This window comes from Rosa chinensis, chromosome 6 (genome assembly GCF_002994745.2).
Source record: "Rosa chinensis cultivar Old Blush chromosome 6, RchiOBHm-V2, whole genome shotgun sequence".
In the NCBI taxonomy this organism is placed as follows: Eukaryota; Viridiplantae; Streptophyta; class Magnoliopsida; order Rosales; family Rosaceae; genus Rosa; species Rosa chinensis.
In genome coordinates, this window is record NC_037093.1 from 61393846 (window position 1) to 61452567 (window position 58722).

General features: G+C 40.5%; 9 protein-coding genes across 13 annotated transcripts; 2 read left to right on the forward strand and 7 right to left on the reverse strand.

The window, feature by feature from the left end:
* The first annotated feature begins 5043 nt into the window (after nucleotides 1-5043).
* LOC112174301 (sucrose transport protein) lies at nucleotides 5044-6843 on the forward strand. Of its 2 annotated transcripts, XM_024312041.2 has the most exons (3): nucleotides 5044-6332; nucleotides 6432-6475; nucleotides 6554-6843. In XM_024312041.2, exons 1-3 carry the CDS (start codon nucleotides 5060-5062, stop codon nucleotides 6728-6730), a joined length of 1494 nt encoding a protein of 497 aa, XP_024167809.1. In that variant the 5' UTR covers nucleotides 5044-5059; the 3' UTR covers nucleotides 6731-6843. The 2 variants fall into 2 exon arrangements, with proteins under 2 accessions (XP_024167809.1, XP_040365339.1); XM_040509405.1 differs by lacking the exon at nucleotides 6432-6475 and having other exon boundaries at nucleotides 6554-6792.
* Nucleotides 6844-7467: 624 nt separating this feature from the next.
* Nucleotides 7468-11406, reverse strand: LOC112170035 (lysophospholipid acyltransferase LPEAT1). 3 transcript variants are annotated; one of them, XM_040508053.1, is made up of 9 exons: nucleotides 10633-11406; nucleotides 10440-10553; nucleotides 10299-10336; nucleotides 10072-10136; nucleotides 9425-9493; nucleotides 8863-8996; nucleotides 8431-8571; nucleotides 8128-8274; nucleotides 7468-7838 (listed from the first exon to the last, which is right to left on the reverse strand). In XM_040508053.1, the coding sequence occupies exons 1-8, from the start codon at nucleotides 11122-11124 to the stop codon at nucleotides 8167-8169; spliced, it is 1161 nt and encodes a 386-aa protein (XP_040363987.1). In that variant the 5' UTR covers nucleotides 11125-11406; the 3' UTR covers nucleotides 7468-7838; nucleotides 8128-8166. The 3 variants fall into 3 exon arrangements, with proteins under 3 accessions (XP_040363987.1, XP_024162952.1, XP_024162949.1); XM_024307184.2 differs by having other exon boundaries at nucleotides 8211-8274; nucleotides 10633-11405; XM_024307181.2 differs by lacking the exon at nucleotides 7468-7838 and having other exon boundaries at nucleotides 7938-8274; nucleotides 10633-11405.
* A 1606-nt stretch (nucleotides 11407-13012) lies between these two features.
* On the reverse strand, nucleotides 13013-14345 carry LOC112170036 (peroxisomal membrane protein 11A). The gene has a single exon (XM_024307185.2). It carries the CDS (start codon nucleotides 14296-14298, stop codon nucleotides 13525-13527), a length of 774 nt encoding a protein of 257 aa, XP_024162953.1. The 5' UTR covers nucleotides 14299-14345; the 3' UTR covers nucleotides 13013-13524.
* Nucleotides 14346-16741: 2396 nt separating this feature from the next.
* LOC112171721 (UDP-glycosyltransferase 72E1) lies at nucleotides 16742-18426 on the reverse strand. Its single transcript, XM_040508621.1, has one exon. The coding sequence runs from the start codon at nucleotides 18221-18223 to the stop codon at nucleotides 16742-16744; it is 1482 nt and encodes a 493-aa protein (XP_040364555.1). The 5' UTR covers nucleotides 18224-18426.
* A 3617-nt stretch (nucleotides 18427-22043) lies between these two features.
* On the forward strand, nucleotides 22044-24030 carry LOC112171722 (sucrose transport protein). The gene is made up of 3 exons (XM_024308861.1): nucleotides 22044-23325; nucleotides 23439-23482; nucleotides 23854-24030. The coding sequence occupies exons 1-3, from the start codon at nucleotides 22044-22046 to the stop codon at nucleotides 24028-24030; spliced, it is 1503 nt and encodes a 500-aa protein (XP_024164629.1).
* Nucleotides 24031-33678: 9648 nt separating this feature from the next.
* LOC112169196 (deSI-like protein At4g17486) lies at nucleotides 33679-37273 on the reverse strand. 2 transcript variants are annotated; one of them, XM_040508693.1, is made up of 5 exons: nucleotides 36863-37273; nucleotides 36074-36462; nucleotides 35523-35777; nucleotides 34565-34852; nucleotides 33679-34268 (listed from the first exon to the last, which is right to left on the reverse strand). In XM_040508693.1, exons 3-5 carry the CDS (start codon nucleotides 35728-35730, stop codon nucleotides 34024-34026), a joined length of 741 nt encoding a protein of 246 aa, XP_040364627.1. In that variant the 5' UTR covers nucleotides 35731-35777; nucleotides 36074-36462; nucleotides 36863-37273; the 3' UTR covers nucleotides 33679-34023. The 2 variants fall into 2 exon arrangements, with proteins under 2 accessions (XP_040364627.1, XP_024161952.1); XM_024306184.2 differs by lacking the exon at nucleotides 36074-36462 and having other exon boundaries at nucleotides 36863-37271.
* A 1267-nt stretch (nucleotides 37274-38540) lies between these two features.
* On the reverse strand, nucleotides 38541-42611 carry LOC112173069 (J domain-containing protein required for chloroplast accumulation response 1). The gene is made up of 9 exons (XM_024310615.2): nucleotides 41883-42611; nucleotides 40792-41648; nucleotides 40290-40705; nucleotides 40087-40192; nucleotides 39631-39698; nucleotides 39338-39403; nucleotides 39162-39239; nucleotides 38876-39052; nucleotides 38541-38739 (listed from the first exon to the last, which is right to left on the reverse strand). The coding sequence occupies exons 1-9, from the start codon at nucleotides 42341-42343 to the stop codon at nucleotides 38701-38703; spliced, it is 2268 nt and encodes a 755-aa protein (XP_024166383.1). The 5' UTR covers nucleotides 42344-42611; the 3' UTR covers nucleotides 38541-38700.
* A 535-nt stretch (nucleotides 42612-43146) lies between these two features.
* Nucleotides 43147-45388, reverse strand: LOC112173071 (arabinosyltransferase RRA3). The gene is made up of 2 exons (XM_024310617.2): nucleotides 45048-45388; nucleotides 43147-44555 (listed from the first exon to the last, which is right to left on the reverse strand). The coding sequence occupies exons 1-2, from the start codon at nucleotides 45228-45230 to the stop codon at nucleotides 43440-43442; spliced, it is 1299 nt and encodes a 432-aa protein (XP_024166385.1). The 5' UTR covers nucleotides 45231-45388; the 3' UTR covers nucleotides 43147-43439.
* A 1812-nt stretch (nucleotides 45389-47200) lies between these two features.
* LOC112173070 (probable protein phosphatase 2C 55) lies at nucleotides 47201-50526 on the reverse strand. The gene is made up of 5 exons (XM_024310616.2): nucleotides 50197-50526; nucleotides 49176-50075; nucleotides 48371-48695; nucleotides 47956-48105; nucleotides 47201-47742 (listed from the first exon to the last, which is right to left on the reverse strand). The coding sequence occupies exons 2-5, from the start codon at nucleotides 49913-49915 to the stop codon at nucleotides 47446-47448; spliced, it is 1512 nt and encodes a 503-aa protein (XP_024166384.1). The 5' UTR covers nucleotides 49916-50075; nucleotides 50197-50526; the 3' UTR covers nucleotides 47201-47445.
* Between the last annotated feature and the right edge of the window lie 8196 nt (nucleotides 50527-58722).

Consider the following 58722-nt stretch of genomic DNA (forward strand, 5'->3'; position numbering starts at 1 on the left):
CTTTGGAATATATCAGAAACATTTTGTATGCTTTACAAGTTGGTTGTTTTTATTAACTAATTGAGACAAGTATGAACACGAATACAAGCAATATGCAGTAGCAGAACATAAGCAAAACTAGACGAGTATGAGTGCAGTAGGAGGATTGAACGAGTGCAGTAGCAGAATTAGACGATGACGAGTGCAGTAGCAGAACACGAGTACAATTGTAGTAGCAGAATTGAACGAGTACAAATGTAGTAGCAAGATTAGACGATGACGAGTGTAGTAGCAGAACATGAGTACAAGTGTAGTAGCAGAATTGGACGAGTATGAGTGTAGCGAGTACAGTAGCAGGATTGGACGAGTGCAACGAGTACAAGTGTAGTAGCAGAATTGAACGAGTACGAATGTAGTAGCAAGATTAGACGATGACGAGTGTAGTAGCAGAACATGAGTACAAGTGTAGTAGCAGAATTGGACGAGTATGAGTGTAGCGAGTGCAGTAGCAGGATTAGACGAGTGCAACGAGTACAAATGTAGTAGCAAAATTGGACGAGTATGAGTGCAGTAGTAGGATTAGACAATGATGAGTGTAGTAGCAGAACACGAGTACATGTGTAGTAGCAGAATTGGGCGAGTATGAGTGCAGCGAGCGCAATAGCAGGATTAGACGAGTACAGTAGCAGAATTTGGACAAAAAAGAGTTTGAATTAAAGAAAATAATTAATTGACAGGACCCGCCCCGAATTTCACCCTGAAATCACCTTAGGAATAACTCTACTGAAAATTCAGCAGAGTTACCCCTAAAATGGACTACCCAAAACCTGTAGAATTACAATCATACTTCTAACAAATCATCCATAATCTCCTGGAGCCACCCTGCTCCTCAAAATCCAACAACTCCACAATTTACAATTTACAACTAAAATCCGAACAATACAACATAACCCAAACTTTACAATAATTGTTCCACAGGTTATCAGAGCAATCTAAAAGAGAGAAGGAATTCATAATACACGTAGGTTCAACGATTAACCTACAATATGAAAACGACTGCTGCAGATGCTATGCCTCGAATCCTAGTATGCCGAACCAACTACTCTGCGGATTGGGCATTTGAAACCAAAGGGCTCAGGGGAAAGTAGATAAAAACGTTAGCGTGAGTGGACAAAAATAAACAATTTAAAAGAAAAAGGATTTCATATTTTCCCACATTTATTCCTTTAAAAACTCGATGCATGCACAAATGGTAAAACACATTTAGCTTTAAATCCAAGGATTTCAAAACGATAAACCGACTAGCCTCGCTAGTCACAACATTCGAAAAAAATATATATTGTAAAACAGAAATCTAGTTTCTCAAGAAGATAAGACCAGCTCCGCTGGCTACAGTGAAAATCGGACTAGCCCCGCTAGTCAAGCAACGATAAGATATGGGGAAGAAGTTTCACCATATGAAAGAAGGGAGCCTCTCAGGCTCGGGTCGGAGTGTCCCACACTCTGGAGCATCTCATGCTCTGCTCTTACTCACCCACGAACACATAGTAAGCAGGGAGGAGTACTAATAGGCTAGCTAGCAAAAAATATGACGACCCAGGTATGGTGGGTTAAAATCATACGAAAATCTAAAATCAGTAAGGATTCCCCATAAGTCCCGCGAATAATGAAAACACGGGTACGATTCCCAACCGTACCCGAAAATTCTCTTAGAAAGTCACATAAATCGACAGCGTGTCCCACACGCTAAAAGAATAATTAGATCATCAACAAGGCATTCCCAATGCCAAAACCGAAAGTCGATAAATAAAGCAGAAATAACTTCATCGAAATTACATTTCGAAAATCTTTCCAAAGATCTCAAATCAACGAACAAAAATATACTTAATTCCGGAAATCACCTCGGAAAAATAATTCGTCAAAATTCAACATAAATTATAAATTCGAATCCGAGCATAACAAATTAATATCCGAAATTCACAACCGGTAAAAATCATAATTACTTCATGAAAATCATTATTGAAAGCAAATCCACAAGATAAATTGAAATCAAATTCCGAAATCAATTCATATGCTCGAAAAGTAATATGTTAATTAAATAAAGCATTAATTCAAGAAAATAAACGCATGCATCATTATTTAAAACAAAAGTCCACTCACAGTATATGGCTAACGTGGTATCCAAGCGTAAGGATCCTCGTCGAGCGATAGGTCGGTATCTCGTCCTGTACACAATTATATTCCGTAAACAACAATTCAATAAATATTTACGATTCAAAACAAATCCCAAAAACCCTACGTACTCCAACATCTCCATTTCTTTCCGGATTCATGCCAAACTTCACCATTAATATCCATCCGTCGATTAATATATTCCATATCGGAACAAGGGAAATCCGAAGGTCGGATTCCCACAAATCAACAACTGAAACTCCCAAACTTCGGAAATTCATAATCCATGTCAAACTTCTCCCAAAATTAACCAAAATCACATATTCAACCTCTACAACAATTATAGACTTTAATAGGCTAAAAAATTGAAATTAAAAAGCGGCCCTATGAGCCTCCACGCGTGACCTACAGTGATGGCGCGTGGGGCCCACGCGCCTGCGGGCACCACCTCCGATGGCCACCAAATTTTGGCAGCAACAACTACTAAACACGCCCAACATTTTTCTCAACTACAACACAATCTAATTTTACCTTGAAACAGTCGATATCAACCGGTGAAGAAAAACCCAGAAATTCCAAACCCTAGGTTTGGGAATTTCCTCGATTCGTCCTCCACGCTGCAAATTGAAGTGAATGACCTTAGGGGAAATGATCACAGGCAAAAACCAAACCTTCGATGCTGGTTTGGTGGCCGAAGAAGCCGGAAATGGCTGAATCGCCAGAAAAGTTCAGACTGCCCCCGTGAGGAACCTTGCTTCCATTTGGGGTTTTCCGGCCAAATCATCGTGATTTACTACGACCGGCGTGCGCAGCGGAAGGGGGCGGTCCTGTATTTCCCGGTGGCACGCTGTCAGGTGGCCGGACGGCGGCGATTCGAACGGAGGAAGAAGAAGCTGATGGAAATGAAGAAGAGAGAAATCGGGGAAAAAGAGAGAGAAAAATTACTGTGGGTTTCCAGAAATGGAAACCTACAGTGGTTACTTTCCATATATATACCAAATTTATTATGAATAGTAACTTCCTTATTTCGCTCATAACTTTCGCATACGAACTCCGATTTCTACGTATCACATATGCATGCGTTCGGTTTAACGTCCCCTACAACTTTCATGAAGGAAATTTTCTCAAATTTTGACCCGAACAAAAAGTCAACTTTTAGAGACACTAAACGTACTGAAACGATAGTAAAAGTGAAAATAAAGGTCGTTTACCGTCCAAATGACTAGTAAACGGGTAATTGAGATACGCGACATTACATTAATATTTAGTTACCTATGCATGAAGGTTAGAATTGTAAATGTCTTATTGACACATGTCATCAAAATAACAACTTGTCTTTATGTAAAATTTTGTCCTTGTAAACTCTAAATCAACTTGTAAAATTCTGTCCCATTTCGGTGGCTTCGGTTCCTTCCAGGATTGAGTTTCTTTGGTGGAGAAGAGAGAGTTAGTGTGTGGGTTTGGCTCCAATTAATCATCTCATTACCTTGGTTTCTATTGGATTTGTATTTTGGGATTGTATTGGCAGCGGTTATTGGGATTTTATCTCCTCGATATGGTACTTTTCCCTACCTTTTGGCTCCGGGCAACGATGGCGGTGGCACGGATGGCTTGAGTGGCGGCTATTGTATTGTAGGAGATGAAATTTTTCTTAATTTTTAGGGTTACACTCTTTTGCCCTATCTATGTGGATTTGGGTTGAGTAGTAATTTTCCTTATTAGGTTTACTTGTAATTGAGCCTTGTTTTGGGCTCTTTCTATTTGGTTCATCCCCTTTGGTTATTTTTAATGAATGATAGAATTAAAAATAAAAAAACTTGTAGGGATGTATTTGTGAATTCATCTCTTATCAAGGGCTTATGTGTGGTTTGCTATAATTGTATTTCTCTTCCTTATTTCTGACCATTACGTATACTCTTGAATTATCCATATATATTGCATGAACAATAGAGAATTAGAGACCCTCCATTCCCTGAAATTGAATGAAAAATCTTAAATCTTATCAATAAGATAGCAATTACGATAATTGAAAAGTGTGATAAGATAGGTGTAGAAATAGAAAAATGCTTAACAAAAAATTGCTTCATTTTCCCTGTTAAAGTTAATGTAGATAATTAAGGATGAGGAAAATAATTTGAATGTAGACAATTACGAATATCTGACAATCTTAATTCTTAACTACGAAAGGATACATAATCCAAGAGAATTTATTAGTATTTTGACCGCGTGTGGCAATCAGGGCATTTAGTGCACCGTCCTGCACTTGTACTGACATAAATGGATGGTTAGATTATATTAAATATACTCTTAGGTTATTAATAAAAATATTAATTATAAATATCAAGAGTTGAGATCATCTTATAAGTGTTGGGTCATTTGCACTTTCGGTGCATAGAATAATTTCCAGAGATTTCTCTTCAAGAAAGAAACAATGGCTGGAATTACTTTTTTCTGATTTTATTAAATCAGTATTTTCAATTAATCGTCTGAGGTGGGAAAACGTTAATTTCGATTTGAAAATTTCACTGTTTTGGAAGTTCCATTATGGTTATGTTGAACCAATGCCTCCAGCAAATTGCAATCTAAAACAGTACTTGATCCAAAACTAAAAAATCTTCGAATTCGCACCCATTCCAATAATGGCCATTATGGTAAAACGATACTTTTAGGAAACTGAATATCGTGTAATGACTCATTAATCCGAATATGGAGAAATCTGGATATGGCTGAGGTAAATCCATTAATTAGAATAAATATTACCCTATCCTCCACCCTCCATCAGTGAAGAAAAACCTTAACATAGTCATAGATAAACCAACCACACTCGATCTGCAACAACTCATCTCTCTCTATCCGTTTTCAAATTCTCCGATCAGTGTCAGCAACTCAGCATATATTTCACTTAAACATGGAAGTTGAGAGGGTAAAATCTCCGGAGCCGTCAAGCTCTATATCAAAGATAGTGTTGGTAGCCTCAATCGCAGCCGGAGTACAGTTCGGCTGGGCGCTTCAGCTGTCGTTGCTGACGCCCTACGTCCAGCAACTGGGGGTCCCACACAAGTGGGCCGCCGTTGTCTGGCTCTGCGGCCCTATCTCGGGGTTGCTGGTGCAACCCATCGTCGGCTACTACAGCGACCGCAGCACATCTCGTTTCGGGCGCCGCCGACCCTTCATTGCCGGCGGGGCAGGGCTTGTCGCCATAGCAGTTTTTCTGATTGGGTACGCCGCCGACATTGGCGTCCGGTCCGGCGACTCGTTGCAGAAATCCACGAAGCCAAGAGCCGTCGCTGTCTTTGTGGTGGGGTTTTGGGTTTTAGATGTGGCGAATAACATGCTGCAAGGCCCATGTAGGGCTCTATTGGCGGACCTATCCGGCTCCGACAGCAAGAAGATGAGAACAGCAAATGCGCTCTACTCGTTCTTCATGGCCGTCGGCAACGTCCTGGGGTACGCGGCTGGATCGCTAAACGTTCTTCACAAGGCTTTTCCATTCACCATGACCAAGGCATGCGACATTTACTGCGCCAACCTCAAGAGCTGCTTCTTCCTTTCAATTTTTCTGCTTGTGCTACTCACTGTCTTGGCCCTAACGTTAGTGAAGGAAACACCATTCGAGAAAAATGCCGAGGGAGCAGGAGGAGGAGGTCTGTTATTGTTCGGTGAAATTTTTGGTGCTTTTCGACAGTTGAAGAAGCCCATGTGGATCCTTCTTCTGGTAACTTGCATGAATTGGGTGGCGTGGTTCGGCTTTTTACTGTTTGATACTGACTGGATGGGCAAGGAAGTTTACGGCGGCGTCGTCGGCAAAGGACGTCTTTATGACATGGGAGTCCGGGCAGGATCGCTTGGTCTGATGCTCAACGCTATCGTTTTAGGTGCAATGTCGCTCGCAATTGTTTATTTCGCTAGAGGGGTTGATGGGCCGAAAAGGATTTGGGGAGTAGCTAACTTTTTCCTAGCCATCTGCCTCCTAATGACGATACTGGTAACCAAAATGGCCGAGAACCATAGACATGCGCACGCCCTAGTTGGAGGAGCCGAGCCGCCGCCGCCGCCACCGACTGGAGTTAAAGCTGGTGCATTGCTCATATTCGCTGTGTTGGGGATCCCGCAGGCTGTCACCTTCAGCATTCCGTTTGCAATGGCGTCTATTTTCTCGAGTAACTCCGGTGCTGGCCAAGGTAAAATTTTACTTTTCTTTTTTTCTAATTGAGTAATTTAATTTTAAATATATATAATTGAATTACGTCGCATTAATCAATTGAATTTGGTATTCACAGGGCTTTCCCTGGGAGTGTTGAATATATCAATTGTCGTACCACAGGTAGTTTTAACATATTTACAAAATTTGTAGCGGAATTAATTGATTGCTCTATGAATTAACGAATAATTTTTTTTTCAGATGTTTGTGTCGGTTATAAGTGGACCCCTAGATGCTTCTTTCGGCGGAGGGAACTTACCGGCTTTTGTCCTCGGAGCTGTTGCAGCAGTAATTAGTGGAATCCTTGCTTTGACTGTTTTGCCATCTCCTCCGCCCGATCAAGTTGATCAAACTGTTGTACCTGCTGGATTTCATTAGTTCATTTTCTCGTTAATTATTAGTTTTTTTTTTTGGGGTGCTTTTGTTGTTTTAATAATGTAGCAATGACTTATTTTGTTATTGATTATGCAATTTATGTGTTGTACGGTTTAGTTGAGATTTTATTTTATTATTATTATTATTTTGGTCTGGATATTTGAGATTTTATACTATGCAAGTTATTTCATATATTTGAATTTTTAATAAATTGTGTTAGTCGTACCAATTGTTGAAAATTGCAATTTTAATAGATTGTGTCAGTCCTATCTATCTCATTTTTATAGGATTTAAGAATTTTATTTAATTTGAGGGGGTGAAGGGTCTCGATTGGTTCATGCCATCTATGTGGATAGAAATCTAAGAGCAGTGGGAAATGGGGAAGAGAAACAATTCAAAGGATTAACTACTTCAATTTCCAATATGATTTTTCAGTCCCAAACTCTTGTACGATTCTTTCTTAGCGGCATATTACGCCTTATTCCTGTGTCATTTAGTATCATATTTTAATGGATGAAATGACATGGCATTTCAAACAGAAATTGAATCTTAAGTCTACAAACTATCTATTCCTTTGAAAATCATTTGCAATTTAGAATAGGAGGGTTATGGTTGAAACCATTCATATGATTGTTTTCAGTTTGGAACATACACACACACACACAAACAAGGGAACAAAAACCGAAAATAAAAACAAAGAGAGAGAGCACAAAAGGACAGTTGTTTTTTGCAAGCTGATCCACCATTGCAATTTTTTGAGACCAGAAGACCTCAGAGCTTATAATTTGAGGAACTAGTTTTAAATTAACAGCCAAGTTGAAACAAATCAATACCTAATCTGTGGATAAATCATCACTACAACGTATACCAGCCCAATAATTGTGGGTTCAACTACCCCTATTCATCCAACAAACTGATGAAGAAGACATACAACAATCACAAAAGCCCAACCCACTTCAACTCCTCGGCAACGCATCAGTAGATACAGGTTCTGACAAAAGATACTACTTCTACAATCCCATATGTAATTTAATTTTCCCTATAACAAATTGAATCATGGAATGAATATAATTACAGATGGCGAATCCGAATTAGCATTGGCAAAACAAACCTGCAGGAACATGAAAGAGATGCTTCAGATCAACAGATGCAAATTTTCTCCTAAAGGGTTACAAATGCATTTAATAAAGTAAAGATGCAAACACCACGGTAACACAATATTCAATATACTCTGACAGGATAGGGCAATTCCCATAGGTATGGAATTACAAGTTAATAATGGCACACCATAGGCTTTCTTTCAGTAATGGCACATCATTACAAGTTAATAATGATTATTACCACCCCTTACTGTGGCTGTGCAATCATGAACAAATACCAACAAAAACTAGAAACTCAACTGCCACTAGATATCATTGGGAGCGAGGCCATGAAATTTATCAATCGTCTTTCTGATGCAAAACACTAGGATGGCTATTATTACCATTAAGCGCAGCATGATATACCCGCTTCTCAGCAAGTCCAATATCCGACAGAGTCATGCTACCCTGTAAACAAAAAACACAAACATAGATGTAACCAGCAATCTAAAGCTACAGTGCCATCATATTATTTTTTAATATCAAGCTAATCAATAGTCACATGCTGTTAAGCAAGAAAAAGATATAAATTTATCCTCATAATATACTCTTAAGAATTAATACCTCACTGGCCATCAATTTTCTGACATTATTAGCGTAGAGTTTTGGGTCATCCTTTTCTTCCTGTGAAGGGTAGTAAACAGGTAACCTTGTGACCTCTATGCGATTTTTAAATTGACAGAGAAGAAATATCACATGTCGCACCTGAAAATAAAAGTAAACGAGTGACTAAAAATAGTATCCCAGAAGGCTGCAAAAGAAAAGATATAAACATAATTATAACTATACAATCCAACACTCTTTTTCAACAGCAGCACTGACTGCCAGTTCCGCTTCAAACCAGTGATTCATTAAGCCACTCAGATAACAAATAAAGAGACTACAGCATCCCTCAAGATTTACTGGGCAAGGGAGTGGTCGGAGGATAATTTGAGATACATTCGGCAACTTCTCCAAAACCAACAGTCCTAATATTTTGCATATTAAGAAACTCACCCCAGATATCGAGTCCCAGGCAGGACTAAATCTCTGGTAAGGATATCTAAGAATCACTGGAAGCACCGGAGCTTTAGCCAAAAATGCTCCTGTCTTGAATGGCAGAAGAAAGTCTCCATTTGTAGTAGTACCTTCTGTAGAAAGATGATATATAAAATAAACAACGGTTAACAGTCGATAAGGAATTAACTTGTATGCAGGACAACAAAATGCAATTTTTCTAACAAATGAACTGCAAACTAGTTCCTGCAGAGAAACGATTGAAGCCGTTTAGAATGTAGAGATTGCATTAAATTATAGTAGCAAGAGGTCAACACTCGTGTTCCACAGACTGATGTTCCACTAAAAGTTACAAGAACAGGAGAAATAGACCAACATGCAAAGACCTTACCTAAGTGTAGACGTCAAAAAAATAAGTTGTCATGTGAAGCAATTAGATTCCTTGCATAATGTAATATAAGATACTAATAAGCACTAACTGAGGACAGTATAGTTGTGACAGCAAAGTCATTTGAATTCATTGGAGAAAGGATTAGTGGTAATAAAGTATTAAGAAAAGAACCTGGGAAAAGCATAATTTGTGGTGCAGATTTATTCTGATGTGCTTCTCGAACTCTATCTGTCACAACACCTGCAAGCCACAGAGCGGGTTTAAGACATGGAAAATACAGACTACACACTGGTGAATGACTACTGCTATGTTGATTATAAAACCTCCAACCAAAAACTGTCGGATGGAATAACCGATAAAACCAGAAAAGAAGATCAGGGGACATTAAACGAACAAGGGATACATCCATAGGTACAGAACCACATGGGGAACATATGGGAAGGGTGCATACAAACTTTCCTTCAGAGTTTGGCAGTTTGTTAAACATTCCACAATATTGTCAATTTGACATATCCAAGTAGAGGTCAGTATACTGTATAGTTATCCTGTACAAGTTTCTATTGCTGGAATTCATTTCATGCATATCTTCCAGTAGGAACCAATTATTTTGTTCGTAAAACTAGCTTATATTATGAGATAATAATCCTAACTGTTGGCTAGTAAAATCAGCTGGTGATTAATCATAAATTTTATCCGGCTACCATCAACAACATAACATTCATGAAGTACACCTTAGGATCTCGTCAAGTTTCCCTAAAATAATTCAACAACCTCAAATTTTCAGAAGAACTGTAAAGAATATAGTGAAATCAACACACCTGCAACACCCTTGAAGTCGGATGACTTTGACTCCCGCTGAACATAGACACAACCGAGGCACTTGCTGTCAAAAATATGCATCGCAAAATTGAATTCCCATCCCTCCCATGGTAATAAAAACATAAAATAAATACTGTACGTGATACATGATAATCTACAGGTTTGCAGGAAGACAACCACATTCTTAACTAACGAAAAGGACTAAGCTGATACGAATTTTACAAACCTGATGAGGCCAACTAGAGGAAGTTCCGCCACCGACCTCTGCACCAACAAAACAAATCCAGGATCAGCATCAACAATATCAGAATGATTGAACAATCTTTAACTGAATTTCGGTACAGTAGTGTGATAAAAAGTAACAAACCTTGGCAACAAAGCTCGGAAAGGAAGAAGACATGTGATACAAGATATCCAAATACGATACATGGTTAGATATAATAGCCCCAGGCTTGCCAGCCTCTCCACTATCCTCTTTTCCCTAACCAAAATCAAGAACAAATTCCAGTAAACAGCAACTGAATAATTCCGAATTACAGAAACACACAGAGCGTTAATACCTCAGGGTTGGATTGTTGAGCAGGGTCTGGTATCCGATAGGTTTCGCTGATCCAATAAAACCCTAGGACGAAGAGCATGACTCTGGATAAGGATCGGCCGCACCATACAATCACGGCGCGTCTCCAGCCTCCCATGTGCGCGTAGTCCTCTTGCTCGTCCTCGTCTCGATTCGGAGAAGAGAAGAGCGTGCAAATCCTACAAATCAAGTAATAGAAGAGGAGGAGCGTCATGCTCACCACCACGCGTATCGGGACCAGAGTGACGAGGGCGACGCCGAGTAGGAGCTTCTCCTTGAGCGACAGCTCGCCGCGTCCCATGGTGCCGTACGCGTCTCTGCGGACGTAGGCGGCGCATTTCTTCTCGAGCTCCTGGAGCTCCTCGGCGGAGACGGACGGGGCCGGCTCGGGTTTGAGGAGCGGGCGGTCGTCCTTGGCGGAGGAGGAGGGCTTTGATGCCGGTGTGGAATTCAGGTCCTTGAGCTCCGATTCCATTATTTTTTTTAATCCAATTGGGGAATCAAGTCTCCGAGGTTTTCTTCAGTGAAGGGCCATCGAAACGCAGCGTCGTCTCGGGGGAGAGTGTGGATCTGGGTTCGATGCGGCGGCGCGTCGTTTTATTAAAGAGTAACTAAATAACTAATTACTTGCTGAAGAGGAGTTGGTATTGGAATGCAATTATGCAGCAGCGAATAGTTTAAGGCCAGCGAACTGGGGAGATTCTAGCACCTGGTAACATATCCGCGTGTCACTATCGATGATGGTAGAATGTGATGATCGACGGCCGGAATTTCACAGCACAACAAAATTAATTTTGGATTGAGTTGTCTCTATTTATTGACCTTTACTCGATTTTTTTTTTGTTTTTATTATTTTTCTAGGTGACTTTTTCCCTAGTATGTACTATCACCTCAAATTTTGTATCATTTTGAAAATTAATTGTGTTTGAAAAACACTGTTTTATGCGCACATCACTTGTCAAATTTAATAAAAGCGTGGAGCAATATATCATTCTGATTGACTGGATAATACTACATGTACTAATTTCAAAGATATTGTTTTCGAGTCCCATTTTAGCTCACACGTGATATGGTACAAGTATCATTTTGACAAAAATGGTCAAGATTTTAAATTTGTCTGGAAACGTTTTCTCATAATACTTTTGTTGATAAGTGAGGTTTCCGAAATATCTCCCCAAATATCTATTCTCATCCCCCTCTGGGGGGGTATCAATTCTTACCTACGAACAAATTTCAGAACAAATTATTTTAGATTAAAATATAGTTATTTTTAGGCAGAGCCATAGCATGTTGACTTTGTTCCAAATTGCCTCAAAGGCAAAAATATTGATGCTTTAAACGGGCAATGGGTCCTCCAAATATTGCTCAAGCTTGAAAATTCACAAGGCCAATCACACAATGTTAGACGTCACAATCCCTTTTTGGATCTGAAAAAAGATACCTCTTTCATTTAGGAAAGTACAACATATAGACATCTGAAGATCAAACTCAAATTACATGAGGACAAAGCGCTGCATTTTCTTTTGCTGTAATGACAGGACACTATCAGAAATTCATGTATATAAACAAACCTCATGAGCTCAGAAGAAGTTTTTGCCTCTCCATAATACCCTACCCCTATACTCCACTGGTACCATAGAAGAAGAGTAGTGTTGCCTCTTGTTTTTGACCATAATATGCACGGTAATTTTATGCTTCACTCTGCTATTACACAATCACACAGAGGAATGCATATTGAGTCCCCCCCCCCCCCCACCACACACTATTAGTAGCACATTACATTTCTGATTATTGACAGCAAACAGAATTAAACACACATTTTTATGCAGAATAACCAAACAAATTCAAAAAGAGTATCATATGTTGGTCCATCTAAAGATATGAGCAACATTGACTATCAATGTCATCATTTCAAAAATATAGTAAGTTAAAGTGTTATACAAGACACTGACTAGTAGGCTCACAGATTAAAATGCTCTAGCTAATCGGCTTAAAGCTCAAGACTCCTTAAGGTTCCTGTTACAGGATGATTCACATAGATGGCTACGGTAGCAGAAAAGATTTCCTTAGGTTCACCAAACATAGTCTTGCTCGTAAGTTATAAACTATCTATAATTTCCACAAGGCCAGTTATGAATTTTATGGCAACACCCTGTGTATGGAGATGGAGTGACGAATTGAGTCCAAGGCAATGATTGAGTGGGAGATAGGAGACTTGTCACCACACCACTAATTAGTTGAACTGAACTACCAATATTGTTAAGAACACTTTATGTTCATCTTCTCCCAGACTGGAAAGGTTTCGAAAGCCAATCAATGATAACAACGCAATGCACTAAATGTCAAAGCAAAAGCCCGGTGGAGAAAAACCAAACGCACAGAAATAAGGAGCTATGGAACTTACAGCTCAGAAATTACAAGCAAATGCGAAAATCCAAAATGCCGCAGAAATGTCACTTGACATACTCTATCAACCAAACACAAGCTGATACAGTAACACAGAGCTCCATCCCTTGCTCATAATTCATACTAAACATGTTAAACATTCTACTCAAGGGGACTGATTAGTTGACATTCTAATAAGTACTACATGTAAGCACTAGTGATGACCACTCGATCCATTGACCTGACAGTAATCAATAACAACTTCTCAATTTGCTCAGAATAAAGAAATTCTTATTGAAGCACTGTATTTCACAGCCTATAATTATGTAGTTTTATTCCCGAGAATAGAAATGTAAAAACTAGAGCACTAACAACCCTTCAGGGATTCACATTGTATCTCCTACAGTGACAGTATTAGCAGATCTCACTCTCTCCTAGTTTCAAGATCAAACTAAGAAAGTAAATTCCCAGTACCCATACCTCATCAAACTCAGCAAGAAACCCAATTCTTATGAGTGCTGATCAATGCCGATAATAGCCCTGCAATTGATACAGACAGCGGCCCCAGAAAGTGTCCTTTTCCGTCACGAATATCAGTCACCGCCATTAACGCATCGGCCAAATCCTGAACAACAGACAGTCGTTTCATCAGTTTCTTCTGAATCAACTTCCCCAGCCTCTCCTTCTCTTCCTCACACTTAATCCCCCTCGTAATCGCAACCTCTATGCTCATCTTCACGCGCCTCTCGTCCTCCGAAATCCGATTCAAATCCCTAATCTTCAACGAAACACTCCCCAAGTACCCAACCAACTCCGCCCACGCGCTGATCAGCCCCAAACTCCGCGCGTGCTTCTTGTCAATCAAGCCCGATTTGACCAGCCACACGAACTGCTCGACGAAAAAGTACAACCCCTCGCCGCCGTAGGCGACGAGCGAGAGGGCGAGCTCTTCCTTGGAATCGAAATGCGAATTTCTCAGGGCGTTGACGTCTTGGACGAACTTGCCGAGCCTGAAGGCCTTGCGGCTGACCCCGACGCTCGACTCGAAGCTCTTGAGGCGGTGATTTAGGGTTAGGGTTTCGGGGAGAGCTGAGGAGGCGAGTATGATCTTGGTGGCGTATCTAGATATCTTTAGAAGCTTGTCCACGCCATCTCGCTTTGCGAGGTACGCTTCGAGGTGGTTCAAGAAGTCTTTATTATTCGGCTTCGATTGAACAATAGGGGTTTCCTTTTTTAGCAAGGGAGTTGAAGCTTCTGACTCCATGGAAATGGAATTGCAGAGAGAAAGTGGGGGGTCTGAGTTACGAAACTCGCCGTTTTTTTTTTAGTTGTTAAATTCCCGCAAACAAACGACGTCGTTGCCGCGGGAAACCGTTATCCTCGTTATTGTTTTGCGTGCCAACAATGGGCCAAGCCCACAAGAGTATACTTTACCCAAAACCAAAGCCCTCCTTTTCCAATTTCAGGCTCCCGTAGCAACTCTCTCCTCCTAGTAGGGATGGCAATGGGGCGGGTTGGGGATAGGGATCACAATACCATCTCCATCTTCGGAGTAATTCTCCACTCCCATCCCCATCCCAATCCCCAATAAAAATATATTGGGGATTCTCCGTCTCTGTCCCCACTGGGGATGAAGCCTTCAAACCCGCCCCAAATCCCCTATAAGAATTTTAAAAAATAGAATAAATTTTTTCTCATATTGTTTTTTTTAAATTAAAATCTACAACAAGTAAAATTAAAACATGATTAAATTCATAAATCATAATTCAGTGAGTGCAAAAGTCAAACACCATTAAAGTAAAAGTGTAGTCATTAAAGTAAAGTAGTAAATGTATATATTTGTGATTTATATTATAAAATATATATATATATATATATATATATATATCATTGGGGCGGGTTTGGGGATGTAGATCATAATACCATCCCCGTCCCGTCCCCGATCTTAGATAGCGGGGACTGGGGATCCCCATCCCCATTCCCCATTTGTCCCCAAATTCTCCCCCCATTAGGGACGGATATCTAATGGAGCAGCGCCTCGCTGGAGATTTTTGTCATCCCTACCTCTTAGGCCATGTTTGGTTCACGGAAAGTAAGCATCAGGAAATAAAACTTGTTCATTTCCTGCGTTTGGGATGCAAAAGGAAATGAAATCATTTCCTGAATGGAGGGAAACTAAGGGGGAAAGTGGTTCATTCCAAACCCCAAAGGAATCACTTTCTCTCCTTCTTTCCTTGCATTTATTACTCACAACATATTATTTTATTACAATATTTACAAACTTTTTAACAACTTTCCTGATAACTTTTCTTACGTTACCAAACATCGGAATGAAAAGTTGTTGGGAAATATCATTTCCCTTCCCATGGGAAAGACAAAGGAATTACTTTCATTTCCGTGAACCAAACGAAAGCAAGTTCACCCGTTGGGTTATTGGGTCAGATACTATTCACTGCTTTTTTATATTTATTTTCACCCTCTAGATCACCAGGTCAGTTTGTAAGTCACGAAATTGACCCAGGTTAATTTGAAAATTGTGTCAGTGACCCAGATGGTGGAAATAAACATATAAAAACAGTGAATAGTAAGTGACCCAGTAACCCAACGGGTGAAAACACCTGGTGTGGGTTAGGTTTAGGGTTTTGCTTAAGAACCAATCAACAAGAAGATAGGAAATTAAGAATGAATCTAAGGTGTAGGTGTGGATTCAAACAACTTCCAGAGGCTTTAGTCATGGATATTCTGGCGAGGCTCTCCGTTAAGAATATGTTCAAGTGCAGGTGTGTTTGTAAAATGTGGTATTGTATAATCTCAGACCATCAATTTGATCGATTGCACCTTTCAAAAGTACCCATTGCTATATTAACGAAGCTCAAGACCAGACGCGAATTTGACACGCCAAGGATCGAAAAAAGACCTCTGCCGTCAAGGAGATTTGATTTTACCTAAATAGAAGAATTTGGTGCTTCACATTTTCTGGAGAAAACTAGGTTTACTACCACAAACAACCTACCGGCCTGTACCCGAGGGTATTGAAATTTTTATGATAAACTCATGCAATGGCTTGCTTCTTTTGTCTGCCGGCTCTAGAGTTTTGTATGTGTGCAATCCAATTTTGGGTGAGTACATAACCATTCCACCACCTCCTAAAGGTTGGGCAATGCCACGGTATGATTTTGTTGGACTTGGTTTGAGTATTGGGACTAATGAATACAAGGTGTTGCGAACCACTTTTCCATACGTCGACTCACTCTTGAGGCTGACGTACCATTGGTACCGGTGTTTGGAGAAGAATTGGAAAGCCGCCCCGCAACTATAACCAGCTGTTACCACCTTTCAATGCTTCTCTACATGGATATCTCCATTGGCTTTCCTCCATCGGTGAGGAAACCATACATTCGTTTAACTTTGAAAGAGAGCAGTTTCAAACACTGCCTCTACATCCTTTAGACCATCACACCAAGGGTGTCTGAATTTGGGAGTGTTAGATGTTTGTCTCTCTTTATGTATGCATAGTGGTGGTGGTGGTGGTGATCACACAGTTGATATATGAGTTATGAAGGATTATGGTATCCAAGAGTCCTGGGGAAATTGAATATGACTAACCCCCGGCCATGCACTACCATGGTCCAAGCCTAGAATCTTTAAAAGTTGCATTATTTTTCAAATTTAGGGATGACAATTAACAAAGGAACATATAACACGCATCAAACCGTGCCTCCGTCACGCCATTTGTTTCCCAGGCGAGTGAGACATCCACTAGACAACCCATCATGACTCAAAGCACTCACAGCACTGCTCTGAAGCTCTCTGGCCCTCTGCCTCATCCTCTTTCCTTCCTCACCCTCCATAACCATCCTCACCGCCGTCTCGATTTCACGACGCCCCGCAATCCTCTTCCCATCTTGCTCAACCTGAAGCTTCTTTATCCTCACAGCCACCCCTTCATCCACCAACATTGTCGCATTCATTTTCTGCTCGGCGTAGAGCGGCCAAGTAATCATCGCCACGCCATGAACAATGCTCTCCAGTACAGAGTTCCATCCGCAGTGAGTCACAAACCCGGCCACCGATGGATGTCTGAGCACCGCCACTTGTGGGGCCCACGATAGTGTCACCACCCCCAGCTCTCGCGTCCTGTCCAAGAACCCATCTGGGAGAAACGACGCCGGATCTCGGGCATCATCACAGCCAGTTTCGAAGAAGCTTGCGGATGCATTAGCTTGACTAGGAGGCCGAGCCACCCAAAGGAATCGTTTCCCACTCAGTTCCAACCCGAAGGCCAACTCAGTCATCTGCTCAGCCGACAGAGTCCCTCCGCTGCCAAACGACACGTAAACAACTGACTCCGGCGGCTGCTTCTCCAGCCATTTCAACAGATTTGATTCAGTTGACGCCACCGGTTCAGTATCGATTTTAGTTAACGGACCAATCGGATATGTTGGAGGCGATGGTACACGAAGAAAGAAAGGGTTCTCTTTAAATGCACTGAGCGTTACTGGCTCCAACTCCTCCCATGTGTTGACCAAAACGCCCTTGAGCACCGGGACACGATTAGATAGATTCAACAGTTGGGGGATCAAAAGTTCAGGGACAAGATCGTCAAGCCACAAGGGCTTGCAACCAGGGATACAAACCTTGTCTCCGATGTTACTGTAGTCCCGGCCAACTTGGGCTGCATGGATGGTGGGGAAGTACATGGTCAACGCCAGAAATGAAGCTGAACCCGTCAAGAAAAGGTACGTGGGGATAGAAAGATCCGTGGCGGTTTCGAGAGCTTCGATACAAAAGGGATCGACGATTAGAGCTCTACTTAATGGCCTTTGTAAACTGATTAGAACTGAGCGTAGCGAGCGAAGGGTCTCTTGTACTATGTAAAGGAGACGTGGTACTACTCCGGCCGGTCCGTCACCAGAATCAGTAGATGACACGTCAACTTGAGGGAGGTGGACGACGTGGAGGTCGGATGGGAGAGAGGGATTGTTGAGGAGCTGAACCTGGGCGGGTGGTGCGTCGGTGGTGATGGCAAGGACGGTGACCTGGAACCCATGATCAACGATGAGTCGCCTCGCTAACTCGATAAGAGGGGTCACGTGACCCATGCCTGGGCTCGATAGGACCGTAATGTGTGGTTTTTGCTGCTGGCTCATCAGGGATTGTTCATCCCCCATTGCGCTTATTTGGTTCATTTCAGCTCGATCTCGGACATGAACAACAAAAGACTTGGTTTTTGGAGAGTAAGGATCATCAATCAACTACACATCCATATATAGTTTGGACTAGAGATCGATCAGATGGATCTAGGAACACTATGAGGTTGGCAAAAGAAATATTTAATTAACGAGTAAAAGATATATATATTTTGTACAGGTGCTCGTCCGTTATCATTCACCTAACAATCCTAACATATTGTAGGTTATTGCTCTTCGGTATCACTCCCTTCAAGAAAAAGCATATATACTCCCACTGTAAGCTGGTATAAATAAAAACAATAACTACGGTACAAATTAAAGAACTTTTATTATTTTAATATTACTAAAAATAAATTTAAACTTGTACAAGATAACTACACTCATCGACCTCTACAGGGACATGACAAATTGCCGATGTAGTGGAAAAGTTTTCACGCTGAAACAAACTGCCAAACTCTGAAGAAAAGTTTTCATATATGCACCGTACCCTTCTCATATATTCCCCGTGCGGTTCTGTACCTGTGGATATATCCCTTGTTTGTTTAAAGTCCCTGATCTTCTTTTCTGGTTTTTTCGGTTATTCCATCTGACAATTGTTGGTTAGAAGTTTTATACTCAACATAGCAGTAGCCATTCACCAGTGGCTTGCAGGTGTTTTGCCTTAGAAAGACGATTGATAAATTTCATGGCCTCGCTCCCAAATGATATCTAGTGGCAGTTGAGTTTCTAGTTTTTGTTGGTATTTGTTCATGATTGCACAGCCACAGTAAGGGGTGGGAATAATCATTATTAACTTGTAATGATGTGCCATTACTGAAAGAAAGCCCATGGTGTGCCAATATTAATTTGTAAATCCATACCTATGGGAACTGTCGTATCCTATCTCAGAGTATATTGAATATTGTGGTGTTTGCATCATTACCCTGTTAAATGCATTTGTATCCCCTTACGAGAAACTTTGCACCTGTTGATCTGAAGCATCTTTCCTGCAGGTTTGTTTTGCCAATGCTAATTCGGATTCGTCATCTGTAATTATATTCATTCTATGATTCAATTCGTTATAGGGAAAATTAGATTACATGTGGGATTGTAGAAGTAGTATTTACACTAGTGGATCAACTTGCAAAAAACAACTAAATTGATGCTTTGGCTGCTCAATCCTTTTTTTTTTTATTGTTCAATCACACAGTGTCCTCAAATGCTTCCTAGGCTCAGAGATTAATCCGTGCTCAGGGGATCTTGTCAAAACGCTTCCTCCCCCCAGGCCACTAAGAATATATTGGGATTTAACTCCAATAAGCATCGGCGGGATTCGAACCCGGGTATGGGGGTTCCACACCTGGAGGCTCTTACCATCTTGACCACCTGTGGTGGTTGGCTGCTCAATCCTTTTGTGCTCTCTTTTCTTTTGTTCCTGTGTTTTGGTTTATCTTCCCACATTGAAAAAGCAATTAGGCATGGTTGGTTCATACGAAGGAAAAAATTATGATTCTATGGAGATAAGAAATTAAGATTCTCATGAACTTTCTATCCTATATTAAGTAACATTGAGAAAGTTATTAAAAAAATTGGTATGAAAAATTGAAAATGATATATAATTAATGTGGTAAAATAATAAAATGTGAATAATCAATCTAATGAAAAAGTAAGAGAAGATGAGGCCACGTTTACTTATTTGGAATGGGAGGGAATGATTATGGGGTAAAAACATTCCTGCGTTTACTAACACATAAATGAATCAGAATGATTATGGGTAAAAGAATTCCTACGTTTACTAACATATGAAGAAATCAGAATGGATGTAGGTCTCACCTCCTTATCAGGAATCTATTCCTGAATACTCATGAATTTGATTACGAAGGGGGGAGATGGGTTTAGAAATCAATCATCAGGAATCAATACCGATTCCTTTCTTCTCTCATTCCATTTGTCTCCGATTCATGATTATTTTCCATTCCAATTAAGTAAACGTGAATTTCTTGGGCGTATGGGAGGATTTACTTTCCTCTATTTTTTTTTCTTACCTTTGGAAAACTTGTTCTCTCTTTGTGCTTTACCATCACTTCATGTACGTGTAATCAGTTTCCTTTCTCAGGCCATCATATCCTCAAACTTAACCAGGTGTTAAGGAAGATAAAAAAGAAAAGACAAGGAGGAATAGATAATTTCAAACTAAAGCTTGTCATGACCTCTCTCTTTCATTGCCGATACACCCCTTCTATTAATTTCCGTTTGAAGTGCCGTCATTTTAGTCAGTTAGAGCATCTTTAGCAATGCTAGCCATTTTTGAGTCAAATTTTAACCAAAGTAGCTAAAAAGTTATTTTGGCTAGCCACTTTAGAAATACGTATGTATCAGTGCTCTCTATTTTAGCTAGTTTTAAATTTATATTATTTTTTAAGTGAAGATTAAATAGTTTAAATGTATTTATCAATTACATAAAATAACTCAAAAGGAATGTATTAAATTATAGAGAGCCTCATCTCGCTCTCTATATTTAGGAGCGAGATAGCTAAAAGTTATAATGGAGAGTCACTTAGGAGTCTGGTGCAGCTGCTAAAATATATCAAAAGCTAAACATGCTCTCCAAAATAGCTAAGGAGCCAAAATAGAGAGTCTGCTAAAGATGCTCTTAGATCCTGTAATCTAATTCTAGTTTTCTAACAGCTTCCCTATATTCTGATTTTTTCTCTATTTTAGGGAAAAATGAGCATTTTTTGCTCTAACAGATTCCTTATAACTATTCCCATTTTAGAGGAAGTGAGGAAAGAGAAAACCAAATTCTCTATGGAAATTATTCTATGCACCGACGGTGCAAATAACCCAACACTTATAAGATGATCTCAACCCTTGATATTTATAATTAATATTTTTATTAATAACCTAAAAGTGTATTTAATATAATCTAACCATCTATTTATATCGGTGCAAGTGCACGTCGGTGCACTGAATCCTCCCCCAATTCTCTAAATTTACAGCAATCTCTAAAATTTTAAAGAATAATTATGGAAATTTTAGGGATTACTGTAAAATAAGGAATCTGTTGGAATTTGAGAAGAAAAAGAGGCTAAAACTTTGACTTTTGCTTCCTTATAATATAAAAATGATAAAGAAACTGTTGAAGTTGCTCAAGTAAGTAATTGTCATCGAAGTTAATTAATGTAGATAACGAAGGATGAGGAAAAGCACGAGAATTATGACAATCTTATCCATGGATACATAATCTAAGGATAGACAATTACTAATATTTGACCGCGTGTATTAACTTGCTAGTCAAGCACAAAGATTTTTCCAATAAAGAAAAAAAATGGCTGGAAATGGGATTTTCTGATCGAACCAAATATATATCCACTCATCCAAAAGAAAGACAAATATCCTGAATCATATCCTGAATCCGTAATCGGATTAGGTGGGTTCATTATATTTTTAGAAGTTCCATTATTTTGTATCAAACCCACCAGCAAGCAAAACCCTTCATCCGAGTTTGAAAATCTTGGATTTCGTCCCCATTCAATATCTGCTATTATGGGAAAACGATACTGTTGGGAAACTGAATTTCATAGAATATTGACTCATAAATAGGACTATGGATAAATTTGGAAATAGATGAGGTAAATGCACTCAAATAAATACCAGTCGATTTAGGTACAACTTAAATCTGAGAATGTTATCCCAAGATTCCCAACAACCTATGTAGAAAACCCTTCTCATTTGTAAACCTACCTACCTAAGCTCTTCACCAACTTATCTATTCCTCTTCGAATTTTCTGATCACCTTACCAGCCTAGCTAGCTTACTTATATTTGTTTCAGTAAAAATGACCGTTGATACCATGAACTCGCCGACCTCGCCGAACTCGCCGGAGGCGTCAAGCCCGATGAGTAAGATAGTTCTGGTGGCCTCTATTGGTGCCGGGGTGCAATTCGGTTGGGCGTTGCAGCTGTCCTTGCTAACACCCTACGTGCAGCAACTGGGGGTGCCCCACAAATGGGCCTCCTTCGTCTGGCTGTGCGGGCCCCTCTCCGGTTTACTGGTGCAACCCATCGTGGGTTACTATAGCGACCGTTGCACTTCTCGTTTTGGTCGCCGCCGACCGTTCATAGCCGCGGGTGCTGCCCTTGTCGCCATCTCCGTCTTCCTCATTGGATACTCCAAGGACATCGGCGTCCGCTCCGGCGATTCCTTGGACAAACATACGAAGCCACGAGCCGTGGTTGTGTTTGTGATCGGGTTTTGGATATTGGACGTGGCCAACAACATGTTACAAGGCCCCTGTCGCGCTCTTTTGGCCGACATCTCCGGTTCCGACACGAAGAAGATGAGGACAGCCAATGCCATGTACTCATTCTTCATGGCTGTCGGAAATGTGCTTGGCTACGCCGCCGGATCGTTGAAGAATCTGCACAAGGTGTTCCCTTTCACCACAACCAAAGCCTGTGATGTTTACTGCGCGAATCTTAAAAGCTGTTTTTTCATATCCATTGCTCTACTTCTGATACTCACCGTGTTGGTTATGGTATCCATAAGTGAGAAAACAATTCCGAGTAACGATAAAGGTGAGGGAGGAGTGATGTTTTTCGGACAAATTATGGTTGCTTTTAAAGAGTTGAAGAAGCCGATGTGGATCTTGCTTTTGGTGACTTGCTTGAACTGGATTGCATGGTTCGGCTTCTTACTATTCGACACAGATTGGATGGGGAAAGAGGTCTACGGTGGGACGATCGGGAAAGGGAGTCTTTACGACATGGGAGTTAGGGCTGGTTCACTTGGGCTCATGCTAAACTCTATCGTGTTGGGGGTTATGTCTCTTGGGATTATCTACTTGGCTCGTGGGGTTAATGGAGCTAAACAACTCTGGGGAGTGATCAATTTTGTACTAGCCATTTGCCTCCTAATGACAATATTGGTCACTAAGTTGGCTGAGAAGCATCGACATGCCTGTGTCGTCGTTGGCGGAGCTGAGCCGCCGCCGCCCCCTGCTGGTATCAAGGCCGGTGCATTGCTTATATTTGCGGTGTTGGGGACACCTCTAGCGGTGACCTACAGCATTCCCTTTGCTATGGCCTCCATATTTTGCAGCAACTCTGGTGGAGGACAAGGTAAAACTTACTTTTTTTTTTGGGTCCTCGAAATAGGAAAACATAATTTGGATTAGGTAGAGATCGAGTTAGTTATTTACAGTGCATTAACTATATCAATTTTGGATTTATAGGGCTTTCTTTGGGAGTCTTGAATATATCCATTGTCATACCACAGGTAAGTGTTCAACAAGTTTTCATACTTTATTTTTCATTGTATTAATGGATACTAGCATATGCCCACATTCTGTGTGTAGGTGTTTTTTTTTTTTAGTAAGGAAGTGGCAGCTAGTATTCTACAACAATAACTACTATTTATTTTATTTTAAATAATTTAATTTATTTTTATTTTTTAAATTGACATTATTGTCCTTATTGGTTATTTCAGTTTCTAAAGTTTTTTAATATTAGAGGGTTATATTCATCAAATTTTTCAATTTTGGAGAGGAAGCTCTCTTCTCTTAATAATAGTATAGATATATTGTACCTGTATGTCTAACTGTAACGGCATCAAACGATTTCTTAATACATGAATGAATGAATTTGTAGATGCTTGTATCTTTAGCAAGCGGACCATTAGATTCTGCTTTCGGAGGTGGAAACTTACCGGTATTTGTGTTGGGAGCCATTGCTGCTGTAATAAGTGGAATATTGGCAATGACTGTTCTACCATCTCCTCCAGCTGTTCGTGAAACTAATACTGTTGTAGCTGTTGGCTTCCATTAATCCATTTTGTATCATTAATTATTAGTCTTTTTTGGTTTTTTTCTTGTGGGCTTGCAACTTCTAAGTCTAAGATCCAAGTAAATTTTGTATAGAATTAGGGTTCACACGAACAACCGTGTGAATAGAGGATAAAGTTTTTTAGCTTTCACACGGAAATTTGTATCTGATGATGTTTCACATGGACTTTTGTGGTTATTTATGGACCATAAACTTTTGTGGGCCCACTACACTTATAAATGTGTATATATTACCAATTCACATAAATATCCGTGATTTTATAAAATTTGTATGATTTAAATATGTGTAAGATGCCTGTTTTGCTAGTAGTGGAAGTCTGGGATCCTCATGGTTGCTTTTGATTTTGACTATGGCTATCAATTCTAGGCTGTGATGTTGGTAGATCTCTTTAGGGTTACCCCTTCTGTGCAAGCTAGTTCTCTGAGATATTGAATAAATTAGGATTTGAATTTAAATTGAACTATCTGAGGTCCAGTAGCTAGTGTCAAGTTATTTCGGTTAAAGGTGATTTTATTTTTAGTTGATTACTTAGATGGTAGCTCAATTTTGACGTGGCCTCTAGTAGGTGGGTGGGTCATTGTGTAATTTTTCTCTCATTACTGTTTAATGGATTTGCACCAAATATTTTCTATCAAAAACAATTGTATTGATTTTTTTTGTTTATCAGGCTTGCTCACCTAAGGGACAGATTTAAGGGACTGTAAGGGACAAATGCATCTCAATCACATGTATTATTTAGGGGCTGTTTTATTTACGTTTTACGGTTAATAGCAAAGTTTGAAGAAAGCATCTGTCAACCATTGATCAAAGAGTGTTCGAGATCATTTTTTTTCTTTTCTTTTTTTTCTAATGATAGAAAGAAAACTACAAAATAAAATCACGAGAAACAACCCTTCTAAGCTGATCCAAATGAAACGTTAGGGACACAAAAAGAGGGAGACAAAAGAGCCAAACGGAAGGATTTTGTAGTATCATGATACTAAAGAAGCTAAATGCTCTGCAACAAAATTGGTCTCTCTATAAATATGTCTAAAGCATATGATACAAAATTGAGTTGCCAAAGTCTTGATATCACCAACAAGAACACGGATCCTCCCGAAAACATCAATTTTATCCTAAAGATAATCTTTTCTTATCTCACAAACAGGACTGTTCTTTAGCCTTAAAGACTAAAGATCGCAAATATTCGTTTTTTTGAATTCCAATTCTTCTAAACAAAGCCCATGTACGTATGACCAAAGAGTAGCGACCAAACCCTAACAGATCCCCACAGCAGCTTATAAAAACCCCTAAAATCCCTAATCATACCCTTGTTCCTCTTCCCTCTCTTTCGCAGCCTCCTCGTCCTCGATATTGACCTTTCTAACTTCCAACCGAGTACTACACATTAACTCCAAACCTCCCTTGCTTTCGTTTAATCTCTCCTCTCATTCTTTTGCTCCTGCCTCTGTCATGGAGGCAGATACAACTATATTGCTTTTTTTTTTTTTTTTCATGTGATCATCTATCATTATTCAGCAGCCATTTCTTTGTATAAATAAATTTCGTTTGAGGAGGGAGGTGCCTTCTCATGATATTTTTCGGGTACAGCAACTCAGGGAAGCCAAAAGCATGCACACTGTAATCCCTTGCAACATGTTATTCGTGTGATGTGGTCTTCATTCCTGCTGGCTTTCAGTGAGAAAGTTGAAGTCTTGCATTAAAGTTGCGATGGACTTTGTTTCCCCCGAGATGGTGCAAGTCCGAGAACTTCGCAATTGCTAGGTTATTTCGAGGCTGAGTGTCTGCACAGGCATAGGATTAGGCAAGGATGCTTCGTGTTGTGCTCGCCCGTTTGGCAGGGATTTCACAATATGCCAATTGGTATAGTAGATTGAGAATATCTACAATATAGGATATCTAATCGTTGTAATTGTTGAGCCACACATAATATATGGTAGTCCCTGTTGAAGGATATCGACATTAAGTGTGCATCTTCAAACTAGGGTTTAGTTATAGAGTTGTAATAGGAGAGAAGTTTCTAGATTTCCTAATTATATTTGGATTCTATTTCCTTGTATGATAAGATTATGTACTTTGTAAATCCTTATATAAAGGGCACCTATTATCAATAATAGAACACACACAATTCTCTCATCAATCTCTCTGCAAATCATATTTTCCTTAAATACGTTATCAGCACGAGCCCTAACCCTGTAACAAATAACCAAAACCCTAGAACAAGTCGAAACCCTCAAACCCTAGTTGCCTCCGCCTCCCAACTAGTAGCCCCTACCCAAGGAGTCCTGAACCGGAGGCAACACAACCAAAACTGGCCGGAAACTTACCGAACCGGCCTTCGAAAACCACAAACCATCCGTTGCAATCTCTCCACCGGTTCACCACCTTCTGGACACCCAATTGCCACAAAATTTTGTCAACAACACCGTCTCTGTCCTAGGATTCAGGAAGCGGAAGCGGAACGCCAAGAACAGATCTAAAAGCCCCTGAACCGGCCGTCAAACCAACTGGTCCTCCTGCAGAAAAACCGGCAGAAACGACTTTTTGCCCAGTTTTTCCTATTTCGGCCAATACCAACTGCCGCAAGGTCCTAACCCTAGCTAGCCATACCTTGTGCTGCCCCTGCAGCCCTTGAGCACCCTTGTGCAGCCTACTGCCCCTGCAGCATCATCGCAAGCCTGCTGCCCCTGCAGCACGCTTGTTCCTGTGCAGATCAGCCTATTTTCACGCCCTGAAACTTCTTTATTGGAACCTCAGATCAAAATCCTTCCTTCATCAAAGTTGTTCGTCTCTGTCTCTTCTATCTGACCTCTAAATTTCAGCCCCATTTGAGTCGTTTTGAGACCTGTACACCATTCGAAGTGGGAGATGTTCATAAGCAAATCTGCTCCGAATTTCAACAAGTAAGTTTTAAAGATTAAAGTTCCTGCTTTCTTGTCTTTTAAATTTCTTTATTTACTGCAGGATTTACCATATACGAACATGGTTTCGATTATTTAATAAGCGGAATTGTGGAGATTCACGCTAAACGAACTAAGAGCGTTCATAATCAATGAACTAAGAGTGTTCATAATATTCGAACTAAGAGCGTTCGTAATCAATGAACTAAGAGTGTTCATAATATTCGACTAAGAGTGTCCACAAGAATCAAATTGTGACCATATTAAACATCATTATTTTGGTCTAATCCAAATATTCTTGGAAATTGATTTCTTGGTAGCATAGCTCGGAAATCTTATTATTTTAGTTTTCGTGGAAGTTTAGCTCCGAAACTAATAATTCGTTCTTGTTTCACCCTTTTTCAGGATGTCAAACACGAACAAACTCGATTTTGTTCCATTGGATTATGCAGGCAAAGGGTATTTAGACTGGGCCATTGACATTGAGATCCATCTTATTGCCCGAGATTTACTGCATACAATCCAAGAGCTTTGTCCTATAGAAACAGCTCCATATCCTCAAACTGAGAAAGACAATTCCAGGGCACTTGCCTTCATGAAACGTCACATGGATAGTGACCTCCAGTTTGAGTTCATAAATGAAGATAGCGCCATAAAGGTTTGGCAAGCGCTTCGTGAACGTTATGGCAATGTTCGTGACTCCATCCTTCCAAATATAGAAGCAGAATGGAATGATCTTCGCTTCTTTGAATTTGACACGGTCATGCAATTTTATTCGGAAGCTCTTCGCATCAGATCAATGATGTGTCTCTGTGGAAAGACAATCACAGAAGACCAATTGATTGAGAAAACCCTCAATAACTTCCCTGTCTATGCTATGAGGTCCTCAGAATTATTTCGGACTCATGTAAATGCAAGACGGATCACAAGTTTTCAATAGCTTATTGAAGCTATGAACAGAGAAATTGATAGGCCTCAAGATGGCCACGAAGAGCATTGTCCCATGGCTAGAGAAAGTCGCCATCGACGTCATGATCCATACGATCGAAATGCTCTAGAAGGTAATCGCCCAAGGCGACAATCACGCGACCGTAGGAGCCGTGATTTTAACCGAAGAAGGGTTGGAAACCATGGAGCCAACGTTGGCCATGGTCATCACTTTCCAACGCCACCGGTCCTAGGGACCATGCAAATTGCGCCTCAATCAAGGGAGAATCCTCTTTATGGTGTCTATTTCTGATATGGAACGTCTATCAATGGACCCGAATTGCAACGTACCTAAGAAGATAGCCGCATCATGGTGATCAAGACATCGAGTTCAAAAAGACTTTAAATCTGGCGATGAAGACAAAATGCGTAGATTTTTATTTCGAATAGTCTTTTATTTTTCCATGAATTATGTAATGGCAATTATGCCTTAATCAATAAATGACAATTTTGTACTCTTTCTCAAGTGGAGCATCCAATGAAGTATGATGTGTAGGAAAGTGATTGAGATTAGTGGTACTTAAGAGAGCCTCGCTCTACCGACATCTCTCTCTACTTCCCTGGTCATATTTGATTGGAGCTACCAAACGGATTGAGTGACTACGATTTGTCTAAGTTTGATTTTTATTTTAGATTAGACTTTGGTGCGTTAAGAAACTTTGATGTAATCATTGACTATTAATAAAGTGTCGATTCTTTTACTTAATGTCTTGAACATACTTTAATTCGAACTTTATTTGAAAGATATAAAAGCCAATGGTTTTCATGTGGAAACACATTGTGAGAATGGACAAGAGTTCCTTTGCATCACCTCTAATGACTACGGACATAAACGAGTATTAGAAAAACTTATGTGTCGCTCGAGTGGGTTGTATGCAACCACTATTCGAGTCATTGAATCCAACCATGTCATGAGAGATGACTTATGGGATTCTGACACATACAGGCTTTGGCACGACCGTTTGGGACACCAAGGTCATGATATGATGATCCGTGATACTAAAGACTTCACACAGACATCTCTTCTTCAGAACAAAGAGAAGTGAGAATCAAAAGTCGATTTAAAGAGAGCATTGCACTGTCGCCGCACCTTGGGGCGCCGCCGCCATGCACCACCGGCCGACCAATGCCAGCGCCGTGATCCCCCTGTGGCAAAATCATGGCTTTGACGTCATGTATGGAGAGTTGGCTCCTCTCTCTACTTCTCAAAGTAAATTGTGACATTGTGGCTCAACCAAAACCTTCATTGGTTGATTATAAGGCCAATCTTTCGTTCTGTAAAGCCTTTTTTTTTTAGGATTAAGACCATCCTATGCAAAGGACACTAAAGAAATAATTTCATTCTTACATAGAATCCAAGGGGATTTTGTGGATCGATTCAACCAACTTACGGACTGCTTAGATGTTTTATGGTGTTGGTTAATGTGCGGACACGCTGGTCACGTGTCGCGCTATCATCCACTCGTAATGCTGCTTATGATGAACTCCTAGCCCAGAACATATGGCTACGGGCTCACTACCCATATCATCCCATTCAGTCAATTTGACTTGATAATGCTAGAGAGTTTACATCGAAAATTTTCGATGACTATTGCATATCATTGGATATTGATATCAAGTATCATATTCCCATATACACACCCAATTGGTCTCGCGGAAAAGCCACCATTAAAAGACTACGGTGGTAGCCCGAACTTTAGTAATGCGCACCAATATTTCCGCTTGAGTTATGCAATATCGCATGCAGCTATGCTAATTCGTCTACAACTTATAGCAGTCACTCAACTTTTATTTGCGTTACAGCTAATGACTGGGTTCGAGTCTAATATCTCGTACTTATGCATATTTGAGTGTGCGGTTTATGTGCCAATTGCGCCGACCACAGCGCATCAACATGAGTCATTGCAACGAATGCATATATATATATATATATATATATTTGTGTTGGACACAAGTCTCCAACTATAAGTCCGCTATGTAGAACGCTTGAAAGGCGATCTCTTTTTCGCTGGATTTGCGAATTGTCACTTTGATGAGACAGTCTTCCCGTCATTAGGGGAAGATTAGAACGTCAATATTCAACATGAATTGTCGTGGTCTGTCCCCACTATGCCTCATCTTGATCCCCTAAAAGTGACGAGATCACATATACCTACTGCAAAGATGTCTACAAGGATTGATGTCCCCACAAGAAGACATAGTGCCACTCAGAGGAGATGGGTGAGGCACCACTACCATGGATGGTGGTATGGTGACGCCACAAAGGTGACATAATGGCGTCATAGGCCATGGGTTCCACTAGAGAGCGTAGGAGATCCATAGGTTCGATGGATTCTCGCTCTAGGAAGAGAGCGAGTTTGACACAACTTGATCCATTGATCATTCATACTCAAAATCCGTTTCATGAGAATATTCTGGATTGTGGTTATGTCCAAGAGACATCGTTGGGGGACGCCTCAATGTTAGAACCAATTCATGAGAATATAGAGATCTCTACGAATTACACTAGTGTACATGAAGACGTGGAATTATTGAGACCAATGACATCGAACCTTACTCCGTTGAAGAATGTCAACGTAAAGAAAATTGGCCTAAATGGAAAGATGCGATCCAAGTTGAGTTGGATTCACTAATGAAGAGGAAGGATTTCGGGCCTGAGATGCCAACACCTCCTAACATAAAACCTGTTGACATTAATAGGTCTTTGTTAGATAGCGTGATGAGAAAAAGAGATGATAATCTCGCCTTATGGCGCGAGGCTTCTCACAAAACGCTCTGGAATCGACTATGAGAAGACATATTCTCTCGTAATGGATGTCATTGCACTCCACTACCTTGTCAGTTTGGTAGTTTCCGAATAACTGAACATGCAGCTTACGAATGTGGCCACTACATATCTCTATATGGATCTAGATACAGAATATAATGAAGGGTCTTGTGTACTTCATTTACCAAAATCAAGTGGCTCTTGACCACGGAGCGCGTTTGCAATGAGGGTGAAACGCTCACTAAAGTGACTACTTGATTTGGAAGGGATATGATGAACTATGCCCCTGCGTTTTCATGACAAGTTTTGGATTTGCAATTGTCACGGTTTATGTTGATAAACATAATTGGAACCCTTGAGAGTTAAGGGAAACCGCTGAACACCTGAAATTTGAGTTTGAGATGAAAGACCTTGGGAGAACACGGTTTTGTCTAGATTTAGAACTCGTATACCGTGTCAATAAATGCTTTGCATTTTGATAAAGTCAAAGATGCACTCCCATGGTCGTCCGTAGTCTTGACCCTAAGAGGGATACGTTTCGTCCCAGGGATGATGAGGAAGACCGTGTTAATTGGCAGAAGTGTCTTACCTAAGTGCAATAGACGCATTACTGTACTTAACACAATACAAGACCGGACACCTCATTTGTTATGAACTTGTTGGCTAGATGTAGCCCTGCGCCAACGCAACGCCATTGGAATGGTATAAAGACAATATTTCGTTAATTAAAATGTACGATAAATATGGAATTGTTCTATCCCTGCAGAGAGAAAAGAATGACAGAAGAATGAGAACAAATCTCATTAGCCCAAGTGGCACCGTCCAAGACGCTGTGATCGGCAAAAACCGCCGGCCACCCATCCTCCTCCCTTACATCAAAACGATGATGATGTTTTGATGGATTTTGCTGATGTAGGGTATCTCTCTGACCCTCACAAATGTCGTTCCCAGACCGGTTATGTCTTTACCATGAGAAGCACCACGATATCTTGGAGGTCTACAAAGTAGACCGTTGTTGCTACTTCCTCAAATTATGCAGAGATTATTGCTCTACATAAAACCGTGCGTGAATGCATATGGCTAAGGTCTGTAATTAGACACATTCGAGGAGCTTGTGGTTTGAAATCTACCACAGATGAACCTACATGTATTTATGAATTGAGCAAATGAAATTAGGTTCCATCAAGGGCAACAACACCAAGTATATATCGCCTAAGTTCTTTTACAATCAACAACAGCATTAATCACTTCTAAAGATTGAAGTGAATCAAATCTTGTTTATACCTACACTAGCAAGCTAGTTCTCTACATCACCAAGCATAAGTAACACCCTCTTTGGGACACCCATAAGCCATGGTGAGGCCCAACCGCTACTTGCATCTTGTAGCCCTATGTTCAAGCTACGCTACGGTATCCGGAAGTCGCAAATTCCTCGCCGGGAAGCCACATTCCCGCCCTTGCCAAGATGCCTCCACAACATGGCTTTCTACATGCTTCTTGGACTAGCTAGAATTGTGTGGTTGCTTGTCCCACATCGAAAACCATGTAGAGGAAGAGCATTCCTTCACCTATAAAAGGAACTCTCCTCCCACTTAAACACCATTCATTCATTCCATCCAACTCCATTACACTCATGTAATCTTGTTAGGCCGCAAGGCTCGACACACTAGTATAAGCTTTCAAGTGGACGTAGTCTCCCGCTAAGGCGGGAGGTGAACCACTATATTTCGCTTGTGTCACTCTCTCTCTCTCTCTCTCTCTCTCTCTCTCTCTAAAGCTAACTAGAGATCCCGCTCAATCTCTAACGTTAACAAATCTAATTAGAGGATAATGTAGCGGATTTATTCACTAAGTCGTTACCTAAATCCACCTTCGAGAAACATGTGAAGAGCTTCGGATTGAGAAAATTATCCAAACTCCCATGATTGTAGCAATCAGGGGGAGATGTCGACATCAGGGGGAGGAATGATGTCTACATGATCGATCTCGAAAAGTGAAGAACGTGTTGTGCTCTTTTTGTCCTTCGACCAGGGTTATTTTTGTCCCACAAGGTTTTTGTTACTTGGCAAGGTTTTTAATGAGGCAACGATCAAAGCATCATCACCAAGTTTGAGCGGCACAAGGGGGAGTGTTGAAGGATATCGACATTGAGTGTGCCTCTTCAAACTAGGGTTTAGTTATAAAGTTGTAATAGGAGAGAACGTTCTAGATTTCCTAATTACATTTGGATTCTATTTCCTTATATGACAAGATTATGTACTTTGTAAATCCCTATATAAGGGGCTCCTATTATCAATAATAGAACACACACAATTCTCTCATCAATCTCTCTGCAAATCATATTTTCCTTAAACAGTCCCCATAATAGTTTTATTATTATTATTATTATTTTGGTTATAAAAAAGTTTAGAGCGAGAAAAGCTATTCTACATCTTCTACATCTCCGCGTCAGGGCAGATCTACAACCTTAAACCTGAATAACTAATATAGGATACGTACCTGTCTCCATAGCCCTCAAGTATGAGTTTCCGCAAGAGATTTATAGATGACATGACCCAATCTAAGACTGTTGGCAGCGGTGATCGAACTTGAATTGGATCTCAACTACAAGCACGCCCATATCAACTGAACCAACCCCATAATAGGTTTTAAGGATATATTATGTAATGCTTTACCTTATTTATAAAATTTCAAATTATCATGGATTTGAGTTACTTTTTTTTTTTTTAAATGAATAAGGGATTAGGCGATATTAGATCCTCGAAGGCAAACGATGTAGGGAACAAGTCTCACCCTCTATCCTGAAGGAGAGGGGTTTGCCACACTCTGGGAACCCACCGCTCGTCGCCCTATTCCTTGAAGGAGAATTTTTATTCCCGGACTTGTTACCAAACTATGAAATATTTTTCCATTCTCAACCCTATAATTGGTATAATGGCCTAAAAATCAACTCGTTCCACCTTAGAAGTCTTCCTCTGAGATAGGAATAAGAGATGATTCATTTGTCGAGACTGATATACTAGCCAAAGTTAACAGGACAATTTACACTTGAGGTGACTGGAGGATACCTCTAAACCTTTGCAAGATACAGAGTGGCTAATGAAAAAATATGACACAGAGAGAAACTGATTAGCAATTTCTCTTAGATTTGCTAGCTGGAAACTACAGTTACAACAATCATAAACATGACTCCGCAAACCTGGGATAACTAAAACAATCTGAGTGATGGCAGCCTTCCAAGTGCTGACACATGAAAATTAGCAACAAATCCCCATCGCAAGGTCATGGAGGTTGGTCATCCAACAGCAATCCTGCAAACACTCACCTTTCCTTCAAGGAACCATTGTTTGACCTTCTTAATTCCCATGGTGGCAAGCAGCCTTTCAAGGGTGACTGTAGAAACAATGAAGATGATGACAATTGCTTCTGCCGCATTGAGATAGAAGACAGGCAACTGAAGGCACTTCTCAAACTCCTCTTCTCACTATCATATGGTTGGTTGTTAGGGTCATGTTGTACAGCAGAAATCTTTAGCGCTTCAGGAAGTATGCAGTTGCATATTGAACCTACCAAATAGTAATAACATGGAATGAAGTTAATTTGGCTGTCGATACCCACTCTATTCCATGTTTGTTGGACTGCTCTGACTCCCAGGTGAGATAACACATGCATGAGTGCATGACTCAAACTTGACTTCAACAAGTTCATATATGTAAGATGACAAATAAGGGACTACATAACTAGCAATGAATAAGTTATCCAACAAGTTCATACATGTAAGATTCCCAAGAACAGTTCTTTGTACATATTCTTATGCAAATAATAAAATAATGTTCAAGGAGTTGGGGTTAGGAAATAATACCTATTCTTGCCAGTCGATTTACCCACTTTGGAATTGATTTCCCAGTTAGCTTGTAGCAGATATCTCTGCAGAAATGGTTGCAATTCTTGACAATCAGGTGATATGTATCACCATTGTACCTCAATGACTGGCGCTCCATGAACTCTCTAACCTGAATAGGGTCTAAGCTTGTGGTCCCAATAAATATAGATTTCCTGAACTTGAATCCTGGGCATTGCCGAGGTTCAACCTCAAAAACACCACTGGTAGGGTAGTCATGTGCTCCAAATGCATACTCAACGCCATGAACTGCTCAATGCAAGTGGACGATTAGAAACTGAACTTCATGTACATGAAGCAATCGAAAAAGGAGGCGATTAATAACAACAAGTTGCACTCAACATGAAACCTTTGCATGATAGATGAAGAATCGACACGGGGAGTTAATTAATGAAAGTGAGATGTAGGAGGCAAAAACACTCAACGATTGGAAATCAGAACCTCATATGTTGTGTATAGCGGTTCTAAGTGGTCAGAAGTCGCAACTTTTGGATATTTGTGCTAAAAAACTTATGTTACCAAATGGCAAAATAAGATCCACAGAAGAATAAGCACAAACATTTGCACTAGATATGAGATGTGCAACCACTAGACATGATTAGTCATTACATTAGTGTCCCAACCTCCACTCTAAAGAACAAGCACAAACATTGCACCAGCCAAAGTTGGCTTTTTAAATCACAAAAGTGGTTAACATTCACAGGACAGGATGAACCCAATATCCCAAATGTTCCCTCAGAGACTCTTCTGTTGTATTATAGTCTTCCTATGTTAAATTTAAAGAAAAAGAAGAGATGTAATGTCAAAAACTTAAAATCCTCAGAATTGGAACAAATGATGCCATGGTTCAGCTACAGATTGAAAATGAACATACATTAACAGAGAAACATAAAATTGAAGGAAGAGAACATAACCTTACCTTCAACACCAGAGTGAAAAATTCCAAAGCCTGCCCAATAGACATAGCCATTCATGGGTGTCAAGTCATATACATTGAGATATACAGGTGCTTTGCCCGGACCAAAATCTGACTTCGATTTGGGAAATAAAGAAAAACGGGTGGCTGATTTGTGTTTCAACTGAAGTGGGACAATTGATTTCCATCTTTTCTTTAATTCAAATTTCATGTTTTGTTGATAGTGTGACCAGAAAACAGTCAATGCTTGCCTCCAGTCTGTACAAATATATAAAAACACAAGTTGTCAAAATATCATGATCGAGACCAATATTAATAGCTTCTATTATTTTATTCTTCTCCATCTTGGAGGTGTATAGGAAATACAATGTATCAAACTGGGATTGTAAACACAAACCAACTAGGAATAGAAAACAAAAAATCATGTAAAATCCCTGAGCAAGCACCGAACACAATACCTTCGGTCAAAACTTATAACTCATTCACTTTGTTATGTAAAAATTATTCACCGGTAAAATATTTAAATGACGGTTTGTGAGTAAAAAGTAGCATACCGGTTCAAATGAGTTTCTAAGCCTTCATGACACAATACAGAGTTAAATCATAATTACTGTTCATGTGCTTGAGAATTTCATCGAGAAATGATGCACCGGGTTTTGAATGTGAAATTAGCAAAGACAGAAGGAAGGCATTAGTCAACCCAAAATAAAAAAATCAGAACTCCAGCTAATAACATTGAGAAAGAAAAAGAAGAAATCGAAAAGCAACCTCCCAACCAACTATCCAACATATTAATGGGAAAGTGTAAACTCAAACCCTCAATTTGAAGCTAAACGTGAATTTCAACCACTGCATTGACCACGGTACGTAGCGGAAAGAAACAATTTTGATGGATGGATAACTCCAGTACAGATCTCAGCAAAATAGCTATGAACTCGAAGATCTACATCATAATTTCAGATCTAGCTTTAACTCCTCACCATAAATATTGAATGAAAAGTAGAAAATTCAAGAGCATACAAGAACAACCAGTCTGGCTACTAATCTTGCCAAAGAAAAAGCAGACAAATTCAGCAAAAGAAAAGGAAGCAAAACAATTAAAAAAAAAAAAATAATAGTTGGTTGCTGAGAAAAACTAAGCAGAAAGAATGGAATTTGAAATTTTGAAACTTTGCTACGTACAGCCATTTCAAAGCATAGAACTTTTACCGCTTCATTTTCCAGAGTAATCTTGCCAAGCAGACCCGAAGAATTATCAAACCCCGGAAAATATAGGAAGCCATTGAACGAAAAATATCAAAGAGGAGAGAGAAAATGGAGCAAAGATTCAGAGTGGGACTCACAGATTAAGAGAATACAGAAGCCATTGGAGCCCAGCAACCCAGCAGCATGCAGCAGCTAGCTCTCTGCTTCAGTAACCAACAACTGCTATGAGAGAGAGAGAGAGAGAGCTCCAGTAGCTCTTTGTATTTTGTTCTCCAACTTCCAACCGGTGGCCACAAAATACTTGAGAAACTAAAACAAATCAAGAGAGAACTCCAAAACTGAAAGTTGAAACTTAGCCCCTCTTCTCTCTTCTCTCTCTTCACAATATCCAGAGAAAATTTGATTCAGAAGACTAGAGGGAATATCATTATCATTATTGGGGTGTGGAGAGAGGGGACACCACTATTATCACAGTGAGGAATATCTCACTGTCTGTCTCTACTTGCTACAACTCTACCCCTAACCTCTTTCTCTTTTATTCAACAAAGCAAAGGAAATTGGGGCAATTAAATTAGTATTGTATTCTTCAATCAGATTTGGTAGAGGGGTTAGTATTGCCTATATTATATTTGCTGAAGTGGACTGCAGTAATCAAGTTGGTCTCGTTTCAAGAGAGTAGTGTCTTGTCATTATCTGACTGTGAACTTTTGATTAAACCTTAAAACTTAAAACAATGTTATTAGGGATAATTAATTTTTACTGACCAAAATGAGGATGGGAACGCATTTTCCATAAACAGTTGATGAAGAGTCACATCATCTTACATTGGCACGTATTATTGTGGGCTTATAAATAATTCTTACATCAGTAAACTAAACCAGAAATGAAACAACAGCATAAGACAAATCTAAAGGACTAAAATTAAACACATGTGAGGAATTGCTTTAATAAACTATAGATTAAAACATAATGGCAAAAATAGTACTAATGTTTTAAAAAAAAAAAAAATCAAATCGGAAATCATTAGATTAATTCTAATATCAAAAAAATTGCATATTCTTTTTTTGGTTTTGGAAGGAAAGGAGGAATCATCTTAAACTAGCAAGAAGCTGTACAATGATAAAGCAAATGATTAGACAAAACCCAGTGTTCATAATTTGTGTAGAAAAGCTTCATGAATATTACAATCATGTCCTTTAGTTTACGCATGAACATAATGCAGTCAGCATTGACTATGTAGGTGTATCAATTATAGTATAATTAAAGTGCAACAAAATTGCCAGCTTTTATTTATTATATGTTCATATACAGAAGGATACAGCTTCTCACGTCCACTGCTTTTTGTATTTAGTTAAGGCCTCCACGGACATCTCGTGCTGATGATAGGGTTATTGCTAAGCTCTTAGTCAAGAGTTGAAAGAACTTCTATCATGTTTCGGAACATGTAATGAAAGAATTTCTATCATGTCCCGAACATGTAATGAAAAAACTTTGTAACAATTTACGGTAAAAACACATTTGGAACATGGTAAAATTTAGCTGTTAAACTACCAGCGGTGAAAACCTTGTGCCCCGATCAATCAATATGTTAAATTTAGTAACTGTTACTGTGTCGTTATTGGTTTAATCAGAGGCGAAGAAATTCTCCTTTTAAAAACGACAAGCGTTTAAAGCTGTCCTAGGGTACCACCCTATGCCCTGGAGAATAAAGAATCCAAAGTTGAGGGACCCCCACCCCGTCACAATTATTATTGCAAACAGTAATGGATGGGCCTTCTTATATATGGGTCACTGACACGTACTTAAGAGGAGGCCGATTGGCAATTAGGCAATTTTATCTCTTTTATCAGTAAAAAAAAAAAAAAAAGTTGTATATTTCTGCAATCAAAATGATATCTACATGTGGATGCACTTCAATTTAAACTTTAAAGTGTCTTTTCTGAACTCTCTGTCATTGAAATTCAACATCAAATTGTCATAGTGGACCAAGCGAGTTGAAGTGATTCCATGCCTCCTGTTTTACCAAAGAAAAAGAAAAGATGTATGAAACCACAAAAGTGCATTACTTGCTGCTTTTTTCAACATGAAATGTAGAGAAACATGTGATTCTTAGTTTATTACGTATAGTCCAAGAAATTATAATTAGGTACCTGCAAGATATCAAAGACTTTTTCTGCAATGTATTTCTGTTGTGAAGTAGCTCCTTTCTGTTGTAGTTTATCAGGGTGTAAACAGAGTAAAGCCCTTTGATATGATCTTTTCACAGCATTACCTTCAATTATATCAACTAGAGGTACAGTCTTCCACCCGCTCTCAGGCCAAACAATCTGACAAGTTAATGTGAAAACCCGCGTTAGTTTTCTTAAACAAAACAGCAAAATGCCAATATGGTATTTTCTCGGTCGTCTTCAAAGACGGAATGACAAAAATGCTCACATGTTGCATAGTAGTGAGCAGTGAGCGTACGTTTCCTTCCTTTCCCTTTGACCACTGCCGGATTTTAGCATCGATAACCTGGACCATGTGAAGTAATAAATTACTGCTCCCGGCATAGAAGAAAAAATTGTAACGTCATGATTTGTTTGTCTGCTTGTTTGTTTGTTCTAAATTACCTGCAACTCCTCATGATTATTGCCAACTACTGGCGGTTTCTTCTCATCTTGAGTTAATTCTTTGATCTGCAAACAAGCCAATAGGGCTTACGGTAAGAACAACATGCTTAGATTAAAACTTTCCACTTCTTAACATCAACGATAAGAAGTTTAATTCAATGATAAATGCTGCATCAATGATTCATTTAATAGAATGGATCAAGTAAAATCTAGTCCTTAGAAATGATTGTAAGTTTTAACACTACAACATAAGATGATATCAACTCTTTTATGGAAAAGAAAGAACCCTATACCTGGATGTTTTCATGGAAGGACTCATCTAAATCTCCAGTATTTGCCTTAGAGCAGTTGGCAACTGATCCTGTCAAAAGATTGCCTGGTGAGTAATTAGACTATTCCAAGCCAAGTAAAGGTGAAAACAGACAATGTCCAGAGACTAAAATACATTAGTTAAGAGATATCGCTAAGCAAAGGTTCATTCCACTTCTTTACTCATGTTTAGAATTACTAGAGATATTTGTTGAAGTAACATTATGGCGCAATTCATGAAAAAAAAAAAGTGTTTTATTAGAGCAATATCAAATATCTGCAAAACTTACCCTCCATACTGGCCTAAAAATATAATAGAAGAAAACTGTAAATAATCTGCACTTACCAATACTATAATGACAATAACTATTATACTGCGATACCTCTACTTTCGTGTTTAGCTAGGCACATTACTTATATACAAGATTAGGAGAACTAACCAGTACTTGAAGCTGAGGCATACTGCTTAGGAACATTATTAAGGATAAAGCTAGCAGTCTTTGCTTCAAAAGCTTCTTTCTCTGAACGTTTGAGATCTTCTTTTATCTGGAAATATCAGCAAATAGAGTAACATATTTAGTAAATGTTATCAGCATATCATTAGTATTGGGTATGTGAACTCAAACCAGTCTAAATCGATTACCTTGATGGAAGAAGCATCTGGAAATGTTTTCTTCACATTGGAATTTTGTAATTCCTCATGCATTATAGTTGTGCTTATACTTGCTTCATTCACCGATTCAATAGGATTTTTCTCCTTCCGTTTAAAGCGCCGACTTCCAAAGTCATCATCATCTTTGGGTTTTGACAATGCTTCTTGGTTGAACATTTTAACAAAATCCTTAACCGTTCCCTTGACTTTGTTTCTCCCAAGATGGTCTCCCAAGTTCCGAAGTGAACCTTGGACACCAGCTTTATCAACTTGAACAGTAGTCAGGGAACTTCTTTTTCCATTCTGATTTTTCACATTTCTACTAGAACCAACATCTACAGATGATTTTTTGGTGGCTTCGACCAGGCTTTCCTTTTTACCAGCCAATTTAGTTATCTCCTTAGTTCCTACATACAAAAACACGTGCGGTGTCAGAGGTGCTGCATGAACCAAATGACAGTTAAGCCATAATACAAGAATACAACATACGTACCTTCTCCAAGATCATTATCAAAAAACAGAGAATGAGTAGGTTTTATCTCAGGCTTGTGCAGTTGTTCCATAAGCACATGAACTTTTTCTTGTGGATCTTCACAAGCTGTTTGAAGCAAAGGACGAGGCTCTATATCTTCACAAGTCTGGCATGAATCGGTGTCTTTTTTCGGCCATTGGCATGAAACAGTGGCACCAGCTTCATCTTCAACAGTACTACAAAGGCTGCAGAAAGTTTCTGAAGATTCAACTACAGGAAGAATTGTCTCTTCAATGAATCGATTTGGCTGTTCTTCTACTTTGTTGGTAATGCTTTCATCAAGAAGCAAATCATTTTCTTGTTTGTTGCTTTCCAACTTGGACGACGTAGAATCTGTCAGCGGGTGATCATTGGAGGTAAAATCAGTACTAGGCAGAGTGGATATAGGTGATTTCCTTCCAATACTCTTGTTACCAGCGTATTCACAAGTGCTTGATTGCTCCTTATTTTTAGTCGCTTGCGCTCTTGAACCACTCCTTCCCCTAAAAGGCATCACCATTGGCTTGCTAGCCCACTTGTATATTGAGAAATGAAACTGAAACAGATTGCTACTAGTTGGACTTTGGGAACTCTTAGAATCCTGTTCCAAATTGCCTCCTGTATCATCTTTGTCAGTCTCGGCCAAGTTTGAGGACCCTTCACCGGTAACAGAAAAGTCCTGGGAAAAATGGCTCATGCGAAGTGATGACCGAATGTCACTTTTCAAGTTTTCAGAACTTTGAAATGCTTGGCTTGAAAATCTAGAAAGAGAAGTCGTGCGAGTAATGGCACCAATTGTTGGAGGAGAGTCCACCCCTTTGGTCAATTTGGCAGGCAGGCTGAGAAATTAGAATAAATTAACGTAACTAAGACATCATACATGATCAATGTTCAGAAACTAGTAATACAAACTCAGAATGAACAGAAATTCTTGTCAGCAATCCAGCAACATAATGAATCCATTAAAGAGTATCAGAAAATAAAAGAGCAAACAAATTGCTTGCTTTTACTCAGAACACCATGTATACTTCTACCTAAAGATTCTTCAGTAGAGGAAATAGTAAAGTGAAAACCTGAATTGTGGTGGCAGTGAGGAACCCAGAGAAGATTCCGGTTTAGGCGGCAGGGGCCGTGCCGGACTTAGAACCCGAGAACCTGGAGAAGAAGAATAAGGGTCCCGTTGAAGCCTCCTCGGACTAGAACTCACTGAATTGCTGGCTTTAAATATGTCATCAAAGAAGTCATCACTGTGAGTCCGCCTTCTGTTGTGGGACTCTTCCCCAAACACCGGCTTCTCAGACCAACCTTCCTCATCATCATCATCATCCCTTTTGGGTGCACTGGTCACTGTAACATCGTTGAAGCTGTACCTCATATCTTGAATCGATGATCGCCTCGGAGGGCCACCAAACACATCATGGAAATCAACATCTGAGTTCTTGTAGGGACTGCGGGGTGAAGAACCAGAGTTGATGAAGGAATTTTGAGGACTGTAGCCTAAAAGAATGCTCTCTCTTTGTGAAAACCTCTCCATCTCAGTCAATACCAAGTGTCCACGGGCTAATCAGAAGACAATTCAAATGAGAGAATTGGCGGGCAACTAATGGTACGGCCGTAACAGTGCTCTTTGAACCAGTTGCAGGAGAGGAGAGGTCTAGCAATAAATGGGGGATTGAGGAGGAACACATATTGATGTATGATTATTGAACTGAAAGGAAAAATCCAGAAGGAGACAAAGTAGGGTTCAGATCGGGAATGTTAGTAGGATTTGAAGCCACACAAGCAGAAAGATTGCAGGAGTTGTGGATAAGTAGAAAAGTCCAAACAAGACAGACAGAGGTACTACCTAATTGGGCACCTACGATTTAGGCTGTTGTTTTGACATGCACCGGATTTATTGCAGTGCGCGTCTAATGGTGACTTATTCAGAATTTTTGTGATGATAACTAGCTTGGTTATCACATTCAAGCACCGGTCAGCAGTTTGGACGCAATCATGTAAAAGTGGGAACCGTGATCAAGATATCCACATTCGACCCCTTTCGATTTAAGTTTTATCTGCCAAAACTATCCATCCAGTTTGCTATTATGGCCTATCACAATCTTTCGGATGTTCTGCAGTGCTCCCCGCACTGATGCTGCTACCTAAATCGAAAGGGAAAAAGAAAAAAGAAAAAAGTTATCTAAAAGGTCCCAATGTAGAGGCACCAATGCAGTGCAGGGGAGTATTTAGAATATCCGAATTCCAGCCCAACAAGGTTTCATGTCAAACATTGACCTCAGAAGAAATACAAGTAGACATGCGAGAATGAGAAAGAATCAGCATGAACCAAAGATGTCAATGACAGGAAGATGAGAAACCCTTAAATGAGATTTCTTCGTGTATATATAATATATGATACAGAACAAAAGGTCATCTCAGGGCATACCCAACTGAAACTCACGAAGTTACTATTACTATCAATACAAAACCAGAACTTAAAAGGAAACTCACGGGAAGGGAAAGGGATACTTGAATTTGGCCTCAGAAGGTGCAGTCGATTTAACCTACTTGTATGAATTGAATTAGACAGCATTGTGTTACTGTTTAGCCCATCCAGGGGTCAGAGCAGATCTTCTGTTGAACTATGACTACCAATCAGAACCATCAGGGAAAGGTTCCAGCGCATCTTGCTTGCCATTAATATAGAACTCTACAATTGCCTTCATTCTTGGAAGTTTGTCTGGGTGGTAATTTACATGAAGGATTACTGGTTTCAACTTTTTCAAATTAGCATCTTTCCTGACCGTCTTGAAGAGAACCTTGCTGTTCATAAACATATAGAAATCCATCGTTCTCTTGGCAGCATGAAGCCCATCATACCCCGGATGTGAAGGGAAATACAGCTCTTCATTAAAAACAGCTTGGTCCCATGCTTTTTCCCTAGAAAGCCGTCCAGCCACACGATCCAAAAGCTCAATTGCAGGAAGTGTAGGTCTTAAGTAAAAGAAGCCAGAGTTATAAACCCATATCCTCATTGTATGAGCATAACGAGCCCAACCCATAGAAGGTTCATCAAAAACATCATTGTATCCATAAGCTGTCATGTTATTGTGACCATCAGTCATTGACTCTACATCGGAATCCCGATAGAGATGATTGAATGGATTCTGCAAGTACACTATATCAACATCTGAGAGAAGTACGCCATAACCTAGTTGCAAAAATTCCCTCAAGATACGGAACTTCAACCCAGAGACGGCATGGTTACCTCCAGTCTTTGCAACTGAATCAATACCTTCATCTGGAGCTCTCCTGTATACAGGAACATCATTGGCTTTGCAAAATTCTTCAATCTGATCGTCTAATGCAACAACAAGATAATTGGTTATGTCAGCCTTCTTGATGCTCGTAAACTGCACCTCCAACATGGATTTCACATTAGAATTTGCCAGTACAACTATGAGTTCTTTATGAACCGCTACTTCCTCCAAGATCTTTGCCAACCTCGGATTCACAGATTCATCAGGAGTAACAGTCGGGTTAGTCCTCAAGCCCTTGACGGTACCAAAAGGGCCAGCCTTGTGTGGCTTGCTTAACACTGAAAACTGCTCATGTGCATGATCTTTCCCCTGCTCAGCCAGCCGTAGCTTTTCAGTTAGGTCTTGTATCTGCTTCTTCAACTCAGCATTCTTGTCCGACAGTGCTCCAATATCAGACCTCAGCATGTTAATCCGTTCCGGTGGTTCACATTGAGAAGAGCTACTCTGCAGGCCAAAATACAGGTCGACACTCAAGCTATGCTGGCAGCTTAACCATAACATTTCCAATACCATAAAAAAAAAAAAAAAAAACTAAAATCAACCAGATAAGCAAAAGTTCTAATCTTATCAAAAAAAAAAAAATTTCTATACTTCAAGCCAAATGATACGTCGAAAAGGACAGAATCAAATAATTTAGTTTCCGAGTAATCAGAGCTTAATGAATCAGTGTTTGATGATGAACAGCAACAATTGCATTGATTTATTTTTATTAAAAAGAGAAATGAGGTATATTCTTTGCGTGCACATAGAGACAACTTGGTTAATGTCACGAAATTAACCAAGGAAGATTTTGCATGAGGCACTTGACAACTATTTCTGAGCTGAAATTTGATCAATCAATATCCAATTGCTTAGACAATGCACTTCTAATCTTTGAAGAACAGAGACACTACGGCAAATATAGACAGAATCAAATTAGAGAAGAGAGATCCGAACCTGGAGGTCCGATTTCCCGATTCGGCGGTTTTGGATGAGCGGATCATCAGAGTTGGAGAAGAAGCCGTGAGGATACAAGAAGGCGAAGACACAGCCGATAAGGACTCCGACGACAATGGCCACAAGAATTCGAGATCCGCGAAGTGAAGACTGAGCCGCCGCCTTGTCTCGGCGAAGCGCCATTTCCTCTCTCTCTCTCTTTCTATCAAGTCGTACACAGTCAGTCACTTAGGGTTTCTACCGCTGCTGCCTTCAATTGAGCTCGGGAGGAGGGAAGCGGACATTGGAGTAGTCTCTCTCTCTCTCTCTGTGTTCTTCTTCGTAATTTGTGGCTGGATTCAGTTTTATTTATTATTTATTACACTGTTCATTGACTTTGACAGAACTATCTAGCAAAAGTGATTCGGACCGATTAGGACCCCAACCCGGGACCTGGCCCAATCGACCTTACAGCACAAGCCCTGAGACCAGGCCCAGTGCGCTTTGATTTTCTTGGTCACCGGTGACTCTATGAACATTATTGATAAGTAAAAAAATCGGGAAAATGATCATTTACCCGATTTTAGGCTAAAAATTGCCCACTTGCTCCACCAACTGTTTTTTAACCCCATTTACCCAAAACACTCTAAGGGATTATTTCCCCTTTACCCAATTAATTCTTTTTTCTTTTTTTTTGAGACTTTTTTGCCCTCTCCTTCTTTCTCACTTAGAGAGAGAACTCACCTTCCACCTTGCTGTGCTACGGTGACTAGTGGCCGGCGCAGTCTCCGGCGACCAGACTCCGGCAACTGGTGACCGGACTCCGGCGAACGGTGACCGGATTCCGGCGACCGGTGACCGGACTCCCGCGAACGGTGACCGGATTCCGACGACCGGTGACCGGATTCCAGAACCCTGCTATTATTGCCCCCCAGTAATCATATTACTGCCCCCCAGTAATCATATTATTGCCTCCCAAAAATCATATTATTGACGTCCAGTGAATTGTATGAACTCCCAAAACCAAAATGAATACACTACAGGAACAATTGATCAATTTATAATCATATTACTGCCCCCCAGTAATCATATTATTGCCCCCCAATACAAAGTCTAATGTTTCTACTGCCTCCCAATAGACCACCAAAAATGCACCTTTTTGTAGGATTCACAGATAATTTGACTTTAATACACAGAAAACAACATATAACTTATCAAAACACCACACTATAGTGATCCCTGTCCCTCATATCGAAGTCTACTGGGGGCCAATAATGTGTCTACTGCCCCCAGTAGACCATCAAACAAACCCCACAGTTACATTGCAATTCCTTCCTCATTCTCAGGGTTCACAGTGTACAAAAAAAAAAAAAAAAAATGCTTCTGGCACCCAGAAATTGCTCTGGGCACCGGATCTGAAGGACCAGGGACGGAGGCACCGGCGCACTATTTGCTGTCTGATCGGCCGGCCGGAACTGTGAAATTGCAGGTGCAAATGGCCGGACCTTGAAGCTCCAGAATCGATTGGATTTGGGACGAGGTTGATGGTGGAGCTCATCGACGGTGGACGTCGACTGCTTCTCCAGAAGCTTGACGACCTCTTTCGACTGGTCATTGGAGAAAGCTCTGACGCGGATTGACGTCGTCCAAGGCGAGGAGGAGAACGACGATAGCACCCGACGTGCCCGGCGAGGAGGAGCAGTTTGTCCTGACGGTTCGGGTCTCTGACAACCCGATGGACCTGGACATGTACAACCAGTGGAGATGCTCCAGTGGCACTGGAAGTTCGACGATCTGATTCGTCAGAAGCCTAGGTCGCCGGAGGCCTGGGTTGAGCATCAGTGAGAGAGAGAGAGAGAAGTCGTTGCGGTCTGGGTCGCCGGATTCGTCGAGCGTGACGGAGTTCAGTGAGAGAGAGAGAGAGAGGGAGAGAGATCGGTGAGGGGGGGGAGAGAGAAAGAGATTAAAAGGAGGGTAATTATGTCAGTAGAAGTTAGATTGGGTAAATGGGGTCAAAAAACTCTTAGTGGAGCAAGTGGGCAATTTTTTGGTTAAAATTGGGTAAGTGGTCACGACCCCTAAAAAAATCACTAATCTGTGAAGAGACAAATCATGGAATAGCAGCCGCCCGCTATCCGGAATCTAATACGATAACCGAAAAGTGAAGGGCAAAACATCAAGCTATGCTTTTGGAAAGATCCATTCAGAACCAAGAAGAGTGCGTGTACACCCATTTATCTATGTAAAGAGCAGAGTGGCCAAAATAGGAATGACAAGACAAAATCAGGCCTGATGCCATTTTGCTTTTACAATAAGCCTGTCCTAGAGAATGCTTTGATTCTCCAACACCGAGTCGGGTAATGAAAATGACATTAAAATAAGATGTGGGCATGTACATATGAGAGTGCTTGATCTTGGGTCATGCATCGCTTGAACTGGTAACATAGGAAACTACAACAGTGATATCATCGAGCTTGCCGCCATAGTAACGGAACCCAGCATCTTGAGCAGCAGTAGAGAAAGGTGTCTGCCGGTCTCTGTCCTGCGCTCGTTGGCGTGCCAAGGCTGCAATCTTTTGAGCTGTCACCTGAGGCCCTAATCCAGCTCTCATGGCATGAACCACAACTGCAGTAATCTCATTGTTATACAAGTTGTCAAACAGGCCATCAGTTCCAGCAACTATAACATCCCCAGGAGCAACAGGAACTGTAAAAACCTGTATAAAAAGGCGCAACTTAGCTAGTGATACGAACTACAGTCATTTGAGTAATTTTCATCTGAGAATCACAAATACAACTGACAAGTGGATGATTCATGAATAGAGTGAAATGTAATATGCCAGAACAGAATTATCAAGGACAGAATCAATAGAACAAAAAATATGCTACGCAAGTAATTGCTTCAGTTATAAAGAAAATATGCTGCTGACCTGGCCAGAGCTAGGTAGATCACTGTTGACTCCATTCTCCAGTTGATAAGTGAAGTTGAAATCATGCTGCTGCACAGGGGATCTGAAGACAGTGCACCCGTCTCGAACAACTATAAACCCACTATCACCTAAATTAATTGCATGTATACCCTGCAGTGAAATTTCAACAGTTAACTTGCCAGCAAGTCAGTATGCGACAAAGAAAGCATTAGCGCAGTTCCTATAAATTAGGGACAAACATTTAAGACTTCAAGGATTATTTTTACTATGTCAGTTTTCAACACAAGACAATTTTAAAATGGTCTCAGCAGAATGGATATTTATTCTTTGACACCTAGCATGAGGCCATAGTCACTTAGACAAGGCAAAAGCTTCTTATTAAACGTCCTGCTTAAAACAAAAGCAATTTCCAAACCTGTTCTGTGAGTGCTATGATGCATGCTGTTGAGGAACCTCTGGCTTTTGTGCTGGAGTGAGCTTTCTCCAACACCCTAGCAGGATCAACTGAACCTTTGGGTTCCTCCTGAACAGCTGTTACAGAATTAGACATCAGTTCTCTGGAATACAATCCTGAGTTAACACCATGATCTGCCCAGCCACCAACACCATCTGCCACCCCTATTGCTTGTTCATTCACACATATGAAGTGAGCATCCTCCCCGCCAGTGTCCTCTTTATCAGGATGGGGCAGGTAGCATGATCCTGAACTTAGTTTTAAGGGCTTTGCATCTGTGTTCTTCCTGTAATTATTGTGACACATGTGGAGTTATTGTACTGCTTAAAATAATACAAATTAAACTAGGGCAGATATTCCCAATACAATGTGTAATGCTTAATAATCTTATAGTTCAAATTCAGTTGACTAATGTTGGTTACTATTCTTACATGATAAGAGGACCGTTGAACACATAATATCAGAGCAAACTATGAGTGAAATTAGCAGGGACACTTAATTGTGACTTGTGAGTGCATATCACATTTTTAGCAAACTTCTCATCAAAAGCAGCAGCCCAACTAAAAATAAAAACTTCTAGGTACTCCATAGAATAAAAGGAAAATCAAACTGTAATATGTTTGTTTCATCTAAAGCTAGAAAATATTGAAGCAAGTATCAAATTGTATGCCACAACAAGTACACATAAAAAATAATAATAATGATAACATCTCAGAAGCAATGATGGAAAACTTAGTAATAGAATAAGCTGGTCATTTGTACTTACTGATCCGATGAATCTGTAGAACTTGAAAGCTGCTCCTCAGGAGCAGAATTATCAAAAGACACATCGTGGGCAGTCCCAGCAGAGAAGCATGTGGAAGAATTATGAAATTCTCTCGAGCCTAATCCATTTATTGGGTAGTTACTACACCATCTCTTCCCAACTTCATATACGAAATATCCATAAGTTGCATTAGTGTTGGGAGGCCCTTTGTTCTTCAAACTCATGCTTGCTTTCTGGCAACCATCAGATCTTTTACTTCTGTTATTATAAAATGTACAAGCACTTTCAGGTAACAATGAAAGCAGCCCACGCCTTGATGTTAAAGTATCCGGGGAACACCCCCCAACTAAAGCTCTAGAACCGCACAAAGCCATGGCTTTAGTCTGAAACTGACTGGGATCCGAAAGCACAGAATCAATATGATACCCACAAACTTGGAACGAAGGCCCCGACACAGATGGAGTTGAAATGATCCGCGAAATCTCCCCAACAACAGAAATCTGCTTCCTCTGGTTAACTAACTGCGAATCCGACCTTGCAGCGACAACAGTGCCTGGCGGCAGAAATGCATTCAGGTCTGAAATAGCCGAAAAGGGTCTCGAATGGAACAGCCTAGAATTTCCAAACAACAATTTGCCTTGCCCAATTAGCCCCTCTAGCGAGTCGTGAACAACACCTTCCTGGCCTACAATCGACCTCTGCACTGCAGTCCTAAGCTTCGATAAATAAGAAGATGGCATCTTACCCTCTTAAACAGAACAGCTTAGCTTCTAAGCCTCTATTGCAGACAACACACAGGTCACCACTGTAGCCAAAATTAAATCTCATAACTATCTACACATCTGCTCCTGAACTAACTTATTACATCATCTCCATCTCCTACCACCAATATTTCACAATCTGCCAAACAAACAAAAAAATTAATCTTTTCAAGTTCTTTAAGTTCATATATATGCAGTAGATGAAACTAGAATCCAATATTTCCGGAAACCAAAAAAAATCAGAGAAATTGAAACCTCACCAGGCTCAAGCGATCGGAATCGAAGCCCTTAATGAGTTGTGGAAGCCCCAACGGGCACTTATATGGCGCGAAACGGAGGGTGGAACTAGATGTCAATCTTGTTCTTCGGAGTTAGGTGGCGTCACGGGCCTTCTCTAATCTCTATCCTCCTCCTAACTCTCTTCTAACTCCACTTTCAAGATCGCCCACCAACGGTTGGAAGAGAAATTAAAATCCACACATTTACGAGGTTTCTAAGAGGAATTAGGGTTTCTACCTCCAAATTGTTTGGGGGTGCGAGGGGTGGTTTGGTAATTACGGGGACGGCGTCCGTGAAGACGACTTTCCTGTTTCCATAAAATGTCATCATATCATTTTCATCCAATATAGTAGGGAACGGGAATTCATTAAAATAAAGTGAAACAATTAAAATACAATATAGTAGAGGCGTGAGCTAGTGGGTCCTCCTGAAAAAAATTTAATTAATATAGGTACAGATAATAAAAAACTTTAAGACTAAAGAAGGATTACAAACAATATTCTCTTAGAATCTCTAATAACAATCAACATGTAACAACCTAATGTGGTAAGGTTGGTCGAGCGGGATAACATGAGGGAGCTCATGTCTAGCATTTGTTCCCTCATGTCTAGCATTTGAGTCTCAATTCTCACCAGGTTGTAATAAACATGTTTTAAGAGTCTTCAGGATCGTGCGTCTGCTGCAGAGGATTAGTCTGGCTTTACTGAGATAGTGAGATACCCTCGTGGACCTTGATCCGAATGCTGATTGATTGTGTTACTAATTTGCTAACTAACCGAGATGACTTGCTACCTCACTCCCTTTATCATGAAAAAAAAATCTCTAACAAAAATTCATCAAAGATCATTAAATATACTAATACAAATTATATAGAAAATGATTAACTGGCCCAAAGTTTCTCATAAGGGTGGTGTTATTCACACACTCCTCTATTTTTCTATTACTTTAATTCAATTTATTTTTACAAATTATCCTAATTACCCTCCTTACAATTCTGATTATATATATATATATATATATATATATTCTATTTGACAAGTCAATCATGAATCAATTATCATCTTGTTCAAGTAAATCCCTATTTGTGTGTCTGGCTCAAACCCTAGGCTACTTGACTTAATGGTAATAGGATTAGAATGATCTAGATATTCCTATTCAATGTATGATTACATTTCCTTGTATGATTCGGATTCTATGTATTGTAAATCCTCTATATAAAGAGGCCCCTATTATCAATGAGAATACACAGCAATTTTCTCTCAATTCTCGTTTCCCTAAAACACGTTATCAGCACGATCCCTAACCCTAGCCCTAAAAACCAAAACCCTAAAACTCTTCTCACCAAATCCCCCGTAGCTCCTACACGCCCCTGCGCTCGCTGCTCCCCGCGAGCGCTCCCTGCATCTGCTGCCCCAGCAGCCCTACTCTCGTTCGCTGCCCCCGCAGCCCTACGCTCGCCCGCTGCCCCCGCAACCACCGCACACAGCTAGCCCACGTTGGCGTCTGCCCCCCGCAATCCTCAACCCTACAGCCTACCCCGCGCACGCCTGGGCGGCCCAGCGCTACCCACCCTTGCGATCGGTGCCACCCGTAGCTCTGCAGTACCTGCAGTATCCCCCCAGCAGCTCCGCAACATCCCCGCAGCGGCCCTACAGTAGCCCCCCCTTTGCAGCGCCAGCGTGCGCTCGCCTGCTCTCACGCTCCCTCGACCGCGACCCCACGGCCTCACGGATCCAAGACCCCGCAGCCCGACGATTCCGCGCCCCACGCGACTTCGCGACCACGCTGCAATCCTACAAGTCTTCTTGCTTGCACTAGGACTGAAGCTCGTCTCCAATCCTACGACAAGGACCAAATACGTTCTGCAATCCTATCCTAAGAGGTATGTTTTTCTAAAAGTTCCCATTTTTGAAGTTTTTATTCTTTTTCTCTTCTTTTCTCGGGGACTTGCAACCTCCCTTCTTCTACCCCCCCCCCCCCCCCCTTTTCTTCATCATAAGGGAGACCTAATTAAGCCGAACTGTGGGGGTTCCTGCTCACTCCAAGCTTGGAGCTTGTTGAGATCTCCAAACTTAGAATTTGTAGAGAATTTATGATCGACCACTTATGTCATTGTTTCGATCTAATCCAATACCTCTTGAAATCAAATTTCTTTGAAGCGACTACGCTCGGAAATTCCTAATTTCTTGAAAGTGACTACGCTCGGAAATTCCTAATTTCTTGAAAGCGATTACGCTCAAAAAATTTATATGTTTTCGTGGTATCCTTTTACGCTCCGAAACTAACCCTAATTTCTTGTTCTCTTTCAGGATGAGTAACCTGAACAAATTAGACTTTTCTCCATTGGGAACAACTAGCTCTGGATATCACAGGTGGGTTCGTGATGTTCGCCAGCATCTCAAGGCCGATGGAATCCTGGATACGATTCTCAAGCTTTGGAAGAAAATAAAGCAGCCTTAGAGGCAAATAAGGCGAAAGCCATCATCCTAATGACTCGTCATATGGATGATTCGCTCCAGTACAAGTGTATGAATGAAGAAGACCCCAGAAGGTTGTGGGTCTCACTCGAAGAAAGATTTGGCAACGTCCGTAACTCCCTACTTCCTGACCTAGAAGTGAGATGGCATAGCCTCCGCTTCTGTGATTTCAAGTCAGTTCTTGACTACAACTCAGAAGCACTTTGCATTAAATCCTTAATGGAATTCTGTGGTAAAGAGATCACAAATGCGATATTGATTGAGAAGACTCTCTCTACCTTCCCAGTCTCTGCATTGATGGTTGCTAAGAACTATCGAATTGATGTTACTGCAGGACTGATCACAAGGTTTCATGAGCTCATTGGAGCTATGAATGTTGCTGAAAAGCATGACAACATCCTTGTGAAGAACTATAATTCGAGATCCATGGAAATAGAGCATATTCCAGAATCCAATTATAGTCGCACCCCTAAGAGAAGGCGCCAAGAGTAAAACTCTAACCTTAGGGATACTTCTGGACGTTTTGGTCCATATAATCGCTCTACTTGGGAAGGTAATCGCCAAAATAGGCGAACACGAAACTGAATAGGTCAACGTGGAAAGAGAGAGGGAGGCAACGCCTCTGGCCATGTTGGTGGCACCACCAACACTAAGAGCCATCTAAATGACGCTTTCAAAGCGCCTCAATCAATGGAATTTGAGCAGAGAGATGTATGTTCTCGATGTGGAGTGTCTAATCATTGGGCACACATTTGTAGAACTCGTGAAGAAATTGTCACCGCCTACAAATAGAAGCTTACTATGTGGAACAAAAAGATCCAGAAGATGATCTAGAGTGAAGGGTTGAAGACTACAAATATGGCTGGGATCAATAGATCATCAATTCTATTTAAGTCTTTATTTTTCCAAGAGATATAAGAGGCAATTGCCATATACTTTGTAGTAGATGCCAATGGTTTAATCTTTCTTCAAAGTAGACTCACCCAAAGTAAGTGTGATGTCTAGGAAGGTTCTGAGATTAGTGGTACTTAAGCGAGCATTGCTCCACCGACATCTCTCTACTCACCTGGTCACATTTATTTTGGAATTACCGAAAGAAGATAGACGACTACCATTGTTTTGCATTAGTAGCATTTTGGATTAAATTTTCTTTGGTAAAAGAGACAATGATGTATTCCGTTGGCTTATGGATAAAATTTCGAGTTTTTTTCATTATGACTCAATTTTGATAAGCATATTACTTTGTGACTATGATGGCTGGGTCATCAGTATTAATTCAAGGACATGGAATAGCCCAAGTTTCACTTGCCAAATGGCACCTTAATTACTGTCACAGAAACTCTCTACGCTTCTAGCGCAAATCGCAGTTATGATTAGCCAACGGATTCCATGCGAAATCGCGTGTAGAGAACGGAAATGAATTCCTTTGCAATACCTCTAACGATTGTGAACAAATGTGCATCTTAGAGAAATTTATGTGTCTTTCTAGTGGACTCTATGTCATTATTCGAGTTATTAAATCCAATAAAGTTATGAGAGAAGATCTCTTAGATTTAGACATATATTGGCTTTGTCACGACAGGATATGTCATCCTAGTCATGATATGATGATCCGTCTACTAAATACTTCACATGGACATCATTTCTCTTAAGCGAAATAAAGCATGAATCAAAAGTTGATTCCTGAACTAAGTGTGACCGCCGCCGCAGTCCACCACCAGCCTAGGGCTAGCACAGTCCCTATCCATGACGCCATGGATGGTGCCCTAGGTGATACTGCAATCACCAACTTTGCTTCAAATAGCATTTCAGACGCTCAGGCTCAACCACAATCCTCATTGGTCACTTTTAAAGCCTCTCGCTCGTTTTACAAAGCCGGTTCCTTAGGAAAATTAGGACTGAGACTGTCCTATGCAAAGGATATGAAAATACTCATTCTGTTCTTACATAGAATTCGTGGGGATTCTGTGAACTAGTTCAACCAACTTGCGGACGTTTAAATATCTCATGATGTTGGTTGACACGCAAACACGCTGGTCACATATTGTGTCATTGTCCACTTGTAAATGTTGTTTATGCTACACTCCCCGGATCATCCTATTTCGTCAATTAGACTTGACAATGCTAGAGAGTTGCATCGAAGACTTTCGATGGTTATTGTATTGGGACTAATGTTGAACATTATATTCCCATGAACACACCCAAATGGTCTAGTGGAAACGACTACGATGGTAGTCCGGAATTTGGTAATGCGCACCAATCTCCTTATATTCGCTTAGGTTGATGCAATATCACATGCAGCTATGCTAATTCGTCTACGACCCACCGCCACTCAATCTACATCTGCATTACAGCTAGTGACTGGGTACAAATATCGTACTTACGCATATTTGAGTGTACCATTTATGTACCAATTGCGCCGCCACAGCGCTTTATAATGGGTCCTTACAGACGAATGGGCAACTCACTTGGATTTGAGACTCCAACAATCGTCCGCCACTTAATGCCCTTGCATGGCGATCTCCTTACAGCTAGATTTGCGGATGTCACTTTAATGAGACAGTTTTCCCGTCGTTAGGGGGAGATAAGAACACATATGTTCAGCAGGAACAACATGAATTATCGTGGTCTGTCCCCACTATGTCTCATCTCAATTCCCGTTAAAGTGACTAGATCACACAAATATGCTGCAAACATGCTTGCAAGGAAGGACGTCCCTACGAGAGGACGTAGCGCCACCCTACAAGGAGGTAGGCATGGCGCCAACGCCAAAGAGAGTGGCACTCTGGCGTTATAGGCCATAGCCCTAGCTAGGATGCGTGGGAGGCCCGTGGGTTCGAATGATACTTTAGCACATTCCAATCCTTTAATCATCAAGACTCAAAATCCGTCTCATGAGAATCTTCTAGGTTATGGTTATCATTGGGGGAAGCCTCAACGTCAGAACATATTCTTGAGAATATAGAGCTCTATGAAAATTACACTAATGTACATGAGACGTGAGATAGAAACTCCATCATAATTGATGACGCATGAGTTTGTTGAGTCCGATGATATCGAACCACGCTCCGTTGATGAATGAATGCCAACGCAGAGAAATTTGGCCTAAATGGAAAGATGCGATCCAGGTTAAGATGGATTCTCTAACGAAGATGAAGGTTTTCGAGTCAATGATGCCAACACCTCCTAACATAAAACCTATTGACTAATGGGTCTTCGTTAGAAAGCGTGATGAGAAAAATAGATGGCAATCTCGCCTTATAGCGCAAGGCTTCTCACAAAATGCCCTGGAATCGACTACGATGAGACATATTCTCTCGAAATGGATGTCATTACACTCCACTACCCTGTCAGTTTGGTAGTTACCGAATAACTGATTATGCAGCTTACAAATGTGGTCACTACGTATCTCTATGGGGATCTAGATACGGAATATACATGAAGGTTCATGGTGAACTTCATTTACCCAAGTCAAGTGGCTCTAGACCACAGAGCGCGTTTGCAATAAGATTGAAACGCTCTCTAAAGTGACTACTTGATTAGGAAGGGATATGCCCACGCGTTTCCATAACAAGTTTCGGATTCTATCACGGTTCATGTTGGATATGATCTTCATTAGAAGCCCTTAAAGAGTTAAGGGAAACCGCTGAACACTTGAAATCCGAGTTTGAGATGAAGGATTTTGGGAGAACACGATTATATCTCAGTTTGGAACTTGAGCATCATGTTGATAGATGCTTAGGCATTTTGACAAGGTCAAGCCTTCAAGCACCCCCATGATCGTTCGTAGTCTTGATCCTGAAAAGGAACTTCTTTGTCTGAAGGATGATGACGAAGATGTGCTAGAGGCAGAAGTGTCTTACATGAGTACAATAGGCGCATTATTGTACTTACCCCAATGCACAATACCGAACATCTCATATGTTGTGAACTTGTTAGCCAGGTATAGCTGTGCGCTAACGCGACGCCATTGGATTGGTGGAAAAAGATATCTTTCAGTACTTGAGATGTACGATTGATATGGGCTTGTTCTATCCCTACAGAGAGATGATGGAATCGGACCCATCACACACCAGAAACGCCGCCAACACTGGCCTGCGTCCACTATCCCCATCCCAAAACGACATGTGTTTTGAAAGGTTTTGCTGATGTTGGGTATCTCTCTGACCCATACAAAGGTCATTCCCAAACTGGTTAAATGTTCACCATGGGTAAAGACCGTGATATCTTAGAAGTCTACAGAACAGACCCTAGTCGCTATATCTTTGAACCATGCAGAGATTATTGCTCTTCACGAAGTAGTTCGTGAATGTTTATGGATTGGATCCATAATTACGCATATTCGAACAATTGTGGTTTGAAGTCTACCACAGATGAGCCTACGAGCATTTAGGATAATGTTTTTCGTTTTGAACAAATGAAGCAAGGCTACATCAAAAGCCACAACACCAAGCATAATCAGCAAAAACAGACTCTCCTCAAGATCAAAGTGAACTAGATTCGATCTGAGGACAATATGGCAGACTTGCTCACTAATTAAGTCATTGCGTAAATTCCACTTTCGAGAAACATGTTGGTAGCATTGTTTACGGAAGTTATCCGAACTCCAATGACCGTAGTCATCAAGGGGAGATGCAGACATCAGGGGGAGATGTATATATGTATGGTCTCCAAACGTGAAGGGTGTGTTGTGCTCTTTTTCACCTTCAACCGAGGTTATTTTTGTCCCACTGGGTTTTTGTTACTCGGCAAGATTTTTAGCGAGGCAACGAGAGAAGTACCACGTTTGGGCGACACAGGGGGGAGTGTTCAAGTAAATCCCTATTTGTGTGTCTGGCCCAAACCCTAGGTTACTGGACCTAGTGGTAATACGGTTTAATTAGAAGGATCTAGATATTCTTATTCAATGTATGATTACATTTCCTTGTATGATTCATATTCTATGCATTGTAATCTTCTATATAAAGAGACCCCTATTATCAATGAGAATACACAGCAATTTTCTCTCAATTCTCGTTTGCCTAAAACACATCTAAATATATCGGATTATGTTGAAATACATTTTGATAAATTTCTCTCAAAATAAAAAACATATATGATAAAGAACATGGATTAAAATGAATTTGATCATGTGGCAGATGATAGATGACGTGTTCATGTGGCAGAGATGATAGATGACGTTACAAAATTAGTATATTAGTTATATACAAGTTCCTCATGGACAATGACCCTTTTATACAGCACAACATATCTAATCATACCACTCTTGCCATATAATTTCATGTGTCACCCTCTCACCTTTTTTTTTTTTCATGGTGACAAAAATTCTCAATAAGATCATAGTTAATTTAACTAATGAGACCCCAGTGTTAGATAGAAAATAAATATAATCATAAAAAACTAAAAATATTAAAAAATATTGACCCAATGCCCAAATTTGGGCCAATATACTCCTACTTACTCCTCTAAGAATTTTTTACTTCCATCTATCCAATTTAACATTTAATGACAGTTTTGCCCTATCAATTAAATTGAAACTCATCTCTCTCTCTCTCTCTCTCTCTCTCTCTCTCTCTCTCTCTCTCTCTCTCTCTCTCTCTCTCTCTCTCTCTCTCTCTCTCTCTCTCTCTCTCTCTCTCTCTCCTCAGCGTCGTCATCGAGGCCCAATCCGAGGCTACCAGAATCACGCTGTCGTCGACACTCAGATCGGTCTGGCATCGAGGCTCTCAATCTGTCGTTGTGCAGCACGGTTTCCACTCAGACAAAGACTCTGGCGCAGTCGTCGAGGCACAAATTGGTCCAGCATCGAGGCTCAATCCGCCGATGTGCAGCACAGACTTCGACTTCGACTCCAACGTGCAGCCCAAATTTCGATTTCGGTTTTGACTTCAACTTGCAGCACAGACTTTGACTCCGACGCCAACAACCGGGCAATAAACTCTAACAGAGATTCCAGTTTTGGGTCGGGTCGGGCCTGGACCGAGCAGAGGTCCTGGACGGCGAGTTGGAAGTTGTTGTTGGTGTCGGAGT

Excerpts from the sequence above, each read along its gene's own strand:
- LOC112174301 (XM_024312041.2), top strand. The coding sequence starts at position 5,060 with ATGGAAGTTGAGAGGGTAAAATCTCCGGAGCCGTCAAGCTCTATATCA. Across the intron at positions 6,333-6,431 it reads TAACTCCGGTGCTGGCCAAG|GGCTTTCCCTGGGAGTGTTG; the intron begins GTAAAATTTTAC and ends TGGTATTCACAG. Across the intron at positions 6,476-6,553 it reads TATCAATTGTCGTACCACAG|ATGTTTGTGTCGGTTATAAG; the intron begins GTAGTTTTAACA and ends TTTTTTTTTCAG.
- LOC112170035 (XM_040508053.1), bottom strand. The coding sequence starts at position 11,124 with ATGGAATCGGAGCTCAAGGACCTGAATTCCACACCGGCATCAAAGCCC. Across the intron at positions 10,137-10,298 it reads CCTCTAGTTGGCCTCATCAG|CAAGTGCCTCGGTTGTGTCT; the intron begins GTTTGTAAAATT and ends TATTTTTGACAG. Across the intron at positions 8,997-9,424 it reads ACAAATTATGCTTTTCCCAG|AAGGTACTACTACAAATGGA; the intron begins GTTCTTTTCTTA and ends ATCTTTCTACAG.
- LOC112170036 (XM_024307185.2), bottom strand. The coding sequence starts at position 14,298 with ATGGAGTCAGAAGCTTCAACTCCCTTGCTAAAAAAGGAAACCCCTATT.
- LOC112171721 (XM_040508621.1), bottom strand. The coding sequence starts at position 18,223 with ATGAACCAAATAAGCGCAATGGGGGATGAACAATCCCTGATGAGCCAG.
- LOC112171722 (XM_024308861.1), top strand. The coding sequence starts at position 22,044 with ATGACCGTTGATACCATGAACTCGCCGACCTCGCCGAACTCGCCGGAG. Across the intron at positions 23,326-23,438 it reads CAACTCTGGTGGAGGACAAG|GGCTTTCTTTGGGAGTCTTG; the intron begins GTAAAACTTACT and ends TTGGATTTATAG. Across the intron at positions 23,483-23,853 it reads TATCCATTGTCATACCACAG|ATGCTTGTATCTTTAGCAAG; the intron begins GTAAGTGTTCAA and ends ATGAATTTGTAG.
- LOC112169196 (XM_040508693.1), bottom strand. The coding sequence starts at position 35,730 with ATGAAATTTGAATTAAAGAAAAGATGGAAATCAATTGTCCCACTTCAG. Across the intron at positions 34,853-35,522 it reads TTTTCACTCTGGTGTTGAAG|TTCATGGCGTTGAGTATGCA; the intron begins GTAAGGTTATGT and ends TGCATTGAGCAG. Across the intron at positions 34,269-34,564 it reads AAATCGACTGGCAAGAATAG|GTTCAATATGCAACTGCATA; the intron begins GTATTATTTCCT and ends ACTATTTGGTAG.
- LOC112173069 (XM_024310615.2), bottom strand. The coding sequence starts at position 42,343 with ATGGAGAGGTTTTCACAAAGAGAGAGCATTCTTTTAGGCTACAGTCCT. Across the intron at positions 41,649-41,882 it reads TCACTGCCACCACAATTCAG|CCTGCCTGCCAAATTGACCA; the intron begins GTTTTCACTTTA and ends CTAATTTCTCAG. Across the intron at positions 39,053-39,161 it reads TGCTCACTACTATGCAACAT|ATTGTTTGGCCTGAGAGCGG; the intron begins GTGAGCATTTTT and ends TTAACTTGTCAG.
- LOC112173071 (XM_024310617.2), bottom strand. The coding sequence starts at position 45,230 with ATGGCGCTTCGCCGAGACAAGGCGGCGGCTCAGTCTTCACTTCGCGGA. Across the intron at positions 44,556-45,047 it reads TCGGGAAATCGGACCTCCAG|AGTAGCTCTTCTCAATGTGA; the intron begins GTTCGGATCTCT and ends TTTGGCCTGCAG.
- LOC112173070 (XM_024310616.2), bottom strand. The coding sequence starts at position 49,915 with ATGCCATCTTCTTATTTATCGAAGCTTAGGACTGCAGTGCAGAGGTCG. Across the intron at positions 48,106-48,370 it reads TCATAGCACTCACAGAACAG|GGTATACATGCAATTAATTT; the intron begins GTTTGGAAATTG and ends ATTTCACTGCAG. Across the intron at positions 47,743-47,955 it reads ATCTACCTAGCTCTGGCCAG|GTTTTTACAGTTCCTGTTGC; the intron begins GTCAGCAGCATA and ends CTTTTTATACAG.